This window comes from Ochotona curzoniae, unplaced genomic scaffold, assembly GCF_017591425.1.
Source record: "Ochotona curzoniae isolate NIBS_2020 unplaced genomic scaffold, NIBS_Ocur_1.0 scaffold_3208, whole genome shotgun sequence".
Classification (NCBI taxonomy): Eukaryota; Metazoa; Chordata; class Mammalia; order Lagomorpha; family Ochotonidae; genus Ochotona; species Ochotona curzoniae.
Window position 1 is genome coordinate 12,504,061 of NW_024467106.1, and position 72,089 is coordinate 12,576,149.

Consider the following 72,089-nt stretch of genomic DNA (forward strand, 5'->3'; position numbering starts at 1 on the left):
ATTACTATCCAGGATAAAGGATGGTTAAGAAGGAAGGCTTTGAAAGTGGACAGGCTTAGATCCCAGCTGCTTTTCTGTTAAACACAACCTTATAGACTCAATGAAAGGACACAAATGTTTGGTTTTTAATTTTTAAATTTTTTTAAAGATTTATTCATTTTATTTTATTGGAGGTCAGATATATGAGAGGAGGAGAGATAGAGGAAATTCTTCCATCTGCTGATTCATTCCCCAAGAGGCTGCAATGGCCAGAGCTGAGGCAATCTGAAGCCAGGAGCCAGGAGCAATACTCCCGGGTCTCCGGTGCAGGTGCAGGGTCCCAGGGCTTTGGACGATTCTCTCCTGCTTTCCAAGGCAACAAGTAGGCAGCTGTATCCCAAGTGCATGCAGGGTGAGAACATAAGCTGCTAGACTACCATGCCAGGCCCCAATTACTCCTTTTTAATTTTTATAATACAGTTTTGTAGAATCTGGGAATTGCCCTCTATCTTCCCCAAATCCCTTCTTTCCCCACTGATTTCCCTTGTATTATTACAATAGCATAGTCTTTTCTAAAGAATCATACATTTATCATTCTGCTATTTCAGTGTATTCTGACATTGTAGGCATGGACAATGGTACACAGTCCAGCATCTTATTGTCACGATCTATACATTTGTACTTTGCATCACCCCTTTGTAAAATAACAAAATAGACATCCTAAGAAGTTGTGTAAGAATGAAAGCATGTAATCGGGGCCTGGCAGGGTGGCCTAAAGTCCTAGCCTCGAATGTGCTGGGATCCCATATGGGTGCCGGTTCTAATCTCAGCAGCTCCACTTCCCATCCAGCTCCCTGCTTGTTGCCTGGTAAAGCAGTCGAGGACAGCCCAAAGCCTTGGGACTCTGCACCCACGTGGGAGACCTGGAAGAGGTTCCTGGTTCCCAGCTTCAGATCAGCTTCAGATCAGTGCAGCACCAGCCGTTGCACTCACTTGGGGAGTGAATCCTTGGACGGAAGATCTTCCTCTCTGTCTCTCCTCCTCTCTGTATATCTAACTTTGTAAAAATAAATAAATAAATCTTAGAAAGAATGAAAGCATGTAATAAATGCCTGGAAATGTTAATGATCCATAAATGACTGCATTGGTTTTACTTGTTTTGTTTACCTTATTACATTTCTGGAAGAGTTTGAGGGATATTGATTCCCATTTGCCTTACTCATTGACAGAAATGTTGCATGAAATGTGAAGTCTTAGAGCACCTAACTACTGAAATATGTAGAAAATGTTAATTTGAAAAGTGTAAACTCTCAGGGTGAAAATGACCTTGGAAATCGTTGTATCTTGTTGGAAAATTTTAAAGATATTTCAGAAAACGATTTGCATTGCCTTTGTTTTAAAGCTTCGTGATAACTTCAATCAAACTCATTTCATTGAGACAGAGTCTCCAACATTCTTTCAGTTTCATGTGTTAAGTTCATAAGCACAGCTTCCTTACTCGGCTACCAGGTATAGACAGAGCACTGTCGATCGCTATGCAAGAACTTGAACCTGGTTGTCTTTTCTGTAGCAGTTGTGAGCTAAAGAGATAAGATTTTTGCCAGATAGATAAGGGTTAAGGCAAACAACTGTGTGATGTTAAGAGAAATTTGTAATTCATTATAACATATATGTACATGCTCTTTCTCCCTCACAAACACACATACACACCCAAACGCACAAATATTTCTTCCCTCAAAGTTGTGAAAATTAAATGAAAATAATTGATACATTAAAATTTCCTTAGGCAACACATGGCAGAAATAAAGGATTCATTAACTGCTGGCTGTTTCATCCATGGTTACAGTATACTCTCCCATTTGCTCCTATAGGCATACCACCGTGTATGTGTGTGTGTTTAATGTTCTCTCCTACTGTCTCTCTTCTGAATACATCCTTGAAAAGTATGATTCAGAATTTCTTTGTACCAGTACAGATATCTCCCTTCTTAAGCAGTCTAACTTGACCTTACATTCATCGGAGTTATGTCATGCCACAGATTGGTATTAAATCATGATAAGCCAAATGATTTATCCAGGCTTGGAATTTCCTTCCTTCCTTCCTTCCTTCCTTCCTTCCTTCCTTCCTTCCTTCCTTCCTTCCTTCCTTTTCAAATTGTAGATGAAATATATCTCATATTAAACAGGATGGAAAAACAAAGGCCAAGAAAGATCATTTTCAAGATTGTGACAAGGTTTGTCTGAGGTTTTTATGATTACTGCTAGAAATAGATATTCTTCTTTCTCCCATTACTAGCTGCATGGAAAATTAGCCCTCTCTTCCTATATATATTCAATGACCAACCAGATTATTGTCTTCAGGTTGGCACCGCTGAGTATGAATGAGGATGTTGCCTTGGGGACATCACCTATTTCTCTTTCCTATTTTTTGTTGGGATATATTGCAGACTCTGGGCTTATAGCAATGGTAGTTTAAATGTTAATTAAATATCAGTTGGTCTTTCATTGCTTTCATATGAAATGCCAAATGATAGTAAATTATTTTTACCAAGTTTTCAAGGGGCAAATTATAGACTAAGTGGCAAGAACTAGGACACATAAGTCTTCGGGAGCCACATTTCAGGCACTCATCAATTCATGTGTAACTTTTAATGTTATAGAAACTATATTTGCTTGTTTGTAAGTATTTCTAGCTCTTTTCTACATAAACTATGAATTACACCTGAGTCCCTAGGTATTTGTCTCCACTTTGTACATGATCAACTGAGTCTAATTCACCTTTCCTAGCATTTCAACAGTAATAAAACAAAATGAAGAAATATTCACAGTATATTAGTAGTAACTGAGGATGGTATAAACTCATAACTTCAAATATTTTGTTTATATATACACACAGATACATGCATTGTAAACATATAAAAAACTGTAAATAAAAACGGTTAAGAAAACATAAATATGAAACAGTGGCTAGGACTTGTTTTTTGTTTTGAATGAGAGAAGAGAGGACCATGGTAGTTAAAAAGGCCAGAGCACATTCTCTGCCATTTTTTCCTTAGAAGAGATTCTAGAGGTAATGGAGTCACTTAATGAAAGCAAATTTCTAAAATGAGAATATTGGGATGGAAGCCATGGCATAGCAATTCAAGCCTCTGTGTCAGTATCGCCACACCATAGCCCTGCTTCCAATCTGGCTTAAAGGCAACACACCTTGGAAAACAGCGGAAGACAACCCAAACACCTCGGCCCCTGTGCCCACCTGGGTATTTGGAAGACACACAGGCTTTGGGTCAACCCAGCTTAGGCTATTGAACTTATTTAGGGAGTGAATTAGCAGATAGATTTTTCTCTCTCTCTGTCTCTCCTCTCTCTGTAAATCTCACTCTCTAATACAAACAAGTAAACCTTTTCTTTTTCTAAGCCTGCGTGATCTAGTTATTCGAGAAAAAAAAAAGGTGTCTACTGTCATTCGGTTGCCATCACCTGTATTTTATTAAGAATAAAGCATAAGTAAAAAACAGAGTTGGGGACAAAGAGTTGTTCTGGAAACTGATCGATGAGGCAAGTGTGAGAAGTCAGTGGCATGGGTCACAAGAGAGAATGTTCACAGGTTGTTCAATGGACCCTTACTGCAAACCATTGTTGCACATCAAACCAGCACATCAGAGCGAGCTTATAAATTCACTTCAGGATAGTCTGCTTATGACACAGAGAGCAAAACCATTCCTACATATCCTCCCAGGTCCAAATGGTCAAGAGTCAATTCTTGATCAGTTCCTAGGTTACAGAGGCTCTGCTTTACATGCTGTACATGTGCATGGAGTGCATCTGGCATAGTTGTTCCTTCCTACGTAGTCATGGAAGCCTTGGAATAAAAGGAGAGAGATGCCCAATGCACATCTTAGACAAGGCATTTGCTAGGTGTTATGGGAATCAAGCCATTATTGCTTGAAATGGCTAGAATATATGAGTTGCAAAAGATATTAAATGGACAAGTTGCTGAAAAGGTATGCTTGGTATTTGGCCTTCCTTTAAGTAAAACAACCATAAACACGTTCATTAGCGTGGATTATTTTGTTTTATTTTGTAAAAATACATCAGTGCCTTTACATTACTTCACGTTGGACTTGCATTGAGGTATCATTTCCAAAGGGACCCCTTTGAGCATCTCCTAGCTGTAGGTCATTTCTTCTACAACCACTCGCTTGTGAAAGCCAGTTTCTATGCAATGGTCAGAATTTCCTCAGTGCCACACCTGTTGCTTCTGCAACAATTCAGGCCTTTTTAAACTTGTTTTTGAATTACTACTGGAGCTCTCGTTTGTTCTGTTTATATTTCATATATAAAATTTAATAGAGTTATGGCAAAAATCCTACTAAAACCCAGTCCAAATGCTGCTTATGACCATGAAATACAATCTCTTGATGCAGAATGTTTTATGCCATCCACAAAACGTACCCAGCCTTGTTTCCATCAAGCCTGCAGAAAAGATAGGCACAAGGGATTCTCACGAAATCTCCAGTCTCATTTTAATTTTGTTGATACGTGTCCCCACTGAATATACTATCTTCTTTTAACAGACTAAAGGGTGGACAAATAAAATTTTCAAATCAAATCCATATAAGCAATAATGAGCTTAAATGGAAAACTTTAAGAATATAATATGTTGGACATATGAAAAAAAAATAATCTGGAATTCAAATTTCATTTCCCTTTATACAAACTCTATCCGAACATGCCTACAATTGTCTGTTGGTTCACACATTGTCCATGAAGTTTTCAGTGGTATGAAGTCAGAGTTAATTGCAACCAAGATGTGTGGCCCATGAACTGCTAGATATTCTTTAACTGTTTTCTATTAAAAAAAAAATAATAACACCCTAGAGCTACTACTCTTTCTTCAAACTCTGCCCAGGAATGGTCACTTTATATTCACACAATATTTAACTCTTGACTCCAGGAAAGCAGGTCTCCTATCTTACATGAATCATGCACTTCTTTTTCTCGCCTTCACTCCTAACTCTTTCTTTCCTGGGAGCCAAGGTTATTTCATTTCTCACTGCTAGTCCCCTGACCACCATCACCACAGTGCCAGGTACACATTGAATCGATATTTAAATTGATCATAAACAGCATGATCTGGTTTGCCTGGGTTTGCTGCTAAATAGGACCCCTACATGTATGCAACCTCATCCATCTACCTTTACCTTCTCAGTTAGAAGGTCCTCCTCTGCCACCAAAACAATGGTGACCACATAATTCCTGTGAACTTGGAATACGTGCAAAGTGCTAAACAGAGTAAACACATCAGACATTTTCAGTTTTCAGTTAATATTTGCCATTATGATGATAGTTACATAGTCCCTAAAGCTTAGATGAGGTCCTGGGGTACATCATTGACCAAACAATATCCCACACATACAGCTCGATGGCATCACATGTTTTTCACCAATTTTCATGTGCTCATTTGTGGTTAAGTGAAATGGTATATTTGTAGAGGCAAGGAAAAAGACAGAGTTTAAAATAGGCTTTTCATTTTATCTAAGAATCTTTGTCAGTCTTGCTTTGCTTTCATCTATCTTCTCCCACTGGGTTTGTTTTCTCTCTGTCTACTGCTTTCTGCTGATAATCTGTTTTGCACGGCTTCTCCAACTTGATTGGTACTTCATGTCACGTTTTCATCCCCGTCAGCCTAGATTCACTCTTCCACACCCCATGTCCACATTCCCTTGCTATTTATTTTTCATTATTATTATGCTTCAGCTTTTTGAATCTCCCTTTCATCTCTCCGTTCTTACTGTCTCCTTGGCATGGTTCTTTTCACCTTGCATCCCTTCCTTCATTTGTTGAATGCAAGCCTTTCTATTCACCCTTTCCTTTCATTCTATCCTGCTGCTTTCATTTTGCATTTTTTCAATCTTCCTGTTATTTCCCCTGATCCTTCGTCCCTTGTTTCCTGCTTTTTTTTTTTTTCTCTTCTCTACATCTTCACGTCACCTACGCCAGTTTCTTTTCCAGGGCCCACTGGGGATAGAGATTGCCCTCACCGTGGATGGCCAGGAGATCAACGCAAAGTTATTAGTCACCCAGCAGAGGATGAAGACGAGCTGTTGGAGGGAGTCTAGTGCCTGGGGAGCATCTTGAGACCAGGCAGAAAATGAAATGGTCAGAAAGGAAGGGAGGGTGGTGTTTAATGGAATGGAAGTAAAATAGGTGAGAGAAAAATGAGATGGGGAAACAGAGATATTCCACACAAGAGAATTGAATTGCAATGAGATTGTCATCAGATCAGCTGGGGGGAGAGAATGGAAAAAACAAGCTTGTTAAAATGAATTCTTTGTCATAACCACGAGCTTTTATTCTCAGCTTGCCTGTTTGGCTTCCCCTCACCGTGCAGTTCGTTCGTAAGCATACTGTTTCATCCTTCTCAGCTCAGTCTTTTGTCACTCATCCAGCCCTTTCTGATTCCTATTTGATGTTATGTTTTTTGGGTGCTTCAGGTTTCCAAACCAAGGGTTTTAAAAAGGAACATGTGCTATAGTAGTCTAAACTGCCAGTCTGGGAGTCAGACAAAATTTGCATTTGGCTCTAACAGTCAGGCTGATTCTTTTATGTAAGCACACTATAAAGTTATTCATTTCAGTTACTAGCCACAGGCCTTGAAACTGATTGAGTTGGACTACAATCCATGCCGCCTCTCAATGGTTTTGTGACTTTGATAATGTAGTTATTTTTCTGGTCCAATATATTTTTATTTCAGGGAAAGTCGAATTTTCAAAGATAAGGATGATGTAGCAATTATGATTAAATGGCATAATTGAAGTCATATGCCAATGGTTATGTCCAAAACGTAGTCAGTCTCTGAGTCTGCTAATTACTGTTATACTATAAAAGATCATCAAAAATTAAGAAAAAAATAAATACTATAAAATGCATGCATGGATTTCAGACTTCCAGTAGCAAAATAAACTTATCTTTTCATTTCATTTTCAATGAACTTTCTCAAGCACTCAAATAAATGAACTGTCCCACCACTCCTGAGGTCCACAGTCCTGGATCTGAGTCTGGATGTGCTGCATCGCACAGCTCCCCTCCTTCGGGCCCCTTTTGGTGCTCAGGAAATGCACGATGTACTCAGTAGAAAGATCTGAGTCTTGGAAGACATCACCATTCTCTGAAATCGTCCCCATTTGCCACCACACACTTTCTTTGCTCCTGCCGAGGGGAGGACAGGAAGCAGAGCTCAGCACTCCCCAACTGAATCACTACTTAGAATTAAATCTACCTCAAACTCCTCTTGATGGCAGATTTTGGTGCACAGTAAGAGTCTGGTTACGAAAATCTTTTCTTTTTATCTCTCAGCTCTTCTCCTTCAACTCCAGCACCCCTGGAGTCTGCCCTTTGGAAATGCCCTTTATACCCACCCTGTGATTTTTCACCCTGGTATTAAGAGTGTGAAACCCAGCTGGAAGTTTCCAAAGATAATTCCACCCAGTCCTCTGGAAAGTGTAATGGGAAATAATGGGGAAGCAGCATGGGCACCAAAAGGAGGCTGCTGGTTTCTCGGATGCCCTGCTGATTGGAGACACGGAGGCTGTTGTGTAACTGGCTGTCTCAGTCCCTCTGTCTGCTTCATCCCGCTTTCCCCAGTGGGGTAACACTGCAGAATCACGGCTTCAGAACAGTGAGCTGAGATTCCCACACTCTCCTCCGGAGAACAGAGACATCCTCAAGTACTTTGTTTTGGCACCATGGGCCTAGTATTTGGACCCTCTAGATCTTTTAGAAAATTAACCCCACCAGTCTTGTGCTGCCTCCTTCAATTATGATAGACAAACTCTAAAAATGCTGTTTGAAAAGCTCAATGAGGGAGAATTGCCTTCCTAGACCCAGGAAACTGAAATGGCTCCACGTGATAGTGAATTAGAAAAGGCTTGCACAATGCTAAGTTGATATTTGAGCATAAAGGTAATGGAGGTCTCTGTTCTAGATCTTAACTGCAAAAAAATATGAACAATGTTTTAACAGAAATAAAATCATGGATGAGGAGGTAAAATATATATATATATAAACAAGAGTTCCGGTAATAAGACTGCAAAATAACCAAATAATGAGATGGATAGGCTCTGTTTTTGGTGTATATTTCATTTGAATGGTCTCTTGAAGCTAGGAATTGTGATTTCTACAAAATCTGTTCTTCTCCAATGTTGACACATCAGTGCCTATTGAGATCCTAACCAGGTTTTTTCATTGCCCAAACAGAAAAGATGGGCAATGAAAAAACACAACAGTGTGTTAAACGGAAGCACTCAACTGTAACAAATAATCCATGACCCTAAAAATAAAGAAATTTAAAGTGATAAAGAGAGACCAAGGATGAAATAATTAATGAAATTATCAAAATGAGGAAGTAATATAGATCCTATAAAGTGAAAATCATGACATAATAAGAAGCAGCATTGAATTGGGAATTTAGCCACGTACCAAACTACCTGTTGATGCTATAAGCCTCAACAAGCCTCCATAGACTCATGTATAAAAGAGAGAAAGAACCATGGTTCCTCTCCCTATTCTAAAGTTACTGTGAGAATCAAATGAGATCAAGGTAGCGCAGGTGCTGTTTTTAACTCTACACACATAAGAGCCTTTTAGGATACAATATTGATCCTTGAATGACCTAAACAGCAGTGTTTCTAAGTATATTAAAGAGTAGTGAACACAGAGAGCCAGTCACTGGATGCAATTACAACCTGCGAGTCTGGTTAATCACCTTCATCTGGTAATCCTCTTCTTGCATGGGCAATACACTTTGGAGACTTAACAGAAACTCCTAGAATTGATGTAAAACTAAGAGGAAGACCTCAACTGCCTCTTGAATCTGCTTGAAGGACTTTGCTCAGCACGAAGTAAGGGCTTGTTCTATTGGGTCATCGCTGCTACAGAGCATCCTGCCTCTTCTGTGTTTACTGATTAGTGGAACATGGCCTTGTCTACCTTCTAATGCTATTGCACTGTGACGATATAATTTCAGGTGGTGCTCACCAGCTTGCTTATTACTCACAGTGAGGCACCTGGTCTCATCTGGCCCTATAATATCCCCTTCTGATATTGACAAAGAGAGACAGATGAGAGAAAAAGAGAGAGCCAGCAAAAAGAGAGGAAATAGTCTAGAATCTATGACGATAGGGGACACATTTTAATTTCTCTCACTTTCTGAATTGAATGGAAAAATAAAAGCAAAGGAGGATTCTATGCTTGGAGAAAATGAAATAGACCAATATGAAATTAAGATATTTTCTTCTTCCCATTATGAATGCTGTGGTATGTGTCCATTGCATTTTTGCCTCAAGGATCCAGAAATCTCTCATTAAGGTTAATAATACATATTAATTTCACTTCAGGCTGCTTATAATTTGTCTATTCTTTGAATCCAGTTGTGTAATTTATTTAAAAATCCTCCTGGACTATTTGAGAAGAGAACTGAAATAAAGAACAGGAGTTCTAGCACTATATTTTCTTAAGACTTCATTATGTGATAGTTGGAAATGATGTATGTTTTCTGGGGCCTCACTGTCATCACGTACAATCAGGAGAAATCATCTGAGGCGCGTCAAATACTAACTTCTACACATTCTATTTATAGGAGTTTTATGAATTATGGAGATTATTGAACAATTCTAGAATATGCATAGAAGCCCTCTAGCCTTGGGTTGAGAATATATCTTGTATGTTATTCTATGTAATTACTGTGCATATACACGTGCTATCTTTTTTGACAATGTCCTCCATTATCTGGGGCCAGTGTAAAGATGCAGCCAGCAAAAACACAGCTTTTGATACTAGAATCTGATCTCAAAGTGTCAGTTTCAGTTCAGGCTGCGCTGCTTCTAATTTAGTTCCTGTCAATGTGCCAGAGAGATAGAAAAAGATGGTTCGAGTAGTGAGACATCTACACCGTTGGGCAAAAACCTGGCTGCTAAGGCAATTTGGGCAGTAACCAGAACATATAGCCAATCAGCCCCGCTCTTTCACATGACCTTTCTTCCTCTCTCTCTCTGACTCTTCCAATATTTCTTTCAGATAAATAAATCATTCAAAAGGGAGTAAAACGATCTTCACTATGTTGCCACCATTCATCTCTCTTCTGCATCTCATTTCTTTATTAAGCATCTTCCATCTTCAACGTATCTTTCTCTGGCAAATGCCATTTCTGTGCTCTTAAACTTGAACTTCATACCCTACTTTCCATTACTATTTCCTGTATGAGACGTTTAACATCTGCTTTAAGTAATATGAGTATGTTTAGGAGATCTCAGGTCTGCTTACTCTCCATTTGGGTTAGAGAACAGGAATTGCTGACAGATGTGTAGCCATGGATTGAGGCCTTGCTCAGTGTCTTACGATTTAGATGATTTGAGTAAATTTTTAAATTTCTCCAACCTAATAACCTCATTAAAAATAGAAATGAGAGGGCCTCTCATGGTGGCCTAGCAGTTAAAGTCTTTGCCTTAAACACATCAGGATTCCATAAGCCAGTTCTAATCCCAGCAGCCCCGCTTCTCATCCAGCTCTGTTTGTGGCCTGGGAAAGCAGTCAAGGATGGCCCAAAGCCTTGGGATCTTGCAACCATGCAGGAGATCCAAGCGAGGATCTTGTATCCTGACTCCTGGCTTCGGATTAGCTCAGCTCCAGCCACTGCAGCAGCTTAGGGAGTGAATCAACAAATAGGAGGTCTTCCTTTCTACCTCTTCTCCTCTCTTTATATTTGACTTTCCAGTAAAAATTAAGTAAACCTTTTTTTTAATAAGAGTATATATTCAGCCAATGTGACATTAAAATAGAGTTAGAGGATGAGAACAAAAAAGAAATCAAAATATTTCTGTCTCCACTGTCCACCTTGACTTTGGTGTTAGATATAACTAGTTTCATGACTTCAACACCTTTATGTCTGCATTGCTCACCTGAACAGATTAGCTTTGGTACCACAAGATCCTGGCCCAGTGTCTTGCACTATTATTGTCCCTTTCCTTCTAAAGCTTAAGGGTGATAGGACATTTTCCCTGTCCATCCTGGATTGCCTCATTATCACTCACTTGCTTCCAGCATCTTCCTTTACATATGTAGTATGTTTCCTGTATCACATTTTCCTTAATTGTTTTCCTGGTGGAATATGTATGAATACAATTATCCACTTCACAGATCTCAAATTGAATGAAGATTTCTCCATTCTAGATTGCCAATCTTTGACATATCTCTATTGAAGTCAATATTTGACCACAATGGTTTACCAACTTCTACATGTCCTTTCTCTCATATGCTGCCCAGTTCAAATGTTAGCCCTCCTCAATGGTGGAGCAGCCATGATTGCAAGAAATAGTTGATGTCTTAGCTCTTACACCAACCACAGTTTACCTAGCCCCGTAAGAAACACTCACCTCATCATCCTTATTATAGCAATTGATTTTGGTAACACAGCCTTGTGTCTGTCAGAAACTACTGTGTCCATGGTCAGTAACGTCAATTTAGGAATGGGTTATGAGTCTGATATCAGGTCAATCCATATTAGAGATTCTCTGAGGGCTTTAAGAAATAGTTTCTTGATCTTTTTTGGCGAGCTCTCCAAAACCATTTTATTATTAGTTCCTAGGGACTTTAATGTGAGAAACAGGTTAAAAATGTTTAACCCAGGTTTAGAGTCAGCCTTATAAAGAGATTGAAATTGACAAAGAAGCCACAACACAAAAACAGAGGAAAGTACTCGCTTACACACCCTGGGCGTGTAAATCAAACACCTCTGAAGAGCTTCCTTCTGGGATTTCCATTTTAGGAGTTCATGAATCCTTGCTGTTCTTTGGGTCGGTCTGAGAGCAGTGCTGAAGTCAAATTCAGCAACACATCCAGCCTCAGAATTGGGCCACTTATGCCACTCACTATCACCTCTCTATCTAAAGTCTCTAACTCCGTCTTAGATCACACCAGGTCTGTTGTTTTTTTTTTTTTTTCCTGTTAGTTGTTCTTCCTTTAATGCCCACTTCCTACAAATCCTCACACTTTGCAGCACCTGCTGTTTGTTGTACCGTCCTATGGAAGACAGAACTTAATACTCTTTTCCATGTTTGAGTACTCACTAGGGACATCCTTTGGAGATTAGATATTTTCATTTCGAGTCTGAGATTCATTTCATAGTTGCAACCATCCACATTGGGGTCAAACTTCCTGAACTAACAATTTATTAATTTGCTTTTCTTCTATTATATATTATTTTAAATGATGTTCAGAGAGTTTTTTTTTTAACTGAATGGGACTTTGAAAAAGGTATTAGCCAAAGCCCTTTAGATAATAATTTGGTAAAAGAAGGTCTGGAAATGTCAAGTGGCTTATCCTGCAACACACAGCTACAGATCTTGAAGAATGTCTACAACTTACACATAATGACCTACAGCCAGTGCACTTTCTAATTTTTTGATCATTCCCTCACCACATAACAACATAGGAATTTAAAATGTAGACACTGACATTGATATCCTGCTCAGAGCTCTCAGAATCGGCTGTTTCTTAAAAAAAAAGAAAAAAAAATATGTTTGTTCCCAGACAGAACATCCAATAGAGACAGGATTGAAGCTCCTGTCATTCAGCCACTGGACAAAGGCTTGTTCAAGCATCATGACAGGTTCAAGATTCTCCCATAATTCCCCAGATTAAGTACTATGGGGGCTGTCAAGTCGCCTCTGACAGCAGAGGAGGCCAGAGTGGTGCAACTTTCAACCCAGTCAGATCCATTTTCCAGTGGATAATGTGAAGTGAATTTTCTAACAACCTAGCATGAGAGTAACAAATAAGAATTGTTTCTTTTTTTTTTTTTAAATCTGGTATTTACCTTTAAATCCAAAGTTCTGTAGAGATTCTTATAGATAATACACTGAGATAATAATCTCAGAGATTAAAGACTTTGGGTTTTGCAGGCAGACACCCCAGTTTTCAGTCAGCCCTGACACCTACTTTTTTCATAATCTAGGGTAGCAAGCTAACTCTTTCAAACGTCCATTTCTCTTTCTTAAACTGGGGATTAAAATAGTACCCACACCATAGGATGTTTTTTATAGCTGTTAAATAAGTAATTGTAACTAAATTGTGGTTACTAATAACATCATAATCATCAAGTGTGCTTTTCACTTTGTTGGAAAGACAAAAGGAAACAATCTAAAATAAGTAAATAAATAAGGGGGAAAGGATAGAAACAAAAACATATAAATGAAAAAAAAAGATAAGAAACATCAAGAAATGATGGAGTGGGAAATAAGGAGAATGCTGACTGCACCCGGAAACATTTAGCTTGTTTGTTTCATGCACTTTCTTGTGGACCAATCTTTGTCTCAGGTGCAGCTCTTCCTCCAGAAGGCACGCTCTTCCCGATGAAAAGCAGCGGCAATCATACAAAAGTATCATGTTTACTAAGCAGAAATCTATACATGTAACCTGACATAAGTGACTGACTGTGTGGTGAAGTGGTCCTCTGTGAAGAAGAAGCGTTAATAAGAGTTTTCTAAACTCTGAGCATCAGGGGGAAAAAAAAAGCAGACATCATCTGCTTACACGTTCTGTTTTTCATTCACGGCTCTTTCCACTAATGGCTTGTTTTGTGACAACTCTATTCCAGACCTTTTGCATCATGCTGAGAAAATGCAGTTAGAAAGCTGCAGAGGCTGGTGTATGACAGAAGGGTCATGAGACCTGGTGGGATTCGTGACGCAATATCAACAAAACAGCAAATTATTCTTGGGGAAATTATCAGTAACATCTCAGAGGACAATTCACTTTATTTTTAAATCTTCAACTGTGTACTAACTTTTCTGAGAACTCATCCATGTCACCATGTATAGGTACAGAATTGTAGCATCATCAACAGGATCACATTCAAGTTCAAAAACTTTCATGTTCATGGCAGTACATGGAATCCACAAAAGGAAGGTGGTTGGTAGGAACTGCAAATAAGAGGACTGAGAGTGGTCCACTCGCTGTGATCAGCAGAAGCTTGCATGTGATTCACTGCCAATATCCTGGATCTGCCATTAGCAAGAGTATTGTCAAGCTTCCCATTGCACTGCAACCTATGTGCCTTTGTTTTTGAGGCTCTTGCCACATTTCCTCTCTTCTCAGCAAAATCATAGTCATTATGTTTCATACACACAAAGTAGCAACTCCTAATAGATCCTTGTTAAAGGAACTGATACGATTTCCATGGACTACCTGCAATGCTGGGCTCTTGATGGGAGTTATATCAGATAGGAAGAGAAAAACTCAGTCAGTTCTCTGAGCTCGCAGTAGGTTGGGTTACAGGGTTCTACAAGTCTGCTGAAACCCAAACTTCATCTTGTGAACATATGCCCAGGTATGCTTGCTTGCTTGCGTTTATTCTTTCTTTTTTAAAATAAGAAGTGGGATTTTGTTATTATTGTCAAATTCTCCAGAATCAATGACAATAACCTTCCTCATAATTAAATATTGATTATATAACATCCACTTTTTACAGGCTAAGGTCAAATCTGACTAATAAGCCTGGTCATGTTTATAAATAAGCAGAAGTAGAAGAAAATGTATGTTCATCAAATACATAAATCAGAGCTATACCAGGCACTTCATACAAATCTCAAAATTAAAAGAAAAAAAAATAGGGGTTTATTTTTTCCCATTTAGAAAAAGCACAATTTGGGCCCGGCGCGGTGGCGCAAGTGGTTAAAGGTCCTCGCCTTGCACGCCCGGGATCCCATATGGGCGCCGGTTCTAATCCCTGCAGCCCCACTTCCCTTCCAGCTCCCTGCCTGTGGCCCTGGAAAGCAGTGGAGGACGGCCCAAAGCTTTGGGAACCTGCACCCGCGTGGGAGACCCGGAAGAGGCTCCTGGCTTCGGATCGGCATAGTATCGGCCTGTTGCGCTCACTTGGGGAGTGAATCATTGGACGGAAGATCTTCCTCTCTGTCTCTCCTCTCTGTATATCTGCCTTTCCAATGAAAAAATGATAAAAATAAATCTTTAAAAAAAGAAAAAGCACAATTTAATGGAGAGGTAAAAAACTTGATCAAAATCACACAGTGTAAGGTCAAGTTAGAAGTAATAAACAAGGGCCTGGTGTGATAGTGTGGGGGTTAAAGTCCTCACCTTACATGCACTGGAATCCCATATGGGCGCCAGTTCTAATCCTGGCTGCTCCATGTCCCATCCAACTCCCTGCTTGTGGCCTGGGAAAGCAGTCGAGGACGGCCCAAAGCCTTGGGACCCTGCACCCACATGGGATACCCAGAAAGAATTTCCTGGCTCCTGGCTTCAGATCAGTGCAGCACCGGCCGTTGCGGCCTGTTGGGGAGTGAATCATTGGATGGAAGATCTTCCTCTCTGTTTCTGCTTCTCTCTGTATATCTGCCTTTCCAATAAAAATAAATAAATCTTTTTAAAAAAGCAGTAATAAACAAATGATATAGTAATAAGGTCTTTAAAAAAGGAAGTAGATAACAGCTCTCTAGCATTTTGAGGTTTTTTTTTTAGATATTGTATATTCTATAGTATACAACACATTAAATTCAAGGGAAAAACAAAGTATCTTTTCATATGGAACTACAAAATGAGGGAGTCTTTGAATTCACAATATGAATAAAGTGTTTCCTTTTATATTCTAATGAGTTGGGTTCTGCCATTCTATCATTGTATTCTTTGATAAAAAGCTAAATTTATTATGAGACTCTCAGCTAAAACATTGTGTAACATACTTTTGTATGACACAGAAAAATGGAGGCTGACTAAGCCTAGTAGGCTCTGAAATTATGGCATACAAGAAGTGGGTTACAGGGGAATGTGTGGCACCCCAATTGATACAATGAAATCTGTTTTAATAACAAGTGAAAGTATTCAATACTTCGAAGTTACCCTTTCTGCTTGTTACTTTTCATTGTGAATTGATGACACTTTACCTTGGCATGGAAGTTACATGGAATTCAAAAAGAAACAAGCTCCAGTTAAATGCTGAACACATCATTTTGTTGTAATACTAAGAAGAAGAATGAAAATAAGAACTCTGATCACACTTCCAACAGTTGTTTTGTCTGAAATGAGGCTACAGTTTTGCACTCATGAGCTCATGTATCTTCCTAGTTAACCACTGAAATTGACCGCGTTATTTTCATGTAACATGTGAGAAATTAATGCTGAAAATTTTGCAGGTGTGTGCAGACACATATACACAAGGACAAGCACCTTGTTCAAGATCACACATCCATCTTGTGATAAAAGACCTGGGTTCAACTTAAGCCAGTATAATTCATTTTTCTTTTTAAATTACCTTTCCTTTCCTTATGCATGCATGCTTGTTATCTTGGACAATCAGGATGTTTTCCAATTAAAAAAAAATCAAAAGGACCAGTTTCAGAATCTCATATCACTTTGAGAATTACATGTGATCATGCCTGTAAAAGACCTGGGTCATAGAAGCGGACCTACAAAAGGTTGTTTTCTTATCGCTCCTGAATCACCTACCTCCTCTCTCTTTGGAGCTTTCCTTCCCTATCTGCCTCCTCTCCTTGCCTGCCCCGTGGCTTGGGCACAGATGGCAGATAGAACCAATGACACGGATCGTGGTTATTGCTAGCTGTGTGTCTGGGGTCAAGCAATTTCTTCATTATCTTTCTTTATTGCAAAAAGCTTGTGTAAGAGAAAGGATCCATCAGTAAATATTGATGCCAGCAGGCAGGGCGTGCAAACTGTCAAACAGCTGAAATGAAGGATTGTCAATTCAGCAGCAAGAACCCAGGGAGCCAGTTTAAAGCGAAGATGAATAAGAAAAGGTTTAATGCAACTAAAAGAACAAACACACCCCAGTGCTGAACAGCAGCAACAAAAAGTATCAGATTATGCTGTGTGCAGGATGATCACACTGGTTCATGCAATCCCATGCCCTGAGACAGAAATTAATTTAAAACAATTTGCAAAGAAACAAAACAAAGAAAAATGCCTAGTGTCCGCCATGTGCAATGTGTTGGAAAACAAATATTCATGAGATACAGGCTTTGTTTTCAGGAAGTCTAGAAACAATATGAGGTAACATGGTGTGATTACTGAGAATGCAAGCCTTACTGTTGGAACTACCTGGATGTGATGATCATGTTTTCTTTGTGAATTTCAGTTCCTCTTCATCAAATGGAAATCATAATGGCAATATCATAGGGTTTACATGAGCGCTTGACAGACAGGTAACATTGCCTATAGCACAATGCACACACCCTCAGAATCATGGGTCTCAAAGAGGGATGTGATATTTTCACAAGATGTTATGCGAGAAAAAAATGAAGTACACGATAAGGAACTTCAAAAGGCACATTCACTTGTTAAAGTCAGAAATCAGGGCCTGGTGGCATGGCCTAGCAGCAAAAGTCCTAGCCCTGAAAGTGCCGGGATCCCATATCTAATCCTGTCAGCTCCACTTCCCATCCAGCTCCCTGCTTGTGGCCTGGGAAAGCAGTTGAGGACGGCCCAAAGCCTTGGGACCCTGCACCCGCGTGGGAGACCTGAAAGAAGTTCCTGGCTCCTGGCTTCGGATCACTGCAGCACTGGCCGTTGCGCTCACTTGGGGAGTGAATCATCGGATGGAAGATCTTCCTCTCTGTCTCTCCTCCTGTGTGTATATCTGACTTTCCAATGAAAGTGAATAAGTCTTTAAAAATAAAGTCAGGAATCAGGAACACTGAGATTTTTCATTAGAAAATATAAGGATTAGACCATGATGGCTTTGTAAAGGTGTTACAGGAAGGAAGAATGGTAAAAAAGCAGAGGGTTTGGAGTGGTGGTGGTTGTGGTGGGTAGGTTTGGGGCAGGAGCGTCAGGCAAAAGCTTGTGCTGTGTGCTTTCAACTGTGACATGTGGCTATGATGAGTGTCTGCCAGGAACTTACAGTGTGAGAAAAATTTGGACCTTGTTACTGAAAAGTCTTAGATTCTGAGCCAATCAGTAAGACTTTGATGTCTAGTGATAAATTGATCCTGAAGATTTCCTTGGGTGGGTTGTAGAAGCTGTCATTTCTTTTTCATTAAGTGGCAATTCCATCTCCAACCTTACATTGACATAGTGTAAAAGTTACGGATATCCTCCTCTGTCCTCCACCGGAGGAAACGGTCTGAATACAGCCAGTTGTTTACCATGCAGAAAAGAGCCCACATCGGACCCTGCCCTGTTTGCACCATGATCTTAGATGTCCCGTCACCAGAACTGAAAGAAACAAATGCTTGCTCTTTATCAGCCATCTAGCCTCTGGTGCTTTGTTTTTTCAGCCCAAAAAAGCTAGGACAGTGGTGTCCAAGGAGACATGGGTAGAGTTCCAGTGGTCTACTCTTGGGTAACTGGTATCTCAATTACACCATTTCATTCCTTTCTATCTCAGTTTTCATCAGTAAGATGACATAATTATTATCCGAACACGTAGCACTTTATGTTGACTACGTGAGATAATCTATCACATCATTTAGAATGGGACCTGACATTCGCATCACCTAGCGAACCCTCTGTTGAGTAATGTTCAATAAAGGTCAGCTGACCTTCAACAATAGTTATGATTGAACAATGATTGGCCTTGGAGTTTGCAGTTGTTTTTTTTTTTTTTAAAGGTTTATTTTTGTTTTTATTGGAAAGGTAGATATACAGAGAGGAGAGACAGAGAGGAAGATCTTCATCCGATGATTCACTCCCCAAGTGGCCGCAACGGCTGGAGCTGCGCCAATCCGAAACCAGGAACCTCTTCCAGGTCTCCCAGGAGGGTGCAGGATCCCAAAGCTTTGCGCTGCCTTCCCACGCCGCAGGCAGGGAACTGGATGCAAAGTGTGGCAGCTGGGATTAGAACTGGCACCCATATGGGATCCCGGCACATGCAAGGCGAGGACCTTAACCACTACACCATCACGCTGGGCCCAGAGTTTGCAGTCTTTTACCTACAGCTGATATTGTTTCTTTGACAATAGATTTTTAGGTGCTTTGGAGACATATCTAAATCATTATAGTATATATCACCATGGTTTAGGGTAGATTGAAATGGAGATACCACATTAGGCATGGGAGGAACTGTGGCATGGGGAGAAGGAACACACAGAATATTTCATATTTCAGTGACAGAGCAGAGCAGGACTCAGAGCCTGAGAAGAGAAAACTTGTCAGACCCTACATAATAAAATTCTGCCTCAATCTAACAATTAATATGCGATTCTTACAACACAAAACTTAATGTTTAATAAGCATCCTGGTGTCAGAATTGTGGTGTTGTAGGTTGAGAAGCCCACATCTCATATGGGTGCCAGTTCCTTTTTTTTTTTTTTTTCATGAGACAATTCAGGGATTTCCTCGTCCATCTTCCCCACTTACTTCCCTCCACCCCCTGTTTTATTATTACAATTGTATAGTCCTTCGCAACAGTCACAAGTCTATCAATCTTCTGTTTAAGTACGTCATAACATTGTGTGCATAGACAATAGTAGAAAGTCCAGCATCCTGTTATCAAGGTGTATTTGAACAGTTTCATCGGGAGTCCATCTTGCATTCAGGAGTAGAGATGCATACTGCACTGCATCTTTAGTTCTCGGAATACTAGTGCCCATTTACAGTTCCTATGCATATAGGATAGATAGATAGATAGACAAACAGATAGATGCATCTTGTATTTTAAATGAAATTTACTGTAGTACATCTACTGTATGTAATACTACTCAGCCATGAAAAAGAATGAAATTCTATCATTCACAACAAAATGACTGCAACTAAAGAACATCAAGCAGAGTGATATAAGCCAGTCATATAAGGATAAATTTCATCCATTCTGAGATTTACAATGTAGGAGAGGTATGGATCTTCCATCCATTGGCTCATTGCCTTATGGCTACAATAGCCAGAGTCGAGCCAATATGAAGCCAGGAGCCACTAGCCTCCTGTGGGACCCCATTGTGGGTACAGGGTCCCAACACTCTGGGCGATCCTCTACTGTTTTCTCAGGCCACAAACAGAAAGCTAGATTGGGAGTGGAAAAGCCAGGACACAAACCAGTACCCACATGGAATCCTGGCACTTGTGATGGGAAGATCAACCAATACAACCACTGCACAAGGTCCTCAATGCTGGCTTCTATCCCATCAGCTCCACCTCTGATTCAGTTTCCTGCTGGCATCCGACAGAATGTGGATTGGTGTTTAGGTCTCTGTGCCCATGGGAGATCAAAGAAGAAGCTCCTGGATCCTGGCATTTTCTGTGTTAGCCATAAGCCCTTTAACTATACCTGGCTATTACACCCTTCCTTTGAGCTCTGTTAAAAACATCACTGAACAACTACAAACCAGGGCTTCTCAATCCATGGCTCACAATTGCTTAGTATGGAAGGCCATACGTTCTCTATTCCAACAGTCTTGTGAGGGACAGTTATTCCAGAAATCACAAGAGCATAGATCACTTTTAATTTTGTTTAATTGACAAGCCCTTGACTTTTATATGTTCCAGATATGGCTCAGATGTTACACAGCAGGAGATGCTTCCCTAAAGTCGCATGTCTTGATGTACACTGTCTCCTGGGATGGATCTGAGACACACAGACAGCGCTGTCTGCAAAATTTGTTCTTCACTCTGCAACTGAAGACTGTTTCATATTCTTAACGGGAGATGAAGGTTGAAGGAGTGTCATCTGGATACTCATTCACTGCTTTGATTTTTGTTTTTCGTTTGCCTCGACCTTCATTCTGGGCTTCAGTCAAAATTTACATTTTAACCTTTTGCACATATAGATTCCTGCTGTCTATTCACATTAGTAGAACATAAAGGACTCACTCTAAAGTTGAAATTTCTATCACTGTGTCATGTCCTTCCCTTACAAAACACACATCAGTGTGCCATTCTGGATACCCATGGTCAGCATGGCATTGGCATCCTGGAGCACTAAGAGAGTATTGTGAGTACCAGCAGTCTAATTTATTCTTCCAGTACTAAGCCATATGACCTGAAGGACCGATATTACAGTAATAACTGCAATTTTAAAAAGCCTGTGTTCAGAATGCGAGTATTGAATGATTCAGTATCATCTTCTTTCCTCAGAAATGTTTCAAGATACCACAGTTCCATGAATACATTTAGCAAAATTCAAATTGTAGGGCTTAGTTTCTTTCCCTCTTTTCTTCCTTTCTTCCTTTTTGCTTACCCTTTAACCATTCCCTCACTACCAATTTGTTGCAATTTCTACTATATTTTCTTTCTTTAGTTACTCTCTCTTAAATTATTTCATGTGAAAGCCCATTAGAAAGATGAATCAAGGCATTTCTTTAAGAATTATTTATTTTTATTGGATAGTCACATATACAGATAGGAGGAGAGACAGAGAGGAAGATCTTCCCTCCGTCTGATGATTCACTCCAAGCGGCCACAATGGCTGGAGCTGAGCTGATCCAAAGTCAGGAACCAGGAACCTCTTCCGGGTCTCCCTCGTGAGTGCAGGGTCCCAAGGCTTTGGGCCGTCCTCGACTGCTTTCCCAGGCGACAAGCAGAGAGCTGGATAAGAAGCAGGGCTGCCAGGATTAGAACCGGTGCCCATATGTGATCCTGGCATGTTCAAGGTGAGGATGTAGGCCTTTCAATTCATGAATCAAGCATTTAAGTCTTTCCTCAGTCATTGGGAGATCTTGAGCAAGTTTCTTGAATTGCTAGAGTATTCGTTCCCTCAACTGAAAAGCTGAGGATAATAATGAAAGCAGTACTTTTCCATAGCCTTTTCCACTGGATTTGAGTACACTAGTTGGCATTCAGTTCTTGATCAATATTTGCGACATAGCTGAAGTTTTTGTAAGCAATTTAACATACACCAAAATTTGTATAATCAAGTAATCAAATATTTACATTTATGCATATACACTCCCGCAAGATGAGTCCAAAGATAATCAAAAACAGATGTGTCACCAGATCTAGATAAATATAAATTATCTGTGCTAGGTCTTCAGAATACCATCACCCAAAGATAGATATAATGAATTGAATGTCTGCCCTCACCCTATCCCACATTTTTATGTTTATTTTACTAATTCCCAAGTTAGGTGAATTGGAGATGATTAAATTTTGACAAAGTCAAGAACAGGGTGATGGGGCCCAGCGGCTGTGGTCTAGCGGCTAAAGTCCTCACCTTGAATGCATCAGGATCCCATATGGGCACTGGTTCTAATCCCAGCAGTTCCACTTCCCATCCAGCTCCCTGCTTGTTACCTGGTAAAGCAGTCGAGGACAGCCCAAAGTCTTGGGACCCTGCACCTGTGTGGAAGACCTGGAGGAGGTCCCTGGTTCCTGGCTTCGAATGGGCGCAGCACTGGCCGTTGCAGCCACTTGGGGAGTGAATCATTGGACAGAACATCTTCCTCTCTGTCTCTCCTCCTCTATGTATATTTAACTTTGCAATAAAAATAAATAAATACATTTTAAAAAAAATAAGAATAGGGTGATGATAAAATCAGGATTCTTACAAGAGAAGGAAGACAGTAAAGCTCTTTCTCTTTCCCTCATGCAGGAAGACAGCCATCTGCAAGTTGGCAAGAGAATTATCATCAGAACTGAATCTGCAAACACATTGATCCTGGACCAACCATCCCGCCATTGTGAGTGATGTTTATTGTTAAGCCATGTAGTCTCTGATATTTTATTATGACTTTATAAGCAGACAAGGACAAGAAGTATTGAGCAAGTGTATGTTGGGTGAATGCATGAAAAAAGACAATGTGGTAACCCCAATAATGTGAAGGAAGATGCTTATCTTTAATGCAAATTGAGGGATCATTAACATTTTAATAATGAGGTTAGCTTGCCATCTACCTCAATTCCACACTACAGTTACTTTTCCTCTTCCTCTTTCTTTTCCTCCCTTCCGCCCCCAGTCTGGATTTCCCCATTCTTCTCCTACACTTCAGAGTTTATTATGTAACTTAATGGAAAACCATTTTCCATGGACTGTTATGAGTTTAGTTCCACCTAACCCCAGAAGGAAAGGACTGTAGGTCTACGTTCATTGCCCATGGAAATAAATTTGTTGGGTCTGTGCTTGGTCACACATTAGAAAGCCTCCCATAAGTTTAAGAAAAAAATGTAAAAAAAAAAAATGGAGCAACCTAGACATATGTGCATTTTATAAAATTTATACAAAATGCTTTCTGGGGAAAGATGGTGAATTAAAGTGTATTAGAATATTTTGATTTTTGTCAAACAAGAAAGAGAAAGGATTGGATAAGTTGAAATAACAGACTTTTTTTATAAAAAGGTGGAGTATTTGATATTTTAAAAAATCAAATAAAAGACCACAAATTGAAGGGAATAGCTTTTGTTAATGCTGAAACTTGCAGGGCCAGTTAGAGCTCATTAGAAGGTGATAGGAGCTATGCAGATGAGATCAAGTTTGGTAATTGTCTGATTCAGAATCCATTAGAAAGGTTATAGGGTTGTTTGTCTGGGTTATGTTTTATAAAGGGATGATTAGTAGTATATTAATAGGCCAATGGGTTATAAGGCTGGGATTGGTTTAGTACTATAATATCTAAGATAACATTAGACTGGAAACAGCATTTCATAGAGAGGACTGATTTGGGGGAAAAGTCAGTTATGATCTTAGCAGATGGGTTATGAGGTTATAAAAAATATCCTAAGCTTGATGGCAATGCTAAAACAAGAATCTAACTTGATGTCACTTGCATCTTTAATACTTTTAATATTCCAATGTCTCTATAGCTAGATGCTACTTCCCAGATTCTGTGCAGGTCTGTCAAGGTCTTCGATCACGGTCACTGATTTGGAAAGTGAGACTGCTTGATGGAAATGGCTGTGATGTTCTTATGAGAAGGGAGCACAGCCAGTACTGGAAATGCTCTTGTCCGCTGCAAGCATTGGAGGCACAGCTCAAAGGAGATGTCTGCAGACGCGGACACTGAGCCCACGGCATTGAACTTCCGAGAGAGCCTTGTCCCAGCCTTCCTGCCGGCCCCCTTGCGGGCCTCGTCCTGGATAGTTGCTCCGATCCAGGTCTACTTTCTGAGCTCTGAACAATCGCATGACAATCTTATACAATATAATTTTATGTGCATTTTATTATGCAATGAATGTGTATTTTATATTTATTTTGTTTTATTTAAAATTATGAATGTGTTTTATGAAATCACCTCTATGTGTGTGTATATATGAATATAATATATATCATGTATTTCAAAACATCTTTTGATGCGCTATTAAAAAGAATAAACCAAATTCAATTTAGTGGTAATAGCTAAAGGATGTTGCCCCTTCTTACAGTAACTGAAGTTATACTTAAGATAACCAAACCATGCTAAAGTGAATCAAAAATCACCTGATGTGTATTACTTGGAGAGACAGAGGTCTATTCTGTATGCCATCCTTGTATTATTTATTCAAGAAAATAAAGAAACATGTAGGTTTCTATGCCAGGAAGGTGAAGAAATCGAATCCTTCCCTGCTGCTCTCACTTTGGACTCTTACAGTACAGAAGGAAGGCTGAATTACAGCCAGATCACGAATGCACATCTCAACGGCCCTCATCACACACGCAAGCAGGAAAACACGGGTGATTCTTATCTTTCTTTCCACCTTTGCTCTCTTCATTTTGTTTCTTCTTTCTATGTTTATCTTAACATTTTTTTTTTCTCCTTGCTCTCCTAGTAGATTCAGCATTTTTGGTCTTGTTGTCCCTGATACTCTCCTGTTTTCACTTTTCTAAGCACAAATAAAATCTTTGTAACTTTCCAAATTTTGAATGATGCTGTGACAATCACATTGCCGTATTCTTCCTTGTATGTGCCCATTTCCAGACCAGAACTGACTTACTCTTCCATAAACAGCTGCTGAGTCACATAAAAATAATCATAAAAACATACATATAATCTCAAGTTTGCCTGATGATATCCAATTGTGTCCAGTTTAGTTTTTGAAAAAGAAGGCTGAATAGATTGATTCTTATTGAATGATTTTATTTTGGTTAAGATACTCTGTGTGCTAAGATTGAGAATAAATATGCAAGATATTAAAATTAGTTTTGATTCACAATATTCACTAGCCTGTGTACTTTCCGAATGTGAATCCAACTTTTAATGTTTGAAACAAAATTAGATTAGATTTGAATACTGAGTCCGTACTGACGTGGCTTGTGTTAGAAATCTCTGAAATCAAGGGGTTTAGATGAGGACAACTGGTAGACCTTTAACTAAGCCATCACAAGCGGCTGCCACCATAATAATCAGGTAGATTTATAAATCAGGAAAAGCTCCCCAGCAAGAGTGCTTTCCCTCACCTCCTGCTGCATCATTGCTTCCTGCCAAGGCTGTCAGCTTGTGCTTGCGTTGCTAATTAAGTGCACCACTCAAAGCAGGTGGATGAGTCAAAGAAACAACTCATGATTTTCCCTGTGCACATGCCTGCTTCGTGTCCCTGGGATGTGGGTTTCATTTGGCTTGACTGCAAGCATGCATAAATGCTCACACCTGGAGGAAACGGAAGAGGAGGCAGGGAGAAGTGTCCTTCCAGACAGGAGAAATTATGCAGATTATGTGTGATGCTGTCAGGAGACAATCCGTAATTTTTCAATTTTGTTTTTATTGATTGAAAAAATGAAAAGAGTGCTCAATCCGTTGATTTACTCCTCAAAATTCACAGTGTCTGGATTAGGCTGGGTCCAAATCAGGGCCACAGCCAGGGGCGAGGAACACAATTCAGGCATCCCCGAGGAGTGTCAGAAACCCAGCGCCTGGGCCCGTCAGTGTTGCTTTCCAGAGTATACACTGACAGAACGTGAGAGTCAGCAGCTGGAGCCAGGAACTGAACTACATAATACGATGAGGTTGGCAAGTACACTGACCATGTGAGTGAAAGGCCAGCCTTGAGAAGAGCCTTTCCATTAACTCAGAAATTGGATTGAGAGTGGAAAAGAGAAAACAACACAAAGCAAGAATGCTGGAAAACATGCTCCAAAGCTTTGAAAGTAAACACCACAATTGCATTCTCTTCACAGAATCACTGCCCATTGGAGAGAATTTTCATTGAGAAATTCACGAATCCACCCAGTTACACATCCACATAGGTAAGGGTGGTACTGTTAGCCATCATTACGTTTCGAGACAGAGTCATTAGGATCTATCATCTTAATCACGGTAACAGACTTTGTTTTTGAAAAAGGCAGTTATAAAAAAAAATAAAGCAGGTATAAAAATTTGTTTGTATAACTTCCATTCTCCCTGTAACTTCCTTTTCCAACCAGGTGGCTTAAAAATTCAACTTCTTGACAGTAATCTTGTAATAACATCCTAAATGGACAATGTCTAAGGTTGCCTTCCATGATCTTGTTCCTGCATGCTACTTTACATAATTCATGACATTAACTCACTTCGTCATGTTTTAGGAACAGCGAACATCCTATTAATTTTATTTATTTTATTTATCTATCTATCTATCTATCTATCTATCTATATATTTATTTTTTTTATTGAAAAGTCAGATTTACAGAGAATGAGAAACAGAGAAAAAACTTCCATCCTCTCAATCACTCCCCATGTGGCCACAATGGCTGGAGTTGAGACAATACAAAGCCAGGAGCCACGAGCTTCTTCCAGGTCTCCCATGCAGTTGGAGAGTCCCAAGGCTTTGGGTCATCCTCTATTGCTTTCTCAGGCCACACACAGGGAGCCGGAGGGGAAGTGGAGCAGCCGGAATATCAACTGGCAACCATGTGTGATATCAGGCTATGCCAAATGAGGTCTTTCCGCCACTATGCTACTGCACCGGGATCAGACATGTTATTCTTTCTAAAACCAAACAAACAAGCAAAAAAACTTCTTTCTACTTTGTATCTGAAATCTAATTAATCCCACAGGCCAAGGTCTAACTATGAATTTAATATCAACAACATTAAATTCTATTGATAACTAGCACTCACCACTACAAATCAATGGCTAGTATTTAAAATTTAATCATCTATATAATATTAATCACATATCTTGGTAATATAAATATCTGCATAAATATGGAACATTAAAGGTGTTATATTATGTCATTAATCCTGGGATCGGTGTGGTAGCTCAGTGAGTAAAGTGCTCACCTTGCATGTGCCGGATCTAATATGCGCGCCGGTTCTAATCCTGGCTGCCCCACTTCCCATTCAGCTCTCATCCTCACGGGTGACGTGACAACCGATTCATTGAAGCCTACAGAGGATGTCGAGAACCATAGAGGGCAGAACAAATTGGACAGCTCTCCCAACCAAGCCTTGATAGTACATATCCAGATGAATCAAGACCTTAAGGTAGACTATTTCAGCAAGTGGACCTTGGAAGGACTTCCTCCATGTTGGAGCAATGAAATCAACACCATCCCAGAATTATCAAACCCTTAATCAGCACCACCTTAATCAGAACATGCTCCACATCAGGAACCCAGGGGTGACATTTTGTGGCTATCCATCATTCCTGGATGCTGATGTGGTTGGTTTGCTGGGGAGAGCCCTCTCCTCTTGTCCCCTCACTTTCCCCTGATGCAGGAAGAAAAAAAAAGAGATTTGAGACAGTAGCCTCATTCACTTTTCCCCACCTTGATTGGTAGTCTATGTGCATGCATCCCTCTCAACTATATAAATACCATCAAAAATATAAAAATGATAATAACAAAAAAGGAGTTGGAGTTTTTCTAGAAGAGTCCATTTTAAGTAGAATGATAAACCCTTTGTGAGGAGCTAACATTTTGCATGAAGTTTAATTGTTACAAATTGGACCAAGACATTAAATAATTTCAGAAACATGTAAAACATTCTATGTAATTTCCCAGATGTCAGAAAGACTTTCACATGATGGAAAAGACAAGAATGTTGACAAGTCTAGTATTCTATGAGATGCAGGAGAAGTTGGAGTTAGAATAAATCATGAAGATTCTCTAGGCATTTGTAAAATGTGGATGTTTGTCCTAAGGAGAGAAGAAAAACACAGATTTTCCAAACTCAATTTTTTTTTTTAATGTTAATGGTAACTCCAGTTGTTTCATGAGCAATAGAAGTGGAAATGTACTCGCCATGAGAACCAGCAGCATGCCGTTCCAGGGGCCTATGGATGAGGTGATGCCATGTAAACGGTGACAGAAGTGAACAAAGAGAAACAATTACACTCGAGATTTCTTTCTGAGATGCGATCGACAAGATTTTATGGTACGTGAAATACAAATTAGAGGTGAACTAACATGAGAAACCAAAACAATGTCAAACGTGGGGGTGGAGAAATTTATCTTGAGGGGTACTACTTGATTTAATAGAGAAGACTGGGTGAGAATTAATGCTTATCTGTTTTATTGATGATTGCCAGGTAGTACACCTGGAAGAAGTATAACTGTGAAGTTAAACATGAAAATAACAACGATGGGACCCCGCGCAGTAGCCTAGTGACTAAAGTCCTCGCCTTGCACTTACTAGGATCCCATCTGGGTGCTTGTTCTGATCCTGGTTATTCTACTGCTATCCACCTCCCTGCTTGTAGCCTGGGAAAACAGTCACGGATGGCCCAAAGCCTTGGGACCCTGCACCCCTGTGGGAAACATGGAAGAGGCTCCAGGCTCCTAGCTTCACATTGGCTCAGCGCTGGCCATTGTGGCTACTTGAGGAATCAGGCAGTGGATGGAATCTCTTCCTCTCTGTCTCTCCACCTCTCTCTATATCTTCCTTTCAATGAAAACAAATTATCTTAAAAAATAAAATAACGATGATGGTAACGCATACGTGATTCTCATGGTAGTTTCTCTTCTTTATATTTTACAGATTTTTGACACTATAACATTCAAAACAACTCCATGTATGTGAGACTTGGCCAAGCTTTCCATTTAGTATTGGAGGAAAAGCCAACGTTTCTGAGTTGAAGTCGCCTCTCTGACACCAGATGCCATTTGTCATGGAAATGCATATAAAAACAAAGGAGTTGTACAAATGAACATGTTATCCAGAGTATAACGCCAAGCTTGAAACGTAAATATATTTAAGGGATGGCCGAGAGATTTGATACCCTTGGAGACACTGAACACAAAAAGGAAAAAAAAAAAATGCTTGTAAGCTCTGGTAATTTAACAAGTTAATAGTTGTAAAGAATAGAATAAACATATAAATACAAGTAGCTTTTACCTGATGTCATGATGTGTAATGTTGGAGCAATTTGGTTATATGGAAAGTCTAGATTTTTAGGGCTTTGAATGACAAGCAAAGGAATTTCACATTCTATAGGCATTCCGCGATCTTTGGCATTGTTTTTAGGGGAAAAAGTTGTGCCTGCTCGAAGTGGTGCTTAGGGATGACGGATGAGGCGGTAGGAAGTGGAAGACCAGGGTGGACAGTGAATGGAACTTTTGAAATAATTTAAAAGGCAAGCACAATACACAATTTACTCCCAGGGACAAGAAATGAGAGAACAAAGTAGACAGTACATTGTGTTAACAAAGTGGACAGCACAAGGGGCCGAAGTGCTCATTTTAGCAAAACAGCCCCATTTCCCAGGGGATTCTGTCTCAAAATGTTCATCCTTCATATCACCCCCATCTCCCTTTTATTTCACGTTCCTTGAAGACAGGTGATGTAAGAGCTATTGAGATTTTTGTCAAAGAAATCATTCTTAGGAGTTTGCGTTCTCAACAAATGGAACTCAGGAGACAAATTTTTATTTAGCAGAGAAATTGCATAGTATGTATAAATCTCTCTTTGCATAGATTTGAAGATACAAAACGTGCACATTAAACTCATCAATCAATTATTGCAATCTATACTTTGGTGTCTACATATCTATTGTTCTTTTTTAAAATAACCCCATATAAAATTACCCTAGAAAATGTGGAAAGGCAAATAATTTTAATGGTTACCTAAGATATTTTAAGCTATGTGTTAAGTATATCATCTTAAAACCACACCGAATGGTAATTAGATTATTTATCTAAAATTATTGCTTCTCCTTTCATCTGAACTTCTATTTAAACCAAAGCTGTCCCTGGGCCATATTTCAAAGTTTGCATAATACTGTCATAGTTGAGAAGATTGATGCAAAGGCCAGGATTTGTATCTCTACGTCTCGGTTTCCATCCTATAAACAAGTGTAAAATCTTAGACGATTTAACTAATGTGTGCTTATTTTGTTCACTAGTAAGAAGGAAGACTTGATAAGTGCATTAATAAAGACTGTGGCAAAAATGAAGATGATTGGAATGAGATCTCTCATACTCCATCAATACACGCTTTTATTGTATTCCCCATAAAAATTGGAGATCAATAAGCATTTGATGTTGATATTGTTAGATAATTTTATGTCCTAATGTGAATAGCTTGAGGATGTGACTTTGAAGGCTGTGTGATTCAAGATCAAGAAACGCTGCATGTGGCATGGTAGCATTGATGATCTAACACGAGTTTCAACTGGGGGAAGAAGCACGGAGGAGTGCAAGTCCCAGGAAGTGGTGCAAGAAAATGGCCTTCAGTACGCAACAAAGAATGCCTAAAGCTCAAGGTTTCCAGAGAAAGATATCAAGACTCGTGCCTTTCTAACTAAAAACATAAATACCATTTTAAAAACATCTTTCTGTATTTGAAAGAAAACATGATTAATTACTTAAATAAAATACAAAACCAGGGTCACACGTAAATAAAATTTAGAGATTCTGAAACAGAAAAAAAAAAACAGTATAAAAATGAGAACACAAGAAAGACTTGCAAGAGAAAAACCGATGGATCAGTGCTTAGTGACACCTCGGAGAACAAGGTAAGGGAGGAATGAACACCCTTCAGGCAAGACACAGGAAGGTGAGGCAAGACCATGCGTGGCACCTGCTACAGAGAAGACGGGTCTAATGGAGTCAAGCTCACAGACGGCATTCAAATAAAGACCAAGAGACATTTCGGAATGTTGACAGCACAGTGTACTATAAGCGAAGTTGCATGTTAAGATGCGCTTCTTCTTTGTGTGTGTGTGTACAGAGCAGATGGAGAGGAACAAATGAAGCAACTTCCATGTTGATGGTGGACTGGCATGAGAAGCAATGCTACCCTGATGGTCCTGTAAGACTCAGGACGGTTAAGTCTGGGATCCTGGGTCCTTTAGGAAGCAGTGGAATGACTTATCAAGCTTCTAAAGAGATGAGAAGATTTTTGGCAGAAATTTGCCTATGAATAACAACAAAGTAATGGTGCAAACTGTCCCGTGGCAGAAAGCTATATGCAAGGTAATCGTTCATCAATGAAGCTTGGGCGTTTCTTTTCTTAAGGTTTAAAAAGCTCTCCGTAAGTCTTAGGGTGGAAGATTATGGACTGTGAAATCAAACTGCACAGGTTCAAGTCTTACATTCATCATTTTGCAAACTTCTGATCTTAACTAATTTCACCTTATGATGCACCCATCTCCGCATCTATAAAATGGACATAACAATAATTCACAGTAAAAACATTACACTTTTTAAATTGTTCGAAACATTTCTTGGCAGATAGTAAACCTAATTTCATATAAATATTTATCCAAAGTATTTGTCAACTTGGACATGCATTCATCTTTTGAAGGGTACCTTGATTGGATTTTCAAGTATTTGCAGCTGAACATAAGGCTTCTTGAAATACCCGTGTGCAGATTTTCATGTATATGTAACTTTTAGACTCCTAGGATTTTACACTAGAAGCATAATTTTGGATATTGTGATGAGCATGTGTTTCGTTTTTAAGAAACTATGGGGGCCCGGCGCGGTGGAGCAAGTGGTTAAGGACCTCGCTTTGCACGCCCGGGATCCCATATGGGCACCGGTTCTAATCCCGGCTAGCCCTGCTTCCTTTCCAGCTCCTTGCCTGTGGCCCGGGAAAGCAGTCAAGGACGGCCCAAAGCTTTGGGACCCTACACCTGTGTGGGAGACCTGGAAGAGGCTCCTGGCTTCGGATTGGCTCAGCTCCAGCCGTTGCGGCTGCCTGGGGAGTGAATCATTGGACGGAAGATCTTCCTCTCTGTCTCTCCTCTGTGTATATCCGCCTTTCCAATAAAAAATAATAAAAATAAATCTTTAAAAAAAAAAGAAACTATGGAAAAAACTTCATTTTTCTTCCACACCTTTGTATCATTTTGTGTACCTACTAACAATGAATACCGCTACCGATACCCATCCCTGTCAGCACCTGGCTGTCGTTATTCTATCAACTGTGTGATGGTAAATTTTGGCTTTATTAGTCATCTTTGATTGTATACAATGTGGAGTACAACTGTATATACATAGTTGATACCTATATATCTGCTTTAGTGAAATATCATTTAATTATGTTTTAATTATCTAGCTTGTGCTATAAGAGTTCTTTATACATTCTGGGTAATAGTCTTTTGCCAGAAATATATTTTGAAAGTATTTTTTCCTTATCTGTGGAATAATTTTCTTTCCTTTCACATCATCTTCTGCAGGGCAGATGTTTTAAGTTTAAATAAAATCCAGATTTTCTAGTGTTTCTTTCATGGATTCTATCTTTCGTGTTGAATCTAAAATCTACAAATGTAAGAAAGAGCACCAGGTTTTCTCATGTCATTTCCCAAACGTTTTCAGGTTTGATTCACCCTCCCATGTATGTTTATTGGAAGAGGAATAATGTGTCTTGGGGCTTTTATGGCATGTGATGAGCAGTTATTATTTAAATTTGTGAACTAGAGCATCTTTTCGCAATTCTATTGTCTTTGCTCTTTGTCAATGATCAGGTGAAAATGTTTTTGTGGCCCTTGTATGGATCTAAGCTTTCTTTTCTGTTGTTGTTCCATTCATCTATTTCTCTGTTTTATCAGAAATGCCACAGTGTGTCTGAAGAAGAACCTTTAGAAGACTTGTAATTAAGTAACATGTATATGTGTGTGTATAAAATATGCATTTATTTATTTATGAGTATTTTCTTGTTTTTTAAGAAGTAATATTAGAGACAGAGGGAAAGTAAGAATGAGAGGAAGAGCTAGAGCAAGAGAGAGAAAGAGAGCAGGCTTCCATCTGCTGGTTCACTTCCTAGCAGCTGCAATGGCCAGGGTTAGGCCAGGCTGACATCAGGAGCCTGGAGCTTCATTTGACTCTTCCGCAAGGCTGCAAGGCCACAAACATTTGTGTCATCTGATCATGCTTTCCCAGGTGTATTAGCAGGGAGTCAGATTAGACGTGGAGCATCTGGGACTCAAACTGGCCCCCATAATAGACAGTGGCACTTCAGGTGGCAGCTTAACTTACTATACCACAATGCCAGTCCCACCACTGTATTCTGTTCTTCAATATCATCTTAGCTATTCCAGGATTGATATCTTTCCATATAAAGTACAGAGTCACTTGTTTGGATAACCAAAAAATGATCTCCTGAAACTTTGAATGAAATGTCATTTAAGCTACAGATGAAATTTTCAGGTCTCACATTACTATATTGAGTCATAATATCCATAACCATTTAATAATTATCTGTTTACTTTGTTTTTTGATTGATTTCTTTTTTCACAGGTTTTGATTTACCTCATCTACATATGGGGTAAATCTATGCTTAGTTATTTCATGTTGAAAGGTATAGATGTGAAACAGAGAGAAAATAGAATGTTATTCAGTATTAAAAAGGAAATGAACTACGAAGCCAATAGAATATATAAAGGGACCTTAACTAGATATTAGTAAGTAGAAGTAGTCAATCTGAGAAAACTACATGTCATCATTACAGGGCCTGTCTTAGGGTACAGCATGTTAAGCCATGACTACAACGCTAGCAGGTACCTCTAATGCACTTACAGAAACAGCAAAAATTGGACCACAGACTTGGGGCTCTGCCACCCATGTAGGAGACACGGATAGCATTCCTGGCTCATGTCTTTTGAATTGTCCAGCCCCACTTATGACAGTCATTTGGGAAATGAATCAAGGTATGAAAGATCAGTTTCTCTCCACCTCTCTTTGCCAAATAACCAAAAGAAAAAAATAACCAAATAAATAAATCTTTAGAAAAATATACATCATTCCCACAATACGACATCCTAGAAACTGGAAAACTAGAGAAGTTAAAATGATCAGTGGTTGCTAAGGGTGGGGAAGGATGAGAGCACAGATGGTTTTCAGGGCAATGAAAATGAATACTGCCTATTGTACTATCATTGTGGAAGCATTCTGTTACACATTGTGCATGCTCATAGAATCTTTGACATGAAGATTAAACCTGAATGTATACTGTGTAATTTGACTAACTTAGCAGCTCATGAATACTTCCAGGAATGGTAAGATACCTGCTACACTTGCGGTACAATGGGAAGAGTAAATTTATAGCTTAGCATGTTATGCATACGTGGAAGAATAGAATTCATGGCAACTCTCTGCACCTTCATCTCAATTTTGCTGTTAACACAACATGCTATTAACATTATAATCTTTCATAATTATAATCACAGGCAAGTGAGAGTGGACATTTGGTCTGGTGATTCAGATGCCCATTCCCAAGTCAAAGTGACAGGGTCAATATCCACCTCTGACTCCGGACTGTATCTTTGTGCTTAAGGCATACCCTGCGAAGGCCAGCTCACGGCTCCTGTCACACACGCACAGGCTCTTTGGATTGAGTTTCTGCCTCTTGGTTTTGGCTCTGGCCTACCCGTAGCTGTTGTGGATGTTTCAGAGGGAACCAATGAATATGAGAGCTCTCTGTCTCTCTTTCTCTCTAGCACCAACACACACACACACACACACACACACACACACACACACACACACACACACACACATCTGCCTTCTGCCCCCGCATAATGAATCCATAAATAACATACTTTGAAAAAAAAAAAAACATACAGATGCTATTACAGTGTGAATGTATATGTTCTTTCATGATCCATATATCGGGATTTTAACTCAAAAATGGTGATTTGGAGAGATGAGGTCTTTGGGATGCCATAAAGATTTTGTCCTCCTGGAAATAACTAGTGAAATTATACATATATAAAAAAGTGGGAGGGCTTAAGGGATTGAGCTTATCCATTTTAGTTGTACTGTGAGGACAGTGTTCATCTCTTCTCCTCCAGAGAAGGCAGCAGCAATAAGATGTCATTTTGGAAGCAGAGAGTGGATTGCTGCCAGACGCTGAATCTCCTGGCACCTCATATTTGGACTTCTCAGCTTCCCGAGCTATGAGAAACATTTCTATTGCTTATAAATCACTCGGTGTAAGGTGTTTAGTTACAGCCAGCTAAACAATTTGAGCTGCACATCAATTGTTTTATTTTGAACAAATTATATAGCCTCTCCATTACTCAGTTCTCATATTTATGCACAGACTTAGAAGAATATGTGCCTCACAAGGACAATGATTAAATAAAAACAAATCAGAGTAGGCACACAACATCATAACTTGCTGAGTAATTGAAGTATTTTCTATTTGTTATTATCACAATAATAATAATAACTATTCATAAAACCAAAATATCATTTTGAATTTAAGGTCTTCATACTTCATAAAATTCATGTGTTATCTGAAAGGAGTCACTAAATTAATACACTTTTGAAAATAATTTGCTATTTCATATTTTAAATCAATTAGCTCCTTTGTTGACAATACTTTTACCAGCAATATGTTGTCATTTATTAATATTTTAAACAGATGAAACACACATATGCACATGTCAAATATAATAGATAATAGTAAACATTGTATTTCTGATAGAAAGCAGTAGTTTTTGAGAAATAAATGTTATTTTAGTAGAGAGGCATTGTTAATTGTTCAGACACAGGAAAGCTACTCAGGGGTGCAGATGGAGGTCATAGAATTCTGTGCAACCAGGTTCATGATGCAATTGTACATAGCAGATACAAAAAAAGCAATGAAAAATCAGGTATTTATTTACCTTCCTCATCTCTGCCTTGCTCATAACCAAAATAATTGTCTGCATTTAGCAATCACTATACATTCTTCTATAAATTGTGTCTCAGTCACTGTTATGTATTTACTACCTATGAAACCTACTAAATTACAGTAAGAATTTAATAGATATTTGATGAATGAATGTGTTTATACAAAATGAGAACTATAAAGTCTAAAAACAATGACTGTCTCTTCACAGAATAAATGAACACTGCACATTTTGTAATCAGGATCATATGTTAAATACTGGGCAATATTTAGTATTTTATAACTGATGTTGAGTCACTACTGACTGAGAGCACTCACACTTTCAGAGATCTAAAGTAATGAAAGTACTGGCATTGGGCCCGGTGCGGTGGCGCAAGTGGTTAAAGGTCCTCGCCTTGCACGCCCGGGATCCCATATGGGCGCCGGTTCTAATCCCAGCAGCCCCGCTTCCCTTCCAGCTCCCTGCCTGTGGCCTGGGAAAGCAGTCGAGGACGGCCCAAAGCCTTGGGACCCTGCACCCTCGTGGGAGACCCGGAAGAGGCTCCTGGCTTCGGATCGGCATAGTATCTGCCCGTTGCGGCTCACTTGGGGAGTGATTCATTGGACGGAAGATCTTCCTCTCTGTCTCTCCTCTCTGTATATCCGCCTTTCCAATGAAAAAATAATAAAAATAAATCTTTAAAAAAAAAAAAAAAAGAAAGTACTGGCATTTCTTAGCATTCATCTATTGGAATGGAGTTGGAATTCCTTTCCCATCTAGAACATCATATTTTCAAAGCTCACTTAGCTATCGCAGATCTAAATTGCTTCTTCTGAAGTGCCACAACGCATTTACTCGGTCAGGTCTGTCAGTCTCCCTCTCCCAGTCTGGGATGATGATCTCCTCTAACACATTCTATTTATTTGTTTGTTTATGCATTTACTCATTTATTTAATAAAGTTGGGAGAAAGAATATTCCATTCTCAGCTTCACTGCCGAAGTTGCTGCAATGACTAGTGCTGAACCACACCAAAGCAGGTTAGCTCATCCATGTCATCCACATACTTAACCTACGTGCCCAAGCACTTTCGTCAACATATTCCATTGATTTTTCCCAGGGAATTACAAGTGGAGTAGCTGGGACATGAGCCAGAGCTTAAATGGATTTAAGCCTCACAGGCAGCATCCAGCCCCCCCCCCATTTGTTACTATTTATTGTTGTGCATTTTTAAAAATTGTAATCCACCTACTCTCTGTTGTTTGCATATGAAGATCATCACGTACTGTAGGATGCCATTTTCGGACCCTGCAAAAGTGCCCATGTTTTTTCTCAATCTGCTTTTTTTTTTTAGTGAAATTCCTTCATTTTAAAAAGAGTTGTTAAAATTCAAGATGTCTTGTAACAACCCCTCCTGCAATTAAGAGGCAGACGTGTGTCTGGATGTTTTTAGTAGGGGGAAAAAAAAATCAGGAAACAGCTGTAGTTCAGAAAGGAGCAATTCTGTTCTGTCCGTGGTGCTGAATGTGATTCTCTGTGGATATGGCAAGGCATTAATTGCTTGCCCAACAATCCAAACAGAATTTTATTTCGACAAGGTGCATGAGTCACTCTGGAAAATATAATATAAACCTTAATATATAGATATTAAAGGAGCAATATTTGTCATCTCATTACAATATGACAGCTTTATTTATTGTTCTCTCTGCATAATTAGAAAAGCTTTAAGTAGTACAGATATAATGTTTGATTTCCTTCATTTGGCCTGAATGTTTCTTTAACGAGTATTCAATGCTCAAATTTTACTCCATCAATTAAGCCTCAATATTAGTTCCTTAGCTTCCAAAACTTACTAGTCAAGGAAAGTATAAATTCAAGGAAAATGTTCTTTATTGTAAAGGCATTTGTGGAGGACCTAATATGGGCAATATCTCACATGTTCATCACATAGATATTAGATATCGTATTACATGTTGATACAATTTTTTAAAGTATACTTCTGCAAATGAAGCATATGCTTGTAGTATCCTTAAGTTCATATACAATTACCCAGGCATCGATAAATAACAGGATATGAAATTCTAAGTGTGAGCCTCTGACTTGTGCACTAATGCATACCATAAATTGGCTAATATTTCCCCCAAGCTTTTTGTTCAAAACAGTTACCACCGAAAGTCAATGGCAAGAAAAAAAAAACACTTAATATGGGTCTGAATGAAGCTTAAGCGATCATGTTCTTAATAGACAGTTGTGCAGCCAGAGGCATTTACAGCACAACTGGTAGGTGCTCTCTGGAGTTCCCCAAAGAACTCAATGAATGCAATAAATGGGCAATGGAGGATGAAGTGACTTGGAAAAATGCCTGGCTTACTTAATAAAAACCAGAAGGTTAAGATAGGGATGCATTGATTTCGCAAGGATATACCTATTTTACTTGTGCACACACATATATGCATACTTGGGTGAACACACACATACATGTACATGTGTTTTACAGTTGGCGAGCTTTGTTGGAATTATCCTGACAATACGTAGACCCACTCTGACTTAAACTTTACTTAAACAAAACTCTGCCTTTTCTGTAATATAATATATCTACACATCTATCGCTGTAAGAAGGTATATTTCTGGATTTGACAGTCACCCAGGGAGAAGGAAGAAGGCCTGAGGGTTCTCAGTCTTAAATTGCTTTCACTTGGAACTATTTATCAACTTATTTACTCTCTTTTCTCAGCTTTTTCTTTCTGTGACTTACTCTCACATTACAAATACCTCCAAGCCACCTCTGGGAATGTTCAATGTCTAAATTTGATTGCCTACATACCACCTGATACCCCATGTTCCTTGAATAGTAAGTAATTGGAATGACTAATATTTACAGAAGTGTTATTTGATGCTCAATAGCTGAAAGATAAGATCTAATTTTATTTTGGTTAGATGCCCAGAGATAAGTGTGGATAGCATCCTCCAGTTACAGGGGAAGAAACTAAAACTTGTTGAAGGTAGACATTGAGATTTGAGCCTAGGTTTTAAGCTTAGAAATATTCTTGCTTTGGAAGGAACTAAGTTTCAAGTGGGGAGACTGACGCTGGCCTGTCGGTTAAGACACAGGTTAATGTTGCCCAATTCCATGTGTGGCTCCAGCTCCTGATTCTGGCTTTCTAAGCTTGCAGATGCTGGGAGAGGCATTTGGCACAGCTGTTATGATGTTTCAGATGGCATCATGTGAAATATCAGCAGACCATAGGGAAGCTAGTTCAAGACCCAGTTACTCTCTTTCTGGTCCAAATCCCTGATGCTGTAATTAGGAAAGTAGCAGAATATAGGCTAAATGCTTAGGACCCTGGACTTAGGAGACTCAGAAGATGCTTCAAGCTCCTGGCTTTGGCATGGCACAGTTCTAGCCATTCTGGTCATTTGTAAGCCTCTTTCTCTTTCTCTCTCTCTCTCTCTCAGTTTCTCTACTGTCTATCTCTCCCACATTACCTTTCAAAGATATATATATATATATATGAATGCAATAATATATATAGATATATATATAATAGATAGATAATATATATAGATACATAGATAGATAGATAGAGTGTATATATATATATATATATATAGAGAGAGAGAGAGAGAGAGAGAAAGAGAGAGAGAATTTTTCAAAATACAGACCTTGATAGGCAACATTGATGTCCCAAGTGGTTATCACCCAAAAGGGAAATCTGTATTTAGTTCCCAGCTCCTAATTTAGCCCCAATCAAGATATGATTGTGCATATTTAAGGGAAAAAGTCGAAAATTGGAACTCGCTTTCTGTGTCTGCTTCCTCTCTGCCTCTCAAATAGATTGTAAATGATAGGCATTTATTAATTAACAAATCCTGAGGAATGTCTCTCCTCTTGTTTCTGGAAAGGCTACGGAATTTTGCATTAAATTCAGAACTATGTGTTGTATGTCAGGAGCACATTGCATCCTCATTCAGTATTTCTTGTTCGTTCTAGGCAATGTTACAAATTCAATTAAGCTCTTATTTCTATCCGTCCTAGTTCACTTTTGCTCAGCCCCTTGTATGTGTAGGGAATCATTAATAGAGGTGCCAGGGTATTTGGCAGCCGCCAAATCAACAGCAAGAACTGCTGATGCCCAGCCATTACTTTGGTTCAAGCCTCTGGCACCACTGTATTCACTTTGCAAAGATTTTTATTTTAAAGGCTGCGAACACCAATGATCTTTCCTTCTTATATTCAAAGTTTCTACTACAGAAATGCTGTATATGCTTTGTTGTACTGGGACAGGATGTGGTAGGGGGCTCACTTGTGGTGGACCGAAGGACTCCATGACCATCAGTTCTGCAAGTTAACAAAAATATTAAGCTAAACTGAAAAATCACTAATAAAAAATTCAAAGACAATTTCTCCTTAGAAAGCAAGGGTCATTTGGATTTACACTTATGGAAATATTTAAATCACATCTCTTATCTAAATGTCAAATTCTTACCTGAGAGCATCCAACTCAATCACGTAGATTTAAACTAAAGCATATTTTCTGACTGCCAGGAGAGAACTATCACTATGGAAGAACGATGAGACACATTTAGTTTCCCTGACTTTGGAGATGAAGGAGGGGACTGTGAGCCAAGGAATGTGAGTGACCTATGGGAAGCTTCATAAAACAAGGACAAAGATGTGCCCTTCGAGCATCCTGAAAATAATGCAACGTTATTGACACTTTTCTTTTAACCCAGTGGGAACCATACAGATATCTGGGCTTCAGCATTATATAAAAGCATATCTGTTTTGTCACCATATGTGTGGTGATATTTTAATGCATTTATTAAAATGCAATAAACATTTAGACAGCTAGACTAGTTAAGAACTATGCTAGACTTCCTCATTCAGGCTTTTTTCTTTATGTCCTTCTGTTTACTTCTATGGGTACCATTGAGAAGACTAGATCCACCCCAGCTTCGGAGTAAAACCCATCTCAGTCATGATTCTGTGGTTTTGGTTGTATAGTCTGGAAAAGCTATGATTCTAGCCTTGGATTCAAGTCTTAGTGTCTGCATATTATAGACAACTGAATCCCATTGTCCAAGAATGGCTAGGAAGAAAAAACTACATTTTCTCATTCAATAAACTATATTTATTTTGCATAGGCTATGCACCATTGCCATACTGATTCCAAAGACACAGTGATAGAAAAAGTAGATACAATTTCCTATGCATGTGAAATACATATGTTAGAGTAAGCACCTGTAAACCATAAGCTGAGTCAAATCCACTTTAAGACATGCTTTTTCGTAAACATAGTTTTATTATAACACAGAAATTCTCACTCATGTGTGTGTTTCCAATGTTGCTAGATGCTCCAGTGGCAAAGTAGATCAGTGACCATGAGATGAGGCTCAGTAAGTGGGTTAGAAGGTTTTCATTACTTGACAAGCAACATCTCCCACATTTTTACAACTGTTGCCTTTACAGGAAACACCAAGAGAATGCACTCTCATTTTTATACCAGTTGGGCAGATGTTTCGCTTATCTGGCTTTCCACATAAAAGTTGGCTTGCAACCACATGTGTGCATCCACAAACACAAACATGTGCAAACAGACAAGATTAACCGGCTCGTGGGAAACAGCATCTGCATTCTGAAATACACGATTCCTGCAAGAAGTTCCCAAGAAACAAATGGAATTAAAAGATAAGTGAATTTTTGTGCAGAGCAGTTTAAACTCCATGCATAGTTCTTTTTCTCACAATACGTGTTTTCCATGAACTTTCTGAAGGCCACTCATAACCACTGGAACTCCACGAGCCTCTTATCTTCAGAAACCACCTCCCATTCCCTTCTGTCTTTCTCTTTACGTGGCCCACTAAATATCCTAAGTACGCCTTTCCCAGCTGAACTGAGCAAACCACATCATGCCAGGGTCAGCGCAGTCTGGCTTCTGAAGTGGCTCTGGAGATGGTTTCCAAAGAGACGTATTATTAAGGAAACAATGCCTTTGTCTCGGCGGCAGGGCCGAGTGCTGTTTATTTCCAGATGCTTTCCTGGAACACTGGGAGGGAGTGCAGCTGCGTGTCATTCGTGGCGTGCCTGAGACAGGATAGGCGCAGTATTCAGAGGAAATGACCAAGCTCATTCAGGGCTGGGGCCTGATGTAATTTTATGTCCCTCGCAGACAACAACTCCGTTTGCTTCTTAGAGGAATGCACCTGCTCTATCCTTCAAACTCCTGTTGGTAAATGGCCCTGTCTGTTTCTCCTTCATCTGATCTTCCCAGTTGAGGGGTATTAAAAATTCCATCACCTAAGTGGCTTTCTTATTCTATCTTTTCACCCCCCACCACACACGCCTTTATTGCTTTTTGACCGAAAATTACACAAATGCCTCAGAGCAGTCTCTAAACAACAGCTGCTTTGGTGAGGATCCTGTTTTTAATGCTGGGGTTTCTGTTTGTCCTTGGACAATTCTGTTCTTCAAGTTTTGCTTTCATTTTAATAGATGTCTTAAGTAACTGGACTGCAGGTAAGATTTTGCAAAATAAATAATTCACAAGTGATTCATTCATTGGCAAAGAGCAAGTGCTCAGTATATGCACTGTTATCAGTATTATCACCAAAGTCTTTGTTTATTATGATCTAGGCTGAGTCCTCAGATGGCTTAGACTGAATATCCTTCATTTCAATTTGTTCTGAATCTGCCACCTCAGTATCTGGAGCACCTCTCTGTAGCTTCCCTGGTTTCTCTCTTTCTTCACTTTCTTCATCACTCATCATTTCATCTGGAAGAGTTCACACTCTTTATAACACTGTGTTAGCTTCTCAGCCTGCCATAATAAAGTGCCACCAATAGAGTCACTTAAACTACAAGGATTTATTTTCTCACCATTCCGGAGGCTATAAAGCCTGCGACAGAGGTATTGGCAGGGCCCTGATCCTTCAGAAATGTACACACAAATAACGCCTCGTCTATTTCCACCACCTGGTGTTTTGTCAGCAAGTTTTGGCAGTCAGTGACTTCTATTGCATTGCTCCATTTCTCTGTTATGAGATTCTGGCTTTCTTACGGTGTCTCTGTCTTCACGTGGCTGGCAAAGACACTGTAATTACGGATGGGGACCACTCTTCCCCTCTAGGATACCTTGTGTTTATCTAATTACAGTAACACTAGTCTCATCAAAGTAAGTTCACATTTTGAGGTACTGGCAGTTGGGACTTCAATGTGTATTTTAGGAAATAATTCAATCTATAAAATATGGCTCTTCAAGACCTGCCTTTGCTGTTTTGTCTCAAACCTTGTGCCATGTCACTCCTCCCATCGTTTCCCCGAAGACCACAAGTACCATTCATAGTGAGTTGATGGCACCGTGTCTGGGGTTCCTTAGGGCTTCTTCATAGGCTGTGAGCTACTGCCAGAGCACGCCCAGCTTCTTCCCTTACTACCCTTGTAGAAAAGGCTGGCGTGTTCTTTCATCACCACCATGATCACATCACTTATTACAAGATGCCAACACTAACACCTCATGGCACTGCCAGGTTGCCGTCTGCGGTTCTATCATGTGCTTTTGGGTCTTACTCACATGGCAAATGTAAAATTATTTCTTAATTAAGTAGGCATTTTTTTCTTTCTAACCAAGTTGACCATGCCTGTCTTTTACTTGGATAGATGCTAATGTGGTATTTGTTACAAAGTAGATTCCCAATTATTGTGTTTATTTTGTTTTTGCTGGAAAGGCAGATTTACAGAGAAGCAGAAACAGATATTTCACCCACTGCTTCAGTCCCCAAGACCCGCAATGGTTGATGCTGAGTCCATTTGAAGCCAGAAGCCAATAGCTTCTTCCAGATCTCCCACATAGGTGCAGGGTCTCAAGGCTTTGGGCCGTCCTCTACTTCTTTCTGAGGCCACAAGTAGAAAGCTGGATGGGAAGTGGAGCAACTGGGACATGAACCTGCACTCTTACAAGATCCCAGTGCTTTCAGGGCAAGGATTTAGCCACAATGAGCCATTGTGCTGACCCCATTTTCAATCATTATTTGCTAAATGAGCAAGTTAACAGTCACTGTAAAACCATTATGGTGACTGCATTAAAAAATCAATTTAATAATAAATGCTGGTATGGATTAGGAACACTGGTAATCTAATAAATCGCTACTTGGAATATAAAAGGGTACAATAACTATGATTTTAAAAAGTGGTGATTCCTTAAGAAATTAAAAATACAATGACTAGAAGCCAGTATTGTGACTCAGCAAGGTATTTCTCCATGTGGCACCTGCATCCCATATGAGCTCCAGCTTGTAACTGGGAAAGCAGTGAGGGGTGGCTCAAGTCCTTGCATCTCTGTATCCCTTTGGGAGACCCTGAAGAATCTGCTTCTTCCCAGCTTTAGATCAGTTCAGTGTTGGCTGTTGCAGCCATTTGAGGAGTGAATCATTGGGGGCAATACCTTCCCTTTAGCTCACCTTCTCTCTATATAACATCTCCGTTTTGAGTAAAAGCTAAACATTTGTTTTAAATACAATAACTTGTTAAGTTACCACTTTAAAAGTAATTCCATTTCAAGGGAGATAGACAAAAAGATTGCAACCAGACACTCAGATACATGTACACTCATGCTCAGAATAACATTTACAATAGAAAAATATGAGAGATTCTATGTGACTATGGATACATGAGTGCACTAAAAACAATCAGTAATGACCTCAAAATCTCTCCAGATTTTGGTAGAAGCACAAGATAATCAGAAACTTTTAAAAATTGAAGCTTTGAAAGAGATAAGAGATGTAAAGATGGGTGTTTGAAGATCAATGGTATAAAGACATTACTGTTGAAAGCACAAAAATATGTGAAGTCTTTTTCAAGGACAATAAGTCAAATAATAAGAAAAGATAATCTGTATTAAAGGAGGATCTTAATATTCAGGATCCAGATCCCTGTTTATGATAGAGTATGTGAGGATGTGCTTGAGTTTTAATTGCCCAGGACGTTTTCATAAACTCTTAACTACTCTAAGTAATAATCACTACAAGAAACTTCATAGTAAACACCCTGCTGGGCTTACCTTTTCCAGGGTAAATGATCCCTAAGGAGCTTAATACGATGGTGCTGTATGCTATGGGAGGGTTGCTGGATTGGTCTTGGAACACGTTGCTCTGGTACTTCAGTTTTAGTTGATGAGAAAGATGACCTGTGGCAAGTTTTCTGACTTTTGGAGTTGTTTCTGAAAGCTATAAAACAAAACAAAACAACTGGGATTCTGTTTAGGAGACTTGATTCTAAAACACCGTGACTATAAAAATGCTTTTGCCAAGTACACAAAATGTTGCACAAAGCAAAACTTTACGAGTTTTAAAGGTTGATTTAGTTGGAATGCCTGTCTACAATGATCACATTCACCATATAAATGACAACCACTCCGTGTGATTTGCATTCATGGATCCTGTCAGGGTTAGATGTGCACTGACCAGGACTACAAGACAAAGTCGTGTTAAGCATCAGGAGAGGATAAACCTCTTCTCACCTAACTTCTGTGCTCATGACCAATTTTTGGTAAATGAAAGTTTAATAAATCTGGTGGCTTTTCTCAGGAAGACAGGAATCACAGGAACACAGCACATGCAGTCTTGAATTAAGGGGATTTCATTGTAGTTAAAAGTCTGATGCTGCTGGGTCCAGCATGATGACTCAATGGCTAGCTCCTCACCTTACGAATGCCTGGATGGTATATGAGAGCTGGTTCATGTCCCAGCTACTCTGTTTCTCATCCAGCTCTCTGCTTGTGCTGGCTACTTCAATTCCTCTCTAGCTCCCTGCTTGTGGCCTAGGAAAGCAGTAGAGGACGGCCCAAAGCCTTGGGACCCTGAATTCCCATGGGAGACCTGGAAGAAGTTCCTTGCTCCCAGTTTTGGATGGACTCAGCTTTAGCCATTGTGACCCATCTGGGGAGTGAACCAGTGGATGGGAGATCTTTCTCTCTTTCTTTCCTTCTCTCTATAAATCTGATATACCTTTCCAGTAAAAACAAGCAATCTTAAGGAAAAAAGTATCCTGGTTACTTTTGGTGATTATCACAGGCTAGAAAGAAAAAAAAACAAAAAGAAGGCAGAGATGAAGAAATTTGATTGAAGTGTAATGTTACAGTTGCATGGGAGTCAAAAGTTCTGAGGGACTATTACACTGTAGAATGACCACAGGTATTGTTAATGTATAATGCATTTCTGTATGAAAAATATCAGAAATCAGATTTGCAATGTTTTAATGATAAAAGTTTGAGAAGGTAAATATATTTACCCTAACTGAACATTATGCAATTTATATATATATATATATCTAAATGGCTTAAGCCCATTCTTATGTATAATTTTATGTGGTTATTAAGATTTTCTTTATTTTACTTCTTTTAAATTATATTTTGTCCATTTTCATTGTGCTGACTTGGGATTTTATTGTGTGTAAATTTTTTTCTAACACTTTATTGAAATAAGGTCTACATTCCAAGAAATATACATAAACATAAATAAATCTGATCACACTCATAACCAACCATCAAGTTAAGAATTCATCTCAGTTGTTCTTTAATTTTTGCTGTTCAAAACTGCTCCATGGGGCCCAGCATGGTGGCCTAGCAGATAAAGTCATTGCCTTGAATGTGCCAGGATCCAGTATGGTCGCCGTTCTAATCCTGGCAACCCTGCTTCCCAACCAGCTCCTTTCCTGTGGCCTGGAAAAGCAGAGCCGAAGCGTTGGGATTCTGCACCCACATGGGAGACACAGGAGAAGTTCCTGGCTCCTGGCTTCAGATCGGTGCAGCTCAGGCCCTTGGCACCGATTGGTAGTGAATCATTGGATGTAAGATCTTCCTCCAAGAAAAATAAATAAACAACAACAACAACAGAAAATCCATGGACTCAGTCCAAATAACAAAAGTTCCTTCATGACATGAATAATGCTATGGTTTAATTAACATTCTGCAAAGTTAATATTAGTAATGTAATTTGTGCTCTTTTTTTTTAAGTAAGATTTATTTATTTAGATTAAGAAGTCAGATATACAGAGAGGAGGAGAGACAGAGAGGAAGATCCTCAGTCCATTGATTCACTCCCCATGTGGCCCCAACAACCAGAGCTGAGCCCATCCAAAGCAAGGAGCTTGGAACTTCATTCAGGTCTCCCACATGCATGCAGGGTCCCCACATTTGAACCATCCTTAAATGCTTTCTGAGGCCACAAGCCTGGATGAAAAGTGGGGCTGCCAGAACATGAACCGCCATCCATATAGGATCCCAGGTGATCAAAGCCAGAACCTTATCCATTAGGCTATCGTGCTGGGTCTATTTTGTGCTCTTAATACTTGGATATTCATATTACACAAAAAATTCCTATTTTTTTGCTCTACAGAATAATTTGTTCTACAGAATCATTCAAATTGGTACCTGCCAACCATAGTTCTTCTATCTCCAGAATTTTGAACCAAATCTCTTCTTTTCATAAAGTACTCTGCTTCAGGTACTTATATAATAATAAACAGAAAATCCACCTAATATGGAACCACATTCATTTTGGTAATTGCATAGCAGCTCACTGCATTATTTTTAAATCATTCATAAATTAGCAGCTTACATTTTTGAAAAATCAGATGTTTTTATTTTTTCTATTTTCATATTATACTAAACTTACTTATTCTACTATTTACCTAAATGCTTCAAGTTTTTATGTTAAGTAACATGTATATTCAATGTCATTTTTAATCATTTATTATTTTTCCAGAAAATTACAAAGTAAGATGATGTTGGGTTGGTGTGGTGGTGGAGTGCACTAAGCCTCTGCTGACAGGGCTCCCATCCCACAGGGGTGCAGGCTAAGATGTTGGCAGTTCCACCTCTAATCCGGCTCCCTGCTTATGATCTGGGAAATCAGTCCTTGTCTCCTGCCCTGCCCCCCCATGTGTGAGACCTGGAAAAAGTTCCTGACTCTGGCTTTGATAGGCTCAGCTTTGGCTGTGACAGCCATTTGTGGAGTGAACTAGCAGATGGCAGATCTCTCTCCCTCCCTTCTCTCTTTCTCTCTCAGTTTGTGTGTGTCACGCCATCTGTCCTTCCTTTCCCTGTAATTCTGCCTTCCAAGTAAAGATAAATGAATAAAAATAAATAAGTTGATGTTACTTGTTTGACTAAATATTTGCTAAACCTGGTCTTAAAATCTTTTAATGTGTGTGCATGGATATCTCTGTTGGATTGCCTGCTTTCCCTACAGCTTCCACACCTCTTTCTCGTTTTTATCTTCCTTCCTTCCTTCCTTCCCTCCTTCCTTCCTTCCTTCCTTCTTTCCTTCCTTCCTTCCTTCCTTCCTTCCTCCCTTCCTTCCTCCCTTCCTTCCTTCTTTCCTTCCTTCCTTCCTTCCTTCCTTCTTTCCTTCCTTCCTTCCTTCTTTCTTTCCTTCCTTCCTTTCTCTTTGCATAATCAAACATTTGTTTGTATTTCTCTGTTCCTTTACACTTTACTCTTGCCAAGCAACTAATGTCTTTAGAATTCTTCACTCTGTTTTTCAAATATAACAAACTTGGACTTAAAAAATTAAAGCACAAGGAATTAACATATTTTCTGGAGAAACCCCAACATGAAAGAGAATCTAAACCAATGCCTTTGATGTAACATTTGAGGTTCTCTCAAAATGGATTCTACCCACCTAATAAAACATGTCTTCGTGATTCTGGCCCAAGAGCTCCTTCCCACCTTTGTCACGCATTGTGCTCCTCATTGCCATTTGATATTTACTCTTGTAGCTGTCGAAGACACCTCTACCCTGTACAGCTTTGCTGCCTGAAATTAGTCCAGCCGTAGCAAGCAATTTGTATGGCACTTCGCACTTTGTCCTTTCACTGCTGGCAAAGGCAAACAACTCCTTCTGTGCCATGATAAAATTCAGTGCATCTGGGTATTATTTCGATTCCTCTAATGAAATTTAGAACACATTAGAGGACTCAATAAACATTTGTAGAATGTTTCGCCCAGTTTTAATCATCTGCCTTCACTCTACCCGCCCAAACGCTAACTTGTGTTTGTCATTCTGGTTTTGAGCTGGTATTTCCATATGCCTCTAGCTTCTGTCTCTTTTATCTTCTAATGGATTCTCTATGTACACTGTCAGACTCTGAGACTGAACACCATAAGTCTGAGAAGACACAAATAAGCAAATAAATAAATGCTAAATGGATGGAATATCGCAGGTTCCTGTCTGATTTTTTTTTTTTCATATGGGCCAAGCATAACCATGCTTCCCTGGCCTTCCCTGCCTGTTAACACTATCTCCTTCCTTAGTTGTCATGGTAATAGAAAGATGTACATTGGCTGTAAGCAGCATGCTCCAGTCCGTTATGCACAGGGCCCAGTGGCAGAATCAATACAAGAACAAGTGTGCGCTTGCACTTCTTGGATCAATCCCCTAACCCCTGGATGAGGACAAGCCTGTGCCCCATCTGCCCTTGTCCATCATGAATGAGAATCTCATAAACTTATATGACATTCTTGACTTCTTTGGATTATCAAATTCTGCTAATAAAATCATGAGTCCCTTTTATGGTCCTTAGTAAAAGATGAAAGATTTATATGATCTGAAAAGAAACCTGAGTATTCCTTTTACTTCTTTGTTTATCAGTCAGGAAGGTTCCTTTTTTTCCCCCTTAATTCATCTATTCCTGAACGTTAGGTTAAGATGCTCACCCCTACTGCAGTATCGCTGCCAATGGTGTCCACTCATTGCCTCTCTGAGACTGTGAGATTTCCTATGCATCATTTTGCAATTGAATTGGAAATCAAGTCACAATATACAGGAAATAAGAGTCTAGAGACTATGCCAAAAAGAAAAACAGACAAAAACGTTTATCACACTTAATCTTCAGCTGTTAGCTACATGTTTAATTATGATATGCAGCATAAAATAACAAAATACAAATTAGGATATCCTTTTAAGACTCATTTATTTTTATTGTAAAGTCAGATATACAGAGAGGAGGAGACACAGAGAGGAAGATCTTCCATCCAATGATTCACTCCCCAAGTGACTGCAATGGCTGGTGCTATGCCAATCCATTGCCAGGAACCAGGAACCTCCTCCAGATCTCCCTGTGGGCCGTGCTCGACTGCTTTCCCAGGCCACAAGCAGGGAGCTGGATGGGAAGTAGAGCTGCCAGTATTAGAATCGGCACCCATATGGCATCCTGGCGCATTCAAGGCGAGGACTTTAGCCACTAGGCCATAGCGCTGGGCCCTGTTTAGGAGTTATTTTACTAAAACAAACTACAATGTAGCATATATTGCATAATTATCATATGACAGGATTGGCAGATTGATAAGAAAGATAGCAGGAAGAATTGTGGTAGGATAACAAGTTATATATAGGAGCTTTTGACAAACATTTACATTATATCTACAATTTAAAAACACAGTATTTTCCCTATTGTCCCAATTTTCTTTTTAAAGATTTTATTATGTTTATTCATTTTTTTCTAATCTTACTTAATTGATTAGTGCACAAAGGGTCAAGGTCTACAGGAAAATGGGCAAGACCACCGCTCCCACACTAATATCATTTTTCCCCCATGTATCTGGAGTCAGGGGAGAAACAAAGGGAAAAGCCCCACCCAGCCTCCCACCCATCCCACGCTCCGAGGGCACTGCTCAAGTGGATTTGATAGTTCAATGGTTCTGAAGTGCTGCCAATCTCGCCATTCCAAGCACGATGAAATCTATTCAGAATCCACCGGCTGACATAGTTTTTTCACGATTGAGGTTCTGAGATCAGCAATTCAGTTGGAGGAATCTCCAAAGAAACTTCATCTGAGGTGATCCCAGACCTGATTCTTGTGTGGCTTGCCAGTGCAGCATCCAGCACCGCACAGTGTGTATGTGGTCAGAGGTGTGGAAGCAGAAAGCAGGTTGACGTAATATCTAAGCTCAAGGAATCGTATCATCTTAATGAGGTTCTGTCATATTCTTTCTCCATTCTACCACTTGTGAAATGATGATGAATAAAATTTATCTGGAATTCAAGAAGCAAAATCCTAACTTAACTTAACAAATAAAGCTTCAACAAATAAAGCGTATTAATTCTCCAGTTAAACATTTTGGGCATGGTTTACTTTTCCAAAGATTTGTGTCCTTCTTGATATAACGAAGGCACTCATTCTCTACTAGACCTTGTATTTGAATAGAAAAACATGTTTTCTGCTACAGGAATGTCAAGGAAATACACATGTTGAATTCTTATGACTCAGAGTGGACTTCTGTGAAGGAAGATAATGCAACATAGTTTTGACCATGGGGAACTGAAGCATATACCTTGGCTGCAGGATAATTGGCCATTGTTCATTTCTAGTTTGTAATTGGCAAGCTGGCTTGTTGGTTCAGGTTTGCTAAATCTTCCATTTTTGTAAAATAATCCATGAAATCCTCAGTTTAAAATGATTAAACTTTATGATATTTTTTAAAGTTATGCAGGTGTAAGAAAAAGAATGTCTATTTGGAATAAAACCAGTCTGTTTCACAAATGTGTAATCTCTACAGTAGGAAATATATAATTTCAGCTTTGTGATTGATTAGAATTTGTCATTTTGTCCTCGATGTCTAATACAAGTGCAGGTACACTGAAAACTTTAGTTTTGTTACCATATAGATATTGAGTTATTCTCTTTTTGTGAAAATCTCAGATTTCTTTTTAAACATTTATTTATTTTATTAGGAAGTCAGATATACAGGTAGGATGAGAGACAGAGAGGATGATCTCATGTCTGTTGATTCATTCTCCAAGCGGCTGCAATGTCCAGAGCTGTGCCAATGTGAAGCCAGGAGTCAGGAGCTTCTTCCGGGTCTCCCATTTGGGTGCAGAGTCCCAAGGTTTTGGGTTATCATCAACTGCTTTCCCAAGTCATAGGCAGGGAACTGGATGGGAAGTAGGGCTGCTAGGATTAGATGCAGTGTTCATATGGGATCCAGGTGAGTGTAAGGCAAGAAGTTTTGCCACTAGGTTACCACACTGGGTCCAGAAAATCTCAGTTTTTATTTAAGGGACATCCTGTCCCTTCCCTCATTCTGGAGTTACATTAGAAATTAGTTTGCTTTTACCCATGTGTGCTTTCCCAAGCCATAAGCGAAGAGCTAGAAGGAAATTGGAGTAGCCAGGACAAGCTCTGGATCAGTTGGATTCACTGCAGAATTTTAGTAAGTGTTCCAAGAAGAATTCACCCCAACCATCCACAGACTATCCCAAACATTAGAAAGGGAGGTGATACTTGCAAACTTGTTCTCTAAAGTCGATATCACCATAATACCACAGCAAGATAGAGATGCAACGGAAAAAGAGAACTACAGACCAATAACTTCAATGAACAATGATGCAAAGATCCTCAACAAAATACTGGCCAACAGGATCCCACAGTTCATCAGCAGGATCATTCACACAGACCGGATGGGATTTAACGCTGGCATGCAGGGACGATTTATCAGTCAGAAATAAATAAATGTGATTCACCACATCAACAAATCGAAAAATCAAAACCATATGATCATCTCAACAGATGCAGAGAAAGCATTTGAAAAAAAAGCCAAAATACTTCATACTTTAAAAAAAACAGCAAAACAGGCATAAAAAGAAACATACCATAACATAATAAGGGCAATATATGAAAAAACACAATTCCAGTATCATACTAAATGGGAAAATACAGGAAGCTTTCCCACTAAGCTCTAAGCTTGACAAGGATGTCCACTTTCATCACTGCTATTCAATATAGTATTGGAGGTCCTTGCTAGAGCTATTAGGCAAGAAAAACAATCTAAAGAATCCAAATCAGAGCTGAGGAATTGAGATTACTTGTAGCTGGCAGGTGACATGTTTCACTACACAGAACCAAAAGATTCAATCAAGACACTATTGGAATTCATAAGATAATTTGTCAAGGTAACAGGATACAAAGTTAATGAACATAGATCAATGGCACTAATACAGACAAGGAACTCCATGCCATAGAAAGAAATTGTAAGTCCAGTCCCTTTAAAAATAGTGGACAGGAATCTCAAATACCTTGGAGTTTACCTAAGCAAAGTCATGAAACTTCTATAATGAAAATTACAAAACTTTAAAAATAAAATGGAGAAAGACTTTGAAAGATGATGAAACCTACCATGTTCCTAGATCAGCAGAATCAACATCATCAAAATGTCCATATTACCAAAATATGCAGAGTCAACACAATCCCAATCAAAAAAACCCCACAACATTCTTCTCAGAAATAGAAAAGAAGATACAAAAGTTCATCTGGAAACACCAGAAACTAGAAATATCCAAAGCTTTTCTGAGGAATAAAAATCAAGATGGAGGAATCACAATTTCAGAGCTCAAGACATGCTTCAGGGTGGTGGTAGCCATCAAAACATTCTGGTACTGGTCCAGAAACAGTGAAGATCAATGGAACAGAATAGGTATTCCAGAAGTGAACCCACACATGGACAGCCAATTAATCTTTGACAAGAGTACTGAAAATAATCCAGGGACAAAGTTTGGTCTCCTTAGCAAATGCTGTTGGGATAACTGGATAGCAGCTTGCAGAGCTAAGAAGCAAGACCTGCACCTGTCTCCTTATAAAAAAAAAAAAAAATCAGTTCTAAGTGGATCAAGTTCCTAAATCTGCACCTGGAAACCATCAAACTATTAGAGGAAAATAGAGAAAGCATTCTTCAAAGTATAGGGATTGAAAGAGATTTCTTAAAAGAGTCACTCAAAACACAGGCGTATAAACAAAAAATAAACATATGGGACTACATCAGGCTAAAAAGCCTCTGTAGAGAGAGGAAGATTATCAATAAAGTGAAGAAGCAACCAACAAAATGGGAGAAAATCTTTGTACACTGCACAAACAATAAGAGATTGATATCCAGGACTTAAAAGGAGCTTCGGAAACTCAATGATAGCAGAACAAACAACCCTGTGAAGAAATGAACACACTATTCAGAACAAATCCCAATGACTAACAGACATAAGAAAAAACTGCCCAGGCTTCCTTGATGTCAGGGAAATACAAAGGAAAGCCACATTGAGATTTCACTTAACTCCAGTGAGACTGGCCTACATTCAGAACTCTACTAACAATACCTGGTGGCATGGATGTGGGGAAAATGGTATCTTCATTCACTTTTGTTTGGAGTGTAGGCTGGCACAACCACTATGGAACTCAGAATGGAGAGTGCTAAGAGAACTGAAAATCATCTGCTATATGGCCTAGCAATTCCACTTTTGGAAGTATATCCAAATGCAATGGAGTCTGCGTGTGTGAAATGGATCTGTAATCTTATATTTAGAGCAGCAAATCTATAAGAGCAAAGACATGGAAATAACCCAGATGTCCATCAAAGGAGGAGTGGATAAAGAAGTTGTGGCATAGCTACTCCACAGAACACTACTCAGCAATTGAAAATATTGAATTCCTACCATTTGTAATCAAATAGTCCTAACTAGAGACCATTATACTCAGTGAAACAAGTCAATTCCAAAAGGACAACTACAATATATTCCCTGCTATAAGATAACCTCCTTGCAAAATACAAAATCAATAGCCCTTTCAATACTGTTTGTGCTATATCTTTGGGAACTTAATATTTTTATTTTCATTTTTATTCATTAAAAAAGTTTTTGTTTTTTTTTTTTAATCATTTTCTTACTGACTTACAGGTCGTACAATAGGCATTATTCACTTCTGGAAACTCTTTGATTTTCTTTTTCATTTCTTCAGTGACACATTGATCATTCAGTAGCACGCCGTTTAACTTCATATTGTTGCAAATTTTCTATTTTCTCTGTTGATTTTGTTTTATGACTTTTCATCTAAGGAAATGTATAGTAACTATGCAATAAAGACTATCACATATTTATGTGAAAAAATAATGCAGTGTGCATCTCTTCTCAAAATTAAAAATAGACCCCTAATGAAACTATTGACGATATCCTGACAGTAGGATGCTGGGCTCATTATCATTGTCCATGCCTACAATGTCAGGATACACTTAAACAGCAGAATGATAGGGCCTGGCACTGTGGCCTAACAGCTAAAGTCCTCACCTTGAATGTGCCTGAATTCCATATGTGTGCCGGTTCTAAACGCAGTAGCCCTGCTTCCCATCCAGCTCCCTGCTTGTGGCCTGGGAAAGCAGTCGAGGACAGCCCAGCACTTTGGGACCCTGCACCTACATGGGAGAACTGTAGGAAATTCCTGGCTCCTAGCTTCAGATCGGCACAGCATCAGCCATTGCGGTCACTTGGGGAATGAATCATCAGATGGAAGATCTTTCTGTCTCCCCTCCTCTCTGTTTATCTGACTTTGCAACAATAATGAAAAAAAGAATAACAGAATGATGGACTTATGACTGATGGTGAAGGACTATACAATTGTAAAGACATGAGGGAATTTTGATGGGAGTGGGGGATTTGGGGCTAGAGGAAGGGAAATCCCTGGGCCTAAAGAACTATATAATACAATATTGAAATTAATTAACTACTTCTGAAAATTGTTAGTGGGAACCAAGTGCCCAATCTACAACATAGAGGAAACTTAATAGCAACTGAAGAATCTACGTTACCCTGAATATTTTATTTGTTTGCATTAAAAAGCAAAGAGGAATCAATGATAGTCGTTTCCATACCCTCTAAAATGCTGATGTCATTACTGAAGCAGGCCTAGGCATAATGTCACCTTGTCCTGGCACTGTTTCCAAATGTTGCTTGTCTGAACAAACACTACCACCATCTCTTTGCACAGTGAAAAAGGAAAGCTATTTTTCTTTCATACCAGTTGCTATATTCCCCTGTGGAATCATTTCAATTTAGTCAAGAAGAGAAGGATCCAGAAGTTTGCATCTTCTGTTATAATGTGATGTTTGAAATGCCAGATTCAATGAACTGAAGAGCAGGGCTTCATTACTCCTCAGCTCGCCCAGGCTGAGGCTTCCCACGGCCCAGAGACAGTTTGCTTTCAGAAAGATCCATTTGAATTTTAATGTGTCAAGTCTCTTGTCCTATACTAACCCTGTTGCAGGCTGCAAATGGCTTTTAGAAGTTATTTGAACACTGAAGTGACTGAGCTTTCTACTGACCGGGGAACACGGCCTGATACAAAACTAGATATATTTTTTGAAACTATTATGATAAATGAAACAAAGCATCTATTGAGGAGCATGAGTCCTCAGTCATAAGACCTCCAATATTCACTAAATGTCATGCATGAGCTGAGGAAAATTGGAGAGGGTAGGGACAAACCAGGAGGATTCTGAAGCCCACAGTTGAGATCCTCTGAACACTTTCTTATGAACTTTTCAGCTGCCACAAAACTTGGAATCATAACTCTGCCTACTTTCTTCAAAAGCTATCTTTGCATTTTTGTTTTCCTTAGATTTTGAACCAGTCTTACCAGCAGTGTTGTCACAAATACAATGAAGAAAGGTGGGAGATCAACTCTCTCATTCAGCAGGCGTTTCGCAGGCACCGTAATAATCGACAAAACAATACAAGAACAGGAAATGAAACACCAGAAATAAAAAGGCCTGCATTTACATTCCCCCCCTCACCTTTAATGTTCTTAAGTCCTAGGACTTCATTTGTTATTATCTCCCCTGTCTTGTCTATAGGTAGAGAGTAAGGATATTATGAGACTAAAGCCAGTACATTTCCAGGACAGTGTCAATCCCAGCGTCAAGTGCGGGGTCTCCCCCACAGATTCCTCTAGTACCCTGTTGCCGGAAGGGATGAGCCTGCTGCCCACCACGCAGCCTCCCGGCCCACGAGAGACAAGCAGACAGACAGGGGTTCTGTCTAAGCAGTTCCGATTTATTGGGGAAATTCAATTTCTTATATAGGGTAAGCGATAGCCTCAGGCCAGGAATTTAGGGAATTCCAGGAGGGGAGAAACTAGAAGCCAATTACTAGGAGAAAGACTGTGGAAGCCACCTCCCATAGGCCAGGGGTAGGTGAGTGAGATGGCCCTGGTTAATCAATATTTCCTTGGAGCTACGTGACTCCTGCCCTGGTTCACACCCAGGGCTCTGTCCTTGGCCGCCATCTTACCCACCAGTGACCTGGACAGTTAGTCGCCATCTTATTGACTTAGTGACCTCTTTGCCCCTGAGCCCCACAGTCAAGAGCAGGAGATAGTCCACCTTTTTCACTGTCACTTGTACCTGTGAGGTGCTAGTGGTTCATTCAGCAGTATCTGTGCCCGTAGGGTTGAGCAGTAGACGACTCATGGTAGTTGGCTGCTAACCTGCCTTCTACTCTGACTCCTGCTCTTTGTCCTGGTCATGCCATCTAACTCAGTCCTGGATCTGTCAGTTCCAAAACTGGAATATCAACAGTATACAATCTGTAGGGCTTATAGGAAGATGCCAAAAACTTACATAAACTACATAGTTACTTCCTATGCATTGAAAAAGCATTCAGTTCCTCTGCTGTGATTAGCAAGACATTTATCACGGTCATATAGAAGAGGAATAAATGTGAATTTGTTGAACTTGCTGCATGAAAAGCTGCTGTTCAGTTACATTCCAAACTTATGTCTTTCTCCAAAATCCACACCACATTGTCTCTCTAAAAAAAATGAATATGGTAGAAAATCCAAAGGAATTTTTTGCTTTATTTATCATTCAAACATCATTTACTTAACTATCTTTTCAAGCATATCATTACAGGGTATCATATCACTTCTGGAAAATACATATCTTTTAAAAAGAAACAAAAAATAGCTATGATAATGACCAACTGCTTGGAAAGTAAATTGTGTAAGCCCTCTGTTCTCCATTTACAAGCATATTTGGATTGCATCTGGAACAAACTCATTACCGGCAAGAAGACAGATGTTCTTCAAAGTTTGAGTGTATATGTAGACATTGTATATTGATGTAGATGTTATTTACTCATTTAGTTCTTTATTGTTTCCAAAAAAAGAGTTGACATTTTTCAAGATTTATTCCTTCTTTCTTTAGTCCCCAAAGTGTCAAATCAAAGTTCACCCTAGGAACTTGTGAAGTATAGCATAATGGGAGAAAATCATTAGCCATGGAATAATATTTATAACTGGTCTTGTAATGTAGTCAGTCATTATAGTCTCTCCTAAGAAACAATTTAGGAATCTTCTTCAAACTCAGGCAGTGCAAATAAGGCAATGAAAATATAACACATAGTGCTATTAATGGATGGACTAATATAACAAGTGTTACTCTAGATTTTAAAAATCATTTGTTAAGTTAAAATAAATATCCCATCAGATTTTACTTAGAAAACATAAACTTAAGGAAAGGAATACTTGCAAAGTGACCATCTATGATTAAAGAAAGCACATAATGTGCTTTGAATAAACAAGAAACTTAATGAACGTAGAAATAGAATAAGAGGCAATGACCTTGAGCTATGTCTATTTAGAAATCTTACCATTTCTTTAGCAGAATGCATTGGAATTTTTTTAAAGATTCATTTATTTTTATTACAAATTCAGGCACATATATAAAGAGAAAAGGAGAGACAGAAAGGAAGATCTTCCACCCATTGATTTACTCCCCAAGTGGCCACAACGGCCAGAGCTGAGCCATTCCAAAGCCAGGAGCTTGGAGCTCCTTCTACACAAGGTGCAGGGTCCCAAGACTTTGGGCTGCTGTCTTCAACTGATTTCCCAAGCCATGAACAGGGAGCTGGATGGGAAGTGTAGCTTCCAGGATTAGAACCAGTGACCATATGTGATCCAGGTACATTCAAGGCAAGGGCTTGAGCCTCTAGGCCATGGCGCAAGGTGGAATTTGATTTATCCTGAGATACTTAACTTCAGAGAATGAAACACATTTTCTTCTCAATATGACTATAATAGATTGATTGCTGCTCGTTAGAGTCCATGTTCAGAGCAGCATGTGAATTTCTTTGTGGGCAATGGTCAACGAATATGGATTCTATCTCTTCTCTACTTCTTCAAGGAGCTGAATTAAATCTGAACAATAGAATTATTCAAAATCCATAGAGGAAAGAATGTGGGTAATGTTACAGAATGAATGTGTTCCCCCGAAAGGCGTGGTGTGATGGGCTAGGAGGTAACGACTACATAGCGTTGGGAGTCCTCTTGAATGGTGTTAGTGCCCGTCTGACAGACCCTCCCAGTGTATGCCTTGCTCTCTTTCTGCCATGAGGAATCACAGCAAGGAAATGGCTGTAAGAATTCATGCGAGTGCTAACCAGACACCAAACCCTATCAGCTCTTTTTGTCATTAGCTCTTTCAGGTATAAACTCTTTTCAGTATGCCACCATAAACCAAAACTCCAGAAGCAGCGAGCCATGCAGGGGGCTTTATTCCAGCATAAAAGCAGAGAGAGGAGGAGAGGGAGACATCTCCTGCCAGAGTTGCAGGAGGGGGCTTCACGGGAAGGGTGTGGGAAGGGGGAAAGCAAGACGAAGGAGAAGGAAGGGTTGCTTGCACGTGGTCACGTCGCTTTCTGTGGCCAGGGCGATTGTCATGAGCCTGGAGGGGTTGGTGGATAGGACTGTCAGGCCGACTGTCATGGGGTTACAGCCGACTGGTGGGCATGGGGTAACGAGGTTACATGAATTGGCAGACAACAAAATTTTCAACCTAAAGCACACACAAATCTGAAGGATGTGGAGACCTCGGGGAAGCAAGTATTTAAAATAGTACCAAGTCCAAAATGTTGGGGGTCTTCATGACCAATGCGTCAGACACTCCTCACAAAATCTTCCTGCACTTTCATCTGAGAATTCTCATTTACCAGAAGTATGGGAATAATGGCTGTTATTTTAAATATTCCAGTGTGTGATGTTCTCTTACAGAAGCAGGAATTGAAAAGTATGAAAGGCAACCCAAACTATTTTTCCATCAGGCATTACATATTTCTTTTGCATGTTTCCTCATGCTATCCCTCATTTTAAAATATCAACTTTATTTACGTCTTTCTGATGTATTCCTATGTATTCTAAATTCGGATGTATTTAGAGTCTGATCCTAAGTATCTCTGTGCACACAAAGCTTTCTCCAAATATGTCATTTGAGTTAGAATTTTCTTCTTTTATGCTCTCAAAGCATCATATGTATTCCTCTAATTTAAAATTTTGTAAACTGCATATGGATTCTGGACACATATTTATCTTCCACAATCATATCTCAATTCTGCAAGAAAGTAGGTCATGATTTATTCATCTTGTTCAATATGATGCACATCACCTAGCAGAAATTCAATGAAACCTCCTTGACACAAAGAGTAGATGCTTTATAAAATATTTTTTGTTTATATTAAGTCTCTGAAATTATTTACCCTGAACCTAATGCAAGATAAGAGCTAAAATGAATTCTAAGTAAATATTGGTGTTTGAATGTCAAGCTAAAATTCTTTTGTTTCACAAATCTTGTTTGCAAGAGTAACCCTTTTCTTTTTTTCAGTTCTTCATGATGCAGTTCATAAAACTAGTTTTTTGTTATTTTTTTCTTTTTCAAATTTCTTTTCTGCCTTTCACCTTTGGCCCTCTAAACTCAGAAGCCCTTTTGTTCCTCACTAACATTTGTTATTTGGGGGAGGGGAGAGGATGGTGCCCCAGGGTGACTAATTGTATAATGAATTAGAGGAACCTGACATGACCTTTCTCACCCCCATTCTTGTGTCGAGTGTTTTCTCTTGTAGGCCATTGCCCTTAAAACTTAAAATCATTGTATTAACTGGGGGCTTTGAGCAAAGTTTTTTTTTTTTATTATTTAAAAGAAATGTTAATTTGCTATTAAATCTCTTGTTGAAAGACTATAATAGCTTAATGAACACATTAAACATGTGCAAATTAGTTTTTTTTTTTGAATGCATTACTTAGTTTCAGATTGAAAGGGGGGTGATCCATCATCATGGTCTCCACAGGAATTAATGAGGCATTAGGCCATCTCCTGTCATGGAAGCCAGACTTATGAAAGATGTGCTGAATTGCACATGCGAATCTTGTCCTGTTTTCTCTTTCCACCCACAACATACATCTTTTTCTGGGTCTCTTGCCTCTGCAGTAGGAGCTTTGGTACTTGAATTACAAATGTAGGCCTACCATCCGTTTGGAAGTGGAAAGTAGACTATTGCCAAGTGACAAATGTTGTTTGCTGCTACTGGAAAACAGGGTGGAACAATGAGTGCATATATTAACATTGCAGGGGATGGGTTTGGTCGTCATTCAATTGCCATCTTACCCTGTGAAGACACATAACCTCTCTGCATTTCCCTCAGTCACCCACTCTCTCTCAGATATCTACATTAAAATCAAGAGCCTGAGGAAAGGCAACCTATCTTTACTATAATAAGTGGCAAAGTGTTCTCAACTCAACAGCTGTTGTCACTAGCTCTCAATCTCCCCCATCAAAAGCACAACTTTCTTTGCCTGCACCTTTGATATATTTGCCTTTGTTGGTAGGTCCCGGAGAGGCAGTTCCAAACTTCTACAAATAAGCAGCATTTAAAAGCCATCCGTTTAATTCAGTGACACAAACTATCTCTTACCCACATTTATTTTTATAATTAGCAGGAATGACATTTAATTCTGTTTGAAGAATCTTCGATAAATTTTCTGTGTATCTTCACATAATTGAAGATGTCATGGCATATTCAGAAATCAGACATGGAGCCTGATACAGATTAGCATAGAAATAACATTTGTGCTACACACAAACGTATGAGGAAATGTTAACTAATAATATTTTTTACACTAAAGAGATGATGTAGGCTTCTTTAAGATTTGTTTTGCCACATATATGTCTATATATTACCAACCTAACAAAACATAATTTGTCCTTCATGATCGGGCAAAAATAAAACTTTATGCACTAATCTATGCCTCTCATGGATCACAGACTTACCCTTAGTCTTCCATTCACAACTCACAATTCACGCTTAATGTAAATTGGTTCCTTTTTCTTGTCATCGGTTCAGTTGTTTCCATTCCAGAAACTCTTTTAGACAACTTTGTCCATTTCATCTGGATCCAATATAAGTCTATTCACTAGAGATGTATTGATTGCAAAAACATATATGCAAGAAGTATATTCATGAATATTGTGAATGATATAGTTCTTATAAACTGGGTAATTATTTCACCTTGCCAATGGCTGTTTTAGTTCCCCTGCTTATAAATATACACTGCATTATTTAAAAATGTATTTTTACTGTAAAGAACAGAAACTGATTGGCTACTGTATCAGATTAAAAAGGAGAGAGTATCGGAAAGATTTGGGGAACCTTGCGTAGACTGTGAAACAGGTAGGATGATCTGAGTTTCAGGAGTCAAATGTCAGGGAACCTCTCAGGAATCTTAGCAGCCATGGCTTCTGTAAGGAAACTGAGATGATTAAAACTGTCTTCTGACAATTTGGCCTACCAGTCCTGGGGTGTGCCTGTACCTAAATCAATGAGCGGAGACTGTGGAGAGAAAATTCGTGATTAGAGACAATGATTCTAGAAGCTGTGCAGAGAAAAGAACAGTCTATGTGGGATGCATGTATTTGGGGAATGACTTCCTTTTGGTAGCTGGTAAGGGCCATACTTCATGAAAACTCCATATCCTTCTCCACTATTCCATTTTCGTGACTTCTGCATTTAATGATCAGTTTAGGGCTGATTGGAGAGGCAGGTACTCTGCACGATGGGGAACATGTCTCTTGGTACGCCTGCTCTCCCTGTCAGAGTGCCTTGATCTGAGGTCTGTCTCCACTTCTAATTCGATTTCCTATGTGTGAACACCTGGGAAACAGCAGCCAGTAGTTCAGGAAGCTGTATTGTTGCCATCCACATGGGGGTCGGCATTGAGCTCTTCCCTAGGTATCAGCTTTGGTCTCACCTAGCCCTGACCCTGTTACAGATATCTGAGCAGTATACCAGCAGCACCTGTAACCTCTCTCTGTCTCTGACTTTCTTTCTGCTTTAAAGTAAACAGAAGTTATTTTAAAAATAGATTTGACTCATAAATCAAATATCCAATTTCTTGCTGAATTAACTCCCTCCACTAAGCTAACATAAACCAAAAGAGAAGCAGTAATTGTTTAATATAATCATCAGGTGCTAGATGAAGCCTCGCAGTCATAGGTTTTGAAGACTAATTGGTGATCCTTTTATGAGCTGAGTAAACTTTTACAAAGTCATGTATTTGGGAGGTAACAAGAAAAGTATCTTTCCCTGAACAGTGAATATTGCTGACTATATAATAATAATACTAATAACTCATGAGTGGTCCCTCATATCTCACTGATATATTTTGGCATTACTCCTGTAATTATAAAAGTAATGAATACTCAAGGTGAAAATATTATAAAATGAAAATGCAAAAATACAAAAATATGTGTTCATGACTCTTTTAATATATTGACACTGCCATTGAATTCTTCACACTTTCTGTAATGTTTTGAAATATTTATTGGTAGTGATATTTTCATAAATGGTTATTTTATTACATAATATTATTTTCTGTATTAATCATATAGTAATTTAAATGCATAAAGAAGTAAAATATGTCACCAAGAATCTCACCATCTCCTGAAAATTACAGAATAGTTTATTTTGGGGGGGGCGGTTATTGTAAAACAACTCTAATGGCTGCAGGCCATTATACCATATCAATGTGTTTTAATTTACTTAATTATCTCTTATTGAAATTAAGGCTTATTTTCTTATTAAAACACTATTAAATGATCTGAGTATTTTGTATTATTTTTCTTCTAAAACTTGTTTTCGTAGTTGTTTTTTAAATGGAATTGTTTGTTAAAGATCCATACGGTTTAAGCCATCTGTTGATGTATGTTCCCATATTTGTTGTCAGAGCTTTTCTGTATTTATTAGCTCATTTGCTTCTTTCCATGATGCTGTGAGGTTTGCAAGTGAGCTATCATTCTCCTCTTTCACAAGCAGCAAAACCGACATCCAGAGAGTTCTGTGCAAGGGATGTAAACCTCAGGTGGCAAGCCTCACCTTCTTTCAGGGTGCTCTCTGTCCGATTCATATTTAAATACACAAGTACAGTGGGCAAGACTAAAGGCTGATTTCCAACCCTCGGAGGGAAATACGGCCCATGACAGCTGTGTTTGCTGTTTACCTAAGCACTCTGTTAGATATGTTAGATGCATGAAATGCAAAAATCCCCACAGAGAATTTATCTGATTTATATCATCTTCTGCACAGATGCAAATCAAAACGTTAGTGTGGGGGGTGTCAGGCAGAAGCACCAAAGACACAGAGCTAAGAGTATGTGTTTTTAAACACATTCAAAACCTACATTGAACTGTCTTGGTTTGATGCTAGTGAAATGACTCAGTTTGCTAACCCTCCACCCTGTGGAACCAGCATCCCATAAGGGCTACAGATCTAGTCACCAATTCTGATCCAGCTCCAGGCTAGTGGCCTGAGGAAGAAGCAGGGAATGGCCCATGTCTTTTTGACTCGGTAACCTAATAGGAGACCTGGAAGAAGCTCCTGGTTCCTGGCTTTCAATAGTCTCATCTCTGGATGTTTTGGTCATTTGGGGAGTGAATCAGCGGACAGAAGACCTTCCTCTCTGACTCTTCTCCTCTCCATATATCTGACTTGCCAATAAAAATAAATAAAACTTAAAAAAAAAAGTCACTGGGTTTGATATCCAGCTCCAACTTGTGACTCTAGCTTGCTGTTAATGCAGACATATGGGAAGCAGTGAGAATGACTCAAGGTAGCTGACCTTCTACACACGTTGAATACCTGGATTGAATTCTCAGCGTCTGCCTTGGGCCTGGCCTGCCTCCTATTGCACAGCAGCATTTAGAGAACGAATCAGACATTCGATTTTTCTCTGTTACTGTCTGCCTCGCAAATACATAATCAAATATTTTATTAACACAAATGCACAACACGGAGTTAAGAAGTCCTGTAAGCTTTCCCTCTCCAAATCAGAAATAATTTTTCCTAGATGATGGTCTTTAATTACAAGACTCTAACCAAACTGGATTTTCTTATATTAAAGCTGTTTTTAGAGTGATGCTGGCTGTCACTAACTTTGAGAGAGAATGAAAGACACAAATAGAAAAACATGGCTGGGTAGAAAAAAAGTTCTATATACAATTTTTTAAAAAGTCATTGAGTTGTTTTCTGTTTCTCTTTCTTTTTGTAAAATAGGCAAAGCATCAGACAAGGTTAAGGGGGAAAACTAAAATCCAACCCGTCACATTAGAGACAGAATGAGAAAGTTGGGGAGTAAATGCACAAGGCATTGACATGTGTGTTTAGCAAATGTTTAACAGAGTGTAAGGGTGATGACTTGTGGTGTTAACCAATCCCCTCCATGCAAATATTCCCATAGCAACTGATACCAGTCTATCCAGCTTATAGCACTCTGAAAGCTGTTTTGAATGATTGCATGTTCATGAATGTGGATCCACTGGGCCTTAGGAGTGAAATTCTTAAGAAGGGATATTTGTTACATTTTTTAAAAATCAATAAATAATTGGCATATTCTTCTATCAAGAGTATACTAAGCATGAGAAAAAATAAGTTAAGCCTTAGCTTATTTAAACAAAAGCTTGAAAATCACTCCTAGGTTAGAGGTGAGAAAGACATGTGACAATTTAACTTGATATGAGCGATAACTTGATATAATGAGTGTATCTTAGACACAGTGATGATCTATTGGCATATTAAAAATCATCAGCTATTCTTCAGAAGGCCGTCTGATTCTTCCGTACTTTGTTCTATACATTTTGTCCCATTTTGACTATACAATATACCAACCAATACCAATAGCCTATACCAACCAAGAAAGCCATTGTAAATATACTACCTTGAGTAACGGATCTGTTGCTAAGGTTTCTTGTATCTCAAATGATGGGGTTCCCTCTGTTTCCCTCCTTTTTCCAATATACTGGTACCATTATGACATTCTCAGTGGCTCTTCTAACTGCATTAAATTTGTAGATAAAGATTGGAGCTATTTTTAGAAGCTTTAAAAAACATATTACAAAGGGAGGCACTTTCATCATTTATTTATATGCAGGCTCTTTATTTTTTATTTATTAATGAAGTTTAGAAAATGGTTCCTGTAGAGCATAAAGAGGCATTCTTATAAAAATAAAATATGACTAATCCATGCCTCAACAGTTCTGCCCTAACCTAATATTCACCATTGGAATATACAGCTCTTCTAAGGAAAAACACAATTACAATTTTGATGCTTTTGGGTACTAATGAACTGGTAAAATCAACTGAGATAAATTTACAATACTAACATAATTGGGCAGAACCTCTAGCATTTCATTAATTTGAAAAATTCATTGAGCATGTGTATCATTCAGTGAGACTATTCAGGAAAAGGCACAAAAGTAATCTGGCAGAAATGTTTCAGAATCAATTCAAGAATTTAGGCTTCAGAGGTCAGGCTAAAACTTCAATGCTTTCCAACACATATTCTGGAAATTAAAGAAAAAAAAGGTAAAAAGATGTGATAGAGAAGAAAAAACAACACAGAATGTTCTTTGCATATTCTAGAAGCATTTTTAGAGATGGCTGCTCTGAGGTTGTTGTCTGGACAACAAAGATTTCATATGTGAGACCCAGAGTAGCAAGAGTTTAAGGAAGAGAGTACCCCTGATGGAGCAGGCAGGCGTTTCAATAATTAATGAACAGCCTCATCTGCATTCAGACTGGAGTTTGATCAGAAATGGATATGGGTCACACTGCTTCTCCTCCTCTGGGAAATTGCTTGCTGGCTGTGGAATCCCCCCCAAATTTTCCCAAGACCATGTCAGCACTTTGTTATGGAATGTAGGTTATTGAACAAGAGCAATATTTTACATGTGGAATAGCTGGACTACTTTCATGCCTTGCTTCTGCAAATCTCATGAAGCCACAAAACAACAATTCTCACTTTGTTCCCATTTTGTTCTGCCCTTCTCATGCTGCTTAGCTGCCTAACAGAAGTTCTTAGACATTCAGAGCAGCTCTGCATGCAATGAAGAATTTCAGAAATTCATCAGAGATTCTAATTCTCCAGCTGCAGCACCAGCATCCCTTGGGGCTGGTTCATGTCTCAGCTGCTTCACTTCTAACCTGGCTCCCTGCTTATGGCTGGATAGGGCAGTAGGGCATAACTCAAATCCTTGGCCTCCCAGACCAATGGGGTTCAGCTCTGATTGTTGAGGATATTTGGGGAGAGAAACAGAAGGTGAAAGATCTTCCTCCATCTCTGCGAATCTGCCTTTCAAACAAAAAGAAATAAATCTTTAAAAATGGGTGGAGTTTAGCACAGAGGTTGAGTATTGTCCATTTCCTTGGCTCTGTTTAGAAAACCCAGATTCTGGGCCCAGCGCGGTGGCACAAGTGGTTAAGGTCCTCGCCTTGCACGCCCGGGATCCCATATGGGTGCCGGTTCTATCCCAGCAGCCCCGCTTCCCTTCCAGCTCCCTGCCTGTGGCCTGGGAAAGCAGTCGAGGACGGCCCAAAGCTTTGGGAACCTGCACCTGCGTGGGAGACCCGGAAGAGGCTCCTGGCTTCGGATTGGCATAGCATCCGCCGTTGTGCTCACTTAGGGAGTGAATCATCGGATGGAAGATCTTCGTCTCTGTCTCTCCTCTCTGTATATCCGCCATTCCAATAAAAATAATAATAAAAATAAATCTTTAAAAAAAAAAAAAGAAAACCCAGATTCGTGGGATAAAGTGCGTGATAAAAATAAGCCATTGTCATTTTATGATAATGACCTTACACTGGGCTGAAGGTCGTTATGGGAACACATTCAGCAGCCATGTTGATTATTTTGGGTCACCATCTATTGTTAAGTAGTGAATTCAGAAGGACAGAGGGATGATTTGGTTGATGTAGGTAGAACTCCAATGCAGATGACGCTTCATGGAGGAACTAACCACCATCCTTCCAGGATCAATAAATGTATCTGCTCCTGGCAAACTTTTTCCATAACAAAACTATTTGGTTTTATCAAAATTTGAACTTACTCACCCTGTGATATTGCCATTTGTGTAATTATCAGTCAATATTTGTGAAATCCATAAACAATGAAGAACTTCCTGTAAGTTACCAGGATTAATCCCAGCTAAGTTATAGGTATTTCTCCCACATGAATGTGTAATTTCTATCTTGTGCAAAATTTTTTGCTATTGACTTAGATGAAAGCAAGTTGTGTTTATCGCTTTGGCGATGGGTACCAAGTTTGGAAAGTGGGTAGGCAATGACCAATGAAGGAACGAGACAACTCATCAGACTGAATCAATGGACTGAATCTCTAAAGCTGGCCTTAATGAGAATAAATTGTTAGCCTGCGAAGAAACTCACTAAATAATTACAGGATGGGCAAGAAAGAGCTTGATAGCAGGAGACATTTTCTCACAAAACAAAATGTGTACTTAGTTACAAATATTCATACATAGTCCGAGATACAACAACAATGAGATATTTCTGACAGAAATGCAGGTTAGTTTAGACTGTATTAAGAGATACATAAGTGCTTGCTTCGGCAGCGCATATACTAAAATTGGAAAGATAGAAAGAGATACATGATTATTTTAGACTTTGAGGTTACAAAAGATGCTTTCCAGTTTGGGTTCTTGAAGCATGCTTTCAGAATTAAGTATTTATCACATGCTACGTACTTAATTTTGGGGTACTCTTTCTATGGCTGGATTTTCTAATATGTAAATGACAACTCACGTCAAAATTATTAATGAAGATAAGAGTTAATTAAGACTCTAGATCAATCAGAACTCCATGAACTTACATAGCCTTATTAGTTCCAATAGGAAGACTTGAATTATGACTGTTACAGTGATTTTGTTTTGTAAACAAGAAGATGCTGTTAAAATGGGGCATTTGAAGAGAACATAGTAGTATATTTATCAGCAGTTTATAGCCTGGTGTCAAGCAAAATTGGGATAAAATGTCTCATACAATGCTCACCAGCTCTGCTAGCTTAGACAGGCTGCTTAATCTACCTCTTCCCTTACTTCTTTATTCATGTAATTGAAAGGGGTGAATGAGTGACATTTAAGAAGCATTCAGGTCTCCACTGGCTAGTAAGTGCCCAAGCTAACCATCAAGACAAGCTTTCAGAGGAAAACAGCAGGGTTGTTTAATTATTTTTCTTAGTGAAGAATCCAATAGAGGAAGAGCCTGAGAGGAATCCATAACAGTTCATCGTAACTGAGTGGCCAGTAACCACACAGGAGAGACGTAGTTTCAGTGGGCATTTGAGACATGATCCAGTGAATAGAGAAACTCATTCTGTCTTTTAAAAATAAACAATACAATTTTATTCAAGATGGCTTACCTCTTTATCTAACCAAATAGACTCAAGCTACGTGGAAACACATGTTAAGGTCAGTCTATAAAGAATTCAAACTTTAAAAATATGGTAATTTTGAGTATTTGTATCCAATAGGCTAGGAGGCCTTGAAGATTAATAAGCTTTTTGTCCTAAGAATTAAGGTAACCCCGTATAGCAGTGCGTAATAGACATTTTTAAAGCTCTTTTAATCTTCTGTTAACTCTTATTTAAAGATATATTTGATTAATTTGAAAGTCAGAGTTGTAGAGAGATAGAGTCCATTCTCTGATTCACTTTCCAAATAATTACAGTGGCTGAGGTCGAGCAAAGCCGAAGGCAGGAGCCAGGAGCTTCATCTGGGTCTTCGATGTGGGTTCAAGGGCCCAAACTTGACCCAGCTTCAATTGCTTTCCTAGATATATTGGCAGGGAGCTGAATTTGATATGGAGCAAGTGGAACTTGAACTGGTGTTCATATTAGTTCAGTGTCTCCAGAGAAACCTGTACAATTAACAACCTATTGACAGTAGCATTTTAATATACAGTTTTTCCCAAGTAAATTGTGATCTCGTTGGGAAAAGACTAAAGGGTGGGGGAGAAAGGCCGATGAAACTGATATTGCTGTCTTTAAAATGTCTCCATTTAGCTCTGTTTCTCTAAACACCTGTAGAGTTCAATTTCTGATGAATCCAACATGTGCCTCACTGATCAGACGCACTAAGTTTCGGATATTTATCTTGATTCATTGCTACAGAATCCTACACACTGTTTCCTTTTTGTGGAGTGTGTACAGATCCATGCAAGTGCGACTGATTTAAGGCAAAGGGTTGAGGCCATGATTCTGAATGCTTACTTTCCCTTTAATCTGATAAGAGAAATCTTGATACTTCGGTAGAAATAGAAAAAAACGAAGAAAACAACATGCAGATGTCAGGTCAGTAGTTACCTTTCCTACAGAATGAAAGGCAGCATTTAAAGAATGGCAGGGGTGGGTGGGTCATGTTCACATTGGCATTGCTTGAATCAGAAACATAAACTGGAATAGCAATATTGCTTGTTCTTTTATGGTGTTCCAGGCATCATGCCATTTATGCTTCTGTAACATTTATTTTTTGTTGGTCATGGATGTGTCATGAAATAACTTATATTTTCAGTATCATTTTCAAAATGAATAAACTGAAGTCCAAAGAGGAAATTTGTCAAAAATCACAAAATAGTGAAATGGCACACCAGGATTCAAGATGGATGAGCTAGATTTCAAAGTCTGTATTTTGAGCTTCATGCCACACCACACCTTACTCTCTCAGAAGTCCTCTTCTCTCTACATTCTCTGGCAACTCCGTTTTAAATCTCTATCTCCTCTCCAACCTCTACTCTCAAAGTACCATGCACCTGTATGTGCCATCCTCGTAGCATTCACGCATGCAGTCGGCTGGTTAATTTGGTTCTCTTCTTCATTAGTGTCTGCCTTGTTGAAATAATGTTCAGATTCATATATTCTTCTGTGTAGCTCCCGACAGCTTATTCCATACAAATAATCCTATTACATAAAATAGTTAGTAGTAATATTATTATTTATACTATATAAGTAAAGTCAATATTTCCTGTGCCAGAACCTATTGTAAGCACTTTTCAAGCATGACTTCATATAGGATGACAAGAAAACTATGCAGTGGGTAAGATTATCACATTCATAATGCAACACATGTAAGTAACTAAGATATTTGATTACATGAATGCATGTTTTTCTTATCCTCCTGTAGTCTTTTCATCTCTTGCTCTATGCCTCTTGCAAGCCACTGTTATGTTATGAAGGCCAGGGTTATCTCAGGCTGTTCTTCTGATGGTCTCATTTTCTGTATGACAGCATCAGACTCCCGTTGCCTGTCAACTCAAGCCTTTCTAGTCCTGTCTCAGTCCTTTTAGCACTCACATTCTCCTTCCTTTCTCACACATGCTATGCCTTTCACTGCCTGGAAAGTCCACATCTCTAAGCCAGGTTTAATGATGTTCTTCATGCAAAACCATCCTTTCCGTAGTTTGTCTGCTGAGGCACAGTGATTATTCTATTAAAATTCTTAGCACATTCAAACAAAGTCATAATCATTCCGTGTATGGATGACTGGAATAGTCTTGGATTTGACTTTTCTCTTCCTCCTCCTGACCTTGTCATTTCACAGAGCTCCCAACTCCGGTTTTAGAGAATACATTTGAAATGTAAGTCAAATCCTTTCACTGTCCAGCTTGAATGCATGACTATCTTCTCATCGCACTCAGAATAACACCCAACCCCCTTGCTTTGTTGTGAGACTCAATATGGCTTTCCTTTGCCTTCTCATTGTCCTCTTCTTACACATATTCCTTGTCACTTTCTCACTTCTGTGGTTCCTCTTGCTGATTTAATGCCAGGAACTCATTATTGCCCACACATGATTGGTTCAACAAACCTATGTTCTCATTGCCTTTACTTACACTTCTCCTACAGTGTCACCTTTTTGGAAAAGGCTTATATAATTTCCATATTGTGAGTGTCCCCATATCTAGTACATATTCATTAACTCCCTGCTGCTTTATCCTTGCCCATAACATTTCGGTGTCAATTTCTGTACCTCTTTAGAGATCATATCCTCATTAACAAAATCTAAGTTACATTGGCTTTAGGAATTTCAAATAGCTTGCTTTTCATTTTTTTAAAATAAATAATCCTCAGGACATTGTAAGCACAAGATCAATGTTCGTTAAATGAGTGGATTCTGTGCTGCAGTATTTTCTCCTTCATTGTAAGAAAAACTGTGTTTTTTGAACCATTTTTATCCCTTCCCAAAGAATAGGGCTGTCTAATGCATGTCTCCTGTTTCATAACACGTTTTTTGATTTTCTATATGAACA